Here is a 72,089-nt window from a genome sequence, read left to right on the forward strand (position 1 = left end):
TCTCGCTACACATTGCCTGGAGAAAGCAGCGAAAGTATGGTGGAAGCGAGTAAAGCGAGACCGGCCTTCTGGCCTTCCACCGATGTTATGGGAGGAGTTCAAGAAGGCGATATTCGCCAACTATTTCCCGACACGGTGAAGCGGAAGCTCCAGGAGAAGTTTCGCAAGTTAAGGCAAGGGGACCGCACCGTGGCGGACTATGAGCAGGAGTTCTTCCATATCATAGATTGTGTCCCGGATGTGGTTCGAGATGACCGGGACCGGACCGACTGGTTCTTGCGAGGACTTCGGCCGGGAATCTATAAGGCCGTGTAGAAATTCAAGCTCACGACAAGCTCACGACCTTCGTGGAGGTTTTTGATCGAGCACTGTGGGTGGAGCACGGTGATGCCCATGTGCGTGAGGAGCGTGAGCTGTTGGCCGAGTCCAAGGACAAAGGGAAAAAACGGCAAGGCGGCCGTTCGGGGGGACAAGCAAGCTCCAAGAAGCCCCCGAAGTATCCGCGGACTCAGTACAAGGGCCGTGGAGCGCGACGATGTGTCATATGCGGTGGAGACCACCAACCGTCGCATTGTGACGAGCTCCAGGGCAAGTGCTTCAAGTGCGGGCAGCCGGGGCACTTCATACGTGACTGCCTGGGAGGAGGAGCCTCGCCTGCTCTATCTATCGCATTGGCGCCGGCAGCTCCAGCTCATTATAGAGGAGCTCCGCTGACGGCTGCGTCAGCGGGACACGCGATGGCGCCGCGTCAGCTTGAAATGAGGTGATCGGCTCCGAGCGGGCGGGTGTTTGCCGATCAAGCGCAAGCCGAGGAACCTGCCGAGCCAGAGGAGCACCCCATTGTGGCAGGTATGGTTTTAATTAACGGAGTTCGTTCCAGAGCTATGTTTGATATAGGTGCCACGCATTCATTTATCAGTAGGTCATTTGCACGAATGCATGACATAGACATACGAGAGTGTGATGGCATGTGGCGAGTAGAGGGCCCTGGACCTGCACTTCATATTTATACAAAGTGCCCAACGTGTCGAGTACAAATAGGTGACTGGATAATGCCAATCCGAACGTTGGTGCTCAAGAAGTTGAAGGACTTCGATGTTATATTGGGCATGGACTGGCTCTCGAAATACTACGTGTCGATCGACTGTAAGAGTAAAGTGATCACGTTTCGTAAGCCAGGACAGAAAGAGTTTACCTACCGAGCTTGCAAGAGCTCGTGCTTCGCCGCGACGGTGTCGGCGACGAGGGCAAAGAAGTTAGTCAACAGCGGTTGCGCGGTTTATTTGGCGACCGTTGTGGAGGTTGACCGAGTGGCTCCGACCCTGGAAGAGTTATTGGTGGTGCGGGAGTTCCCGGACATATTTCCGGTGGAGTTGTCGGGGATACCGCTGGATCGGGAGATCGAGTTCGTCATAGACTTGATTTCCGGTACCGCGCCGATTTCGAAGGCCCCGTATCGAATGGCACCGGCAGAACTGAGGGAGTTGAGGGATCAATTGCAAGACCTCCTTGACAAGGAGTTTATCCGGCCAAGTGTATCACCGTGGGGAGCCCCAGTGTTATTTGTGTGGAAAAAGGATGGATCATTTCGACTCTGTGTGGATTATCACGAGCTGAACAGAGTCACGATCAAGAACAAGTACCTATTACCCCGAATCGACGACTTATTTGATCAGTTGAAGGGGTCGTGTGCGTACTCAAAGATAGACTTACAGTCCGGCTATCACCGGTTGAAAATTAAGCCGGAGGACGTACAGAAGACCGCGTTCCGCACGCGGTATGGACACTATGAATTCACGGTCATGCCATTTGGGCTTACGAATGCCCCGGCGGCGTTCATGGATTTGATGAACTGTGTCTTCAGGGAGTTCTTGGACCGATTTTTCGTGGTCTTCATAGACGACATATTGCTCTATTCTTGCAGCGACGAGGAACATGCCGAGGATTTAGGGCATAAAACCAAGCCCTAGCCTAGTTCTTACGAGAAACCTCACCTTAGCCTATGAACTCCACAAGCTCCACCTTGTAGGAGAGCTCTAGATCCTCCAAAAGCTCAAAAATCTCCTCTAGATCTCCTCCAATCTCTTCCTTTCACTTTAAGGAAGAGCTCCTAGAGAGAGAGGGAGAAAAATGAGAGAGGAGAAGGTATTTTTGGCCGTGAGAGAGAGAGAAGGGGTGTGGGACCTTATATAGGCTGCTACAATTGCAACCAAGCCCTCCCTATTTTCTTTTATTTGCGGCAGACTCAACCTACTGTTTCGGGCATTGCGTACCGGTACGCCCCCTGTTCAACAGCCCAACCCGAGAGCTGCTGTTCTCGGGTTGCCACGGGGTACCGGTATGCTTTGATTTGTCACCAGTTTAACGATTATGCAGCAGTCAAACCCGAGAGCTGCCCTCTCGGGTAGCAGACCTGGTACCGGTACGCACCAGGGGTGTCACCGGTTTAACAGCCTTAAACTCTCAAACCCGAGAGCTGCTGTTCTCGGTTGCCTACCTGGTACCAGTACGCACCAGGGGTGTCACTAGTTTAACAGCCTTAAACTCTCAAACCAAAGAGCTGCTGTTCTCAGTTGCCTGCCTGGTACCGGTACCACTCCAATGTATTACTGGTTAACAATGCTCCAGACTGCAATTTCGCATTGTTTCAACCCGATCAACGCTAAAACCCTTTAATCTCTCTTTAAACTCAACTTTAACCCTTTCAACATGGTTGGAATGTTAAACGGACCATGCCCAAACATTCTTCTCGCCACGCATTGGTCATTTTGACTAAAAGTGGTTTAATACGACAAGGTTCCACTTTCTTACAGGTACCCGATTTCCAGTACCTCAAAACCCGAACGTTGAACTCTCAACTTTCTACTGTGTACCGATACTCGATTTCCAATATCGGTACCCAATACAATTTTAGTACCGGTACTCAGTTGCGTATCAGTACTCAGATTCCAGCATTGACACTTAATACAAAATCTGTAACTTAGGCAGATTTCAACTTTTGGAGCCCGTTTTCGCATCTGGTTTGCGACGAAAATATTCGAATGCTCCCCAAACTTCACCGGAACTATTTTAATAGCTTTTTAAGCTAGTTCCCACCAAAACTTCATAATTGTAGAAATTCGGTATATTACACTTTGATACCACCTTAGTCTGTCACGCTCCGCTATCTCTTTCCCTAATAGGTAGAAGAAGGTTCGCACGGGCGCATGTGCCAAACTCGTTGACTGGACAATTTCCCTATCTGCCCAAGGCGTCATAAGCAGTACAATTCAAAATATTCCAAACAGTAATAGAATTCGTATACTGATTGTGTAAGCAAAGCATCATAACATAAAACATCTATACTATTACAAGCATTCGTCCCATCCAAATTACATATTACATTTTTCTTTCCAAATACAACCAAATTGTTATTATAATTTCTCTCTTTTCTTTTTATACCTTTAAACTACACTGTTTAGAGTACATCTATCTTTGACACAATGGCAAGACGCTAACTATCAAGTTATGCCCTTTTCTCGTGCCGCAACGCCTCTCACGTGTGGACCTATAAAACATAGGGGTGAAAACTATAAATATAGTTTCTAGTAGATACGGCCACCCAAGGGAAGAGCTTGACACCAGGTGCGACATAAGCAGGTTAGTATACAACATGTAACTATGTAAGCATATAACTCTACTATATGCAATTAAAAAAACATCATGCTTATACAATAATGAAATTCATACAAGTAGATTGTAATGCATTGAAAATTTATCTCGAGCTAATTGTGATCAAAGTGGTCGCAATAATGTTAAAATGAAAATTAAGTTTTTCTAAACTTAATTAGTAGCTTGAGAAAATAGGAAATAGGATCAACCTATTTCAGGTTTTTATCCCTATTCCATAATTCACCTATATACTATACTACATATAGCTCTTTATAGTTTAATCCATGGTTATATCAACTCCATAAGCTAAATTATGCATAATTTAACTTTCTTATACAGCAATTAGCATCATTCCCATTCAGGAATTTGAGCTAACTTACTCCAAATTTCATTCTTAATAAGCTAGGCATATATATGTATATATATATATATATATATATATANAATAATAATAATAATAAATAAAAAAAGATGGGAACGGAAAAGGAGGCGCCGTATAAAGGATCTGTGAGGAAGGCATCGTGACCCGTCTCTTCCGATAGAGTTTTTGATCTCTCTCTCTCTCTCTCTCTCTCTCTCTCTTTTCCAGTATATTAATTCTCTCCATTTTTCTCCACCTCGAATTATCTAGACTCATCCAGATCTCTTAAGCTCTAGGGTTCTTGGATATATATATATATATATATATACATGGATATGCTATATTTTTTTTTTATAATCCCTAGGCTTTCTACATACTATTACATACAAGCCTTTAATCATATAAAACCCTCTCATAGGTAGTTAGAACAAACCTTAATTAAGATCTCAACCAACTTAAGTCTCGTTCATATTTCTAACCAATAATTCATATGCATTCTTTCCAATATATAGCTTATTAGAGATTTGCTCATGGTGATATAAGCTCTAAAAGCTAACTATCCACTTGTTCAACTCATTCTAGAGTAGATAACATCACTCTAATTAAGAAATATTCTAATTCATACCTCAATTTCATTCTTTCTAGCTGAATCCCTGCTCACTAGCCTCTTCTCAGCTCACAATACCCAAATTCACTAAACTCTTCTTCAAAAACCATTCTAGTGCTTTAGAGAAAGAGAGGAAGAAAAAGCTAAAAAAAAAGAGGTGAGAAGATAAGCTCCCATACGTATGAAGCTGCTGGGGTTGTTGGCTGTAGATAAGACTAAGAAAAAATGCAATTAAGCCCTTACACAATGCTGCAACTGCAGTTTTCACAAAACAGTCCCTGCAGTTTACGAAACAGTCCCTGCAGTTTACAAAACAGTCCCTGCTGGCAGCCGCAGCCTTGGCAGCCCATTTCTCACTTCTAGCTCGCTCCGACTTCATCCCAACACTTCCAAAACATGCTAATCTCTATGCCCAAACTACCAATTTAATTTGGAAGTATTTAATTTTCAATTTTGTATTAATTTGATCATTTTGACCAAATCGCCTAAAAATTTCAGCTTTAGAGTAGCAATAGCAATTGGAGGTCTTTAGCCACTTTGATTCCATTCGTGTCTATTCTCATACTTCCAAAACATGTCAATTGCTGTTCTCAAGCTACTAATTAAGTTTAGAAAAACTTAATTTTCATTTTAACATTATTGCGACCACTTTGATCACAATTAGCTCGAGATAAATTTTCAATGCATTACAATCTCCCCTCCTTAAACAGTTTCGTCCTCGAAACTTAAATTCATACCTTAGTCCTCTTGATCGAATAGATGGGGATAGGATTCACGCATAGCTTCTTCCAATTCCCAAGTGGCCTCTCGTCCTGAGTGATTACTCCATTGTACTTTCACGTAGGGAATAGTGCGATTTCGCAGTTCTCGCGCTTCTCGATCAAGGATGCATACTGGATACTCTTCATAAGTCATATCCTCTTGTAAATCTACAGGCTCGTACTCCATAACATGCCCTGAATGATGCACATATTTTCGAAGATTCGAAACATGAAATACATTGTGAATTCCTTCAAACTTCGACGGTAAGGCCAATCTATAAGCTACCGCTCCAACTCGCTCTAGGATCTCGTAAGGTCCGATGTATCGAGGGCTAAGCTTTCCTCGAACACCAAACTCTTTATCCCGCGCATTGGCGACACCTTCAAGAACACCTTATCGCCAACCGCAAACTCCAAGTTCTTTCGGCATTTATTCGCATAGCTCTGCTGCCGTGACTGAGCCGTCAACAATCTTTGGCGGACTAGGCGTACCTTTTCCTCCGCCTCCTGGAGTACATCAGGACCAAGAACCATTCTTTCTCCTACTTCACTCCAATGGATAGGGGATCGATATTTTCTCCCGTAGAGAGCTTCAAACGGTGCCATTGTGATGCTTTCCTGATAACTATTATTATATGCAAACTCAGCCATCGCTAAGAAATCATGCCAACTCCCTCTGAAGTCAAGTACACACGCCCGTAGCATGTCCTCCAATAGGGACTGTTTTGTAAACTGCAGGGACTGTTTCGTAAACTGCAGGGACTGTTTTGTGAAAACTGCAGTTGCAGCATTGTGGAAGGGCTTAATTGCATTTTTTCTTAGTCTTATCTACAGCCAACAACCCCAGCAGCTTCATACGTATGGGAGCTTATCTTCTCACCTCTTTTTTTTTAGCTTTTTCTTCCTCTCTTTCTCTAAAGCACTAGAATGTACATCCAGGTGGCACTAAGATGTACAAAGATCTTAAAGTGCATTATTGGTGGCCTGGAACGAAGAAGGATGTTGGACAGTTTGTAGCGCAGTGTTTGATTTGTCGGCAAGTTAAAGCTGAGCGCAGATTTCCCGCGGGAAAGTTACAGAGCTTGCCTATTCCAGTCTGGAAGTGGGAGAACATTGCGATGGATTTCATTATTGGATTACCTCGATCACAGGCTGGACATGACACTATTTGGGTGATTGTTGATCGACTGACGAAATCGGCGCATTTCTTGCCGATTCATGTTACTTGGTCAGCGGAAATTACACAGTGTACTCGACGAGATTGTGAGATTACACGGAGTCCCGACGTCGATTGTGTTCTGATCAGACCCCGCGGTTTACATCTCACTTCTGGAGGAGTTTGCAGGATGCTCTGGGGCACACGTCTTGATTTTAGTACAGCTTTTCATCCTCAGACCATGGACAGTCTGAGAGGACGATTCAGATATTGGAGGATATGCTACGGGCTCTTTAGTATAGCCCTTTGAACCTGCCTCGTCTTTTAGGTACGCACAACCGGTTGCGAAACCGTAGGGCACCGTCAGAATCCACCATAAACTCATCCCTCGCCGCTCTCAACTTCACACCCACTTTTTGGAGGTACGGATCTAAAGATTGCTGATCTTTAATCCGTTCCAATAAAGTCGGTTTGAACAACTAGGCGCAGAATAGCTGGTACATCTGGAGCCTACTACTCAAGATCAAACCGCCGCATTCATTCCTGCAAGGACGGTTGATGCGTGATCATCATAGCCAAGTTCTCTACCGACTTCCTACTCAATGCATTCTGCAACCACATTCGCCTTTCCTGGGTGGTATAGAATATTAACATCATAATCTTTCAACAATTCTAATACGGCTGTCGCATGTTCGCTCTTTTTTTTTGTTGGTGAATATATTCAGGCTCTTGTGATCAAGTATAAACTTCACAATGCTCGCCATACAAGGTAATGTCCTCCACAACTTCAGTTGCGAAGATCACCGCCGCAATCCAAATCATGAATAGATAATTCTTTTCATAGTTTCTTCAATTGGCGAGACGCATACAACTCACTCGACCACCTTGCATAAGTACAACCCAAGCACTGTAGGAAGCGTCACTATAGATCACAAAACTCTCCCGAAATGGCAAGGCAAGAATAGGAGTTCGAAGTCAACCTTTCTTTCAACTCCCTAAAGCTACGATCACATTCTTCGTCATCCAAACATACTTAGTTCCTTATGATGTAAGGCGCGTTAATGGAGTAGTAATCTTCGCAAACCCTCCACGAACGCCTATAGTACCTGCTAATCCAAGGAAACTGCGGATCTCTGGAACAGTCGTCGGGCGAGCCAATCTTAATTGCCTCCACTTTCTTTGGGTCAACGGCTACACCCCCTCAGAAATCACATGCCCCAAAAAATGCGACTCTCCAGGCCAAATTCACTTTCTTCATTTGGCATATAACTGTTTCTTCCGTCAAAGAATTTGCATCACCGTTTCAATGTTCTTTATGCTCCTCATTACTTCGAGAAAAGATCAGATATATATCTAAAATACCACTACACACTGATCGATCAACAGCGGCTTAAAGATCCTATTCATCAGATCCATAAATGCTCAGGGGCATGGTCAGCCCAAAACGGCATCACTGTAAACTCGTAATACCATAACGAGTGCGAAACGCTGTCTTGTGCACATCTTCTGGTTTGATCTTCAGTTGGTGTAACCCGGATTGAAATCAAATCTTCGAATACACTCGTGAACCTTGCAACTGACAAATAAATCATCGATTCGCGGCAACGGATATTATTCTTGATTGTGATCTTGTTCAGGTTCACGATAATCAACACACGTCGAAGCGTTCCGTCTTTTCTTCTTTACAAACAAAACAGGAGCTCCCCAGGGTGATACACTAGCTTCACAAAGCCTTTATCCATCAAGTCCTGTAACTGAGCTTTCAACTCTCTCAACTCAGCAGGTGCCATTCTGTACGAGCCTTCGAAATTGGCGCCGTTCCGGAACCAATGTCAATAACGAACTCAATTTCCCCGATCCGGCAGCAATCCCGTAACTCCGCGCAAGAAATACTCAGGAAACCCTCGAACCACTGGAATATCACTCAGTGCTGGAAGTTCCTTTTGAGTCTCCACTACAGTCCGCCAAATAGGCCGCACATCCATACTAATCAACTTTCTCGCCCTCGTCGACGATACAGTCAGTGCGAAGACGAACTCTTGCACGCTCGATATACAACTTCCTTCTGCCCGGTTCACGAAAAGTAAATTTTACTTTCACAATTAATCGTGGCATAGTACTTTGCAAGCCAATCCATTCCAAGGATCACATCAAAGCCTTTCATGGCGCTAGCACTAGCAAGTCTGCTGGCATAAATCCAATCACCAACCTTATGGACACGCCACACAACACTTCGTGGACACTAAATGTGTTCTCAGGGGCATATACCCCCAGGCATCAGCACTATCCGAAATCTCAATGTCATGCGTCTTAGCAAATGAGCTACTGATGAATGAATGCGATGCACCTGTGTCAATAAATGCCCGAGATCTAGGCCATAAAAGATAAACAATACTGCCACGACGTCTCAACTGGCCGCTCCTCTACCTGGGCTGCAAATACACGACCACTCGGTCAGATCCGAGTGTTGTGCATACGGGTATCGGTCAATCGAGATGGCTCGTACTAACACGCGGCATTCCAAAATACGTCCAGCTAACATAGCAGGCGGTCAGCCAACGCTGTCTGGAGGGTGACTGGACTGAAACTGTGCGACCTTCGTGCATGGTGATGCCCCCGGGCAATCAACTAATCATAATGTCCGCTGCTACCACATGCTGACATACTATCGTTCCTCCGCTGTGGACAAGCACTCCGGTCCATTGATTTCCGACCGCAGATATCACACATCTCCGGGGTCACTGATACCCACGACTGAGAACCTGTGTGACTGCCGAGGGGCCGTTTGTGATCAGACTTGTCCCGGGCACATCCAATAGTGGTCTTCTTTTTTCTCCTTTTTCTCTTTCTTCGTTCCTTTTCAAACGATTCGCGTTCATTCACGCGCAATCGCATTCCCGCGCTCCAACCTCCAAATGAGCTCGATACTTAGAACTTCCTCAAAATTTTCTTAACTAGGCATTGACTGTCCTGATATGTCCGTCGCTACCCCTCCTCAAAACTGCCCTCGATCTACGATCCGTATGAACATCCCAGGTACACAGTTCACCAAATTGAGTAAATTCCCATTCTACTCCCGTCCCGAAACGTTTCCACTTCTCACTTGCCGGAAGTCTTCCTTCATGTTTCCTTTTATCACTGTCGGGAAATACTTCCGTAATAACCTCTCTCGAAACTCCTACCCAAGTGAGCGGCTGGTAGGTTTGTGCCCGCTTTCTTCTTGGCCTTTGCCCACGAATTAGCATCTTTCTCAAGCAGTGTGCCCGCAAAGAAACCTTATCCCTTTCAAATGTAAATAATCCTCGAATAAGGCCTCCATCGCTGTAGCCATGTCTCTATCTACCCACGGATCTTCTCTTTTCCATCACACATAGGCGATTAAACCGGCATAAAATCCTCTAGTCGACCTTTATAAATCGCAGCGCCAGCTCAGCTTCTAAACTGCGGTCACGACATCAAAATAGAGACCCAGAACCACTGGAAGGAACAGTCGTCGAAACCAGAGAGCCACGATCGTCGGCGCCTCAGATACACGGTCAATTCATGATCCAGGTGCTCTGTTCGTCGCCCTGTCGCGACATTAGATCCTGTAAACTCTTTTATGCCTCCTCTGTCCTCTTCATACCCCCACCAACTGGTACGCTAACCCTGACCGCAACTCCTGAACTTCATAGCCCAGACTGCTCTGGCAACCTCAGAAGTGATTGTCCGAATCGATCTCGTCGCAACGTGCGCGGGCATATTCTCCTTGAAACGAACTATTCCATTAACGTAAAACTAGAAACGCAATCAGTGGCTAACGCAATCAACTTACTTATATCCAATCCCTTAGTTTATGTGTTGCCACCAACTCATAACTCTTTTTAGTTGCATATAAATAACCACTTGATCATGTCCTAATTAACAATTAGAGAACTTATGATAACACTAACACCAATTTTTTAAGCTTTCGCTTATCATTAAATTCTACGCCACTTCGCCGTGTCCTAGTCCCAGTTTCCAACCTTAATCCGCTTAGTCATCCAGACTTTTACTATCAACTTCTGCTGATACACTCTACTGTCACGTCTCCGCTATCGCCGTTTGGTCGAATTTCGGTGCCCGTCACAGACGCCGAACGACAGAACTCCTCTGTCCCGGCCAAGGCTCAACAACAATAGTACAGTGTATAAAGTAAATAAACAATTCCCAGATAACATTTCAATATACATGGCTTGCACAGGCAAGCAACAAACACAATGGATATAAGGCTAGCTATAATCGAAAATTCACTGTATTAAAACTTTTAAACTACACTAACACTAATGAATAACTAAAAATTTATTATTTACATGCTCTTAACCTCATTACAGTTTCCGTACATCAAAAAGTATACAATGAAATCCAAAATGGAATAAACTACTATATACTGGTGCAAACTACTAAGGCTGCAGGCTCTTGCCACGAATCCCTCGCCACACCCGCTCGCACTGGCAACCTGATATGGTTAGTGGTATGAGAACTACTGAAAGTTCCAGTTGGGTTCCGACCGCCGATTCGCCCGACCACCCACTAGGTTTAACTCAGGCATATGTAGTGCCAACAAAGTAACACGATCAGAAACCAACTTTAATATAAACTCATACAAGCTGTACAGAAGCTGAAAGAATAATATGCTAAAACTGTAAATATTCAGGCATGCTTTATTCAATTTACCTAATACTCTGGTTAACCTTTGTCTACAAAACTCACTGACACATCCAAATATCGGGAGACGCACGCTACAGCCGAGGGGGGACTTCAACTGGGAGACGCACCACTCGTCCAAGTAAACATCGACTACATCCGAGCTTACCCATCTCAAGGAGCAGACGACCTACCTGACCAAACAATGTAGTATTACCGATCCTCCTTTAGAGGATTCAACACCATAGCATCGATCGTCCACTTAACTCTACTAAGCTCTTATCTAGTTTCACAATTCTTTTATCTCTGATTCTGCAACCAAATCTCTAATTTAATATGTCACGAAGTTTACTATTATTATTAGTCCATCTCATTTATAAGGGTCTTGTTCACAAATTCTATTGCTCAATATATTGTCTCATGGTCGATAAAGCGCATTGCATAATCAAACTATCATTTAGCATAATAACAATACCTTATAATCATGATTACAAATGCTAATATCTCAATGAATTAGCATAGATAATAAAAGGTGATTCAAAAGATTTCGGATAGCACCACCCCTCTTAGTGTGTCAACACTAAATCCACGTCTCGAACCAGTGCAACCACAACAATACACACGACACTCAATGGCAATTAGAGTCCGAAAATGGCTTTCTACTGTAATTATGCTCGCCCGACACTTGTGGAATGTCAATTTAGACTTCGAGAACGTTTAACTTTCATTTAACAGAATACAAGCAGATTAACTTAGTTATAAGTAAGCATCAAATTCCTGAATGGGAATGATGCTAATTGCTGTATAAGAAAGTTAAATTATGCATAATTTAGCTTATGGAGTTGATATAACCATGGATTAAACTATAAAGAGCTATATGTAGTATAGTATATAGGTGAATTATGGAATAGGGATAAAAACCTGAAATAGGTTGATCCTATTTCCTATTTAATGTTATTGTGTTTAAATTAGGGAAGAGTTTGAATGATAGATTATGATTGTTAAGCCTCTAAGTGCCATGTGAAACCTAGAGCAAAATGTCTAACTTAGAATTTCTAAGTTGCTAATGTCTATTTGACTGTATGAATCTAGAGAATGCTCTATGTTGATGTCAAGTGAACTAGTTTTGGTGAAAAGTAGTTAATGTGAAAGTTCTATATAATATAAGGTGGTGGAATGTGAACAAGCTGTACATATAAATGTATATGTACATGTATATACGTATGAATGTATATATGCTTAGTGTTGAAATGGAAACTGAATTAAGTAAGGTTGAAGTTCTGCATTAGAATAAATAAAACTGCTGGGTAAAAGAATGGAATAAAAGAGTATATGTATAGAGGCCTTAACACTATATATATATATATGTATGTTGAAGTGAAATGCAAGTTTTGTTAGAATAGGAGTATAACTTAAGTTTAATCTCTTTTATTCCTGTATAAATGAAAGTTAAACTTGCTCGAAAGTCTAAATTGACATTCCGACAGATCGGCGACGCACTAATTACAGTAGAAGCCAATTCGACTCTAATTGCATTGAGTCGTGTGATATTGTTGTTGGCACGGTTCGAGACGTGGATTCTAGTTGTTGACACCACTACAGGTGGGTAGTGCTATCCGAAATCTTTGAATCACCTTTTATGTCTATGCTAATTCATTGAGCATATTAGCATTGTAATCATGCATTATAAGGTATTGTTATTATGTAAATGATATTTGATTATGCAAATGCTTATCGACCATGAGAATATATGAACAATAGAATGTGAACATAGAACCCTATGAATGCATGGACTATAATAATAGTAAACTTCGTGACATTTTAATTAGAGATTTGGTTAGCATCGAGAAAAAGAATTGTGAAACTAGCATAAAGAGCTAGTTAGAGTTAAGTGTGACATCGTCTATTGTTGAATCCTCTAAAGGAGGATCAGATCATACTCACATTCGTTTGGTTCAAGGTAGGTTGCTCCTCCTTGAACGATGAGCTCCGGAGTAGTCATCTTTACTGGACCAGGAGGTGCGTCTCCCCCAGTTGACAGTCCCGTCGGGTGTAGCTTGCGTCTCCCCGATATTTGGGATAGTGTCAGTGAGTTATTGTTAACCAAAGGGTTAACCAAGTAATTGGGTAAATTGAATAAAGCATGCATGCATATTTACAGTTTTACATATTATTCTTTCAGCTTTGTACAGGCATTGTAGTAGTTACATATTAAAGTTGGTTACTATCCGTTTACTTTCTTGCCTACATATGCCTGAGTAGACCTAGTGGGTGAGTCGGCGAATTCGGCGGTCGAACCCACTGGGAACTTTCAGTAGTTCTCATACCACTAACCATACAGGTTCCAGTGCGAGCGGTGTGGCCGAGGATCGTGGCAAGAGCCCTGCAGCCTAGCTAGTTGACACCAGAGTATAGTAGTTTACCATTTTGGATTTCATGTGATACATTTTGATGTACGGAAACTTGTAAATGAGTGTATAAAGAGCATGTAAATAACTAAATGTTTCAGTTATTCAGTTATGTATGTTCAGTTTAAAAGTTTTAAATTACAGTGAATTTTCAGTATAGCTAGCTTACTATCACTTGTGTTTGTTGCTTGCCCTCGTGCAAGCCATGTATATTGAAATGTTATCCTGGGAATTGTTTATTTCTTTATACATGTACTCATTGTTGTTGAGCCTTGGGCGGACAGAGGAGGTTCTGTCCGTTCGGCGTCTGTGCACGGGCCCGAATCGACCAAATCGGCGATAGCGGGACGTGACATAGATATACCTCTTCTACTTTCTATTTCACTATTCATTTCATTTCCCATCCACTCCTAAGGTTTCTTTTACCTTAGCCAAGCTATACCACCTGACTCACTATTGCGTCAATCATCGACGGACTACCGCTCTTTGTCCAGGCCTGAGGAGGAAGGCATGCCACATGCACCTTAACCTTCAATCTACTTGACTTTAGGTCATCCATCAGGCTAGGAACACACCGCACATACCCTTGACCATAAGTCTCTTACCAGGCGAGGGATATACCACACGTGCCTACAATCGTAAATCACTTGACGAGCAAGATTTGTACCACTATGTACCTGCAAGTGTGAATCACTGCTAGGTGAGGAATGTCACACATACCGGCAATCATAAATCACTTGCCAGGTGAGGATCACCGCTACATACCCACAAGTGTGAATCACTGCCATGTGAGGAATGCCATACATACCCGCTATCATAAATCACTTGCCAGGTGAGGAATGCACCACTACATATCTGCAAGTATTAGTCTGGAGATTCTGGAATCCACTTCCCAAGTCTCAAGGGCTCAACATTTACCCTATGTTGGTAACCTTTCTAGGTCCATGTTCTAATGTCCAAGTGATCATTTTATCACTATATTTTACAACCTATATTCAACGACACTAGGTCAAATGGCATTCTGATCCAAGTGGTCTTCCTGCCACTATATTTTTCAACTTATGTTCAATAACATTGGGTTCATGCCTAATCATGTTTTTTGATACTCTGGTTGTCCACATCTAGAATTCATGATTCATGTGAAATCTAGTCCTTAATTCCTCACTTGTCAAATTCTCTAATTTTTCTAGAGTTCATCGACCTATATTTAATGTCCACATCTAGGCATACATATATATATATACATACTTATATGTCTTAAATGCCCACTATTCTTGTCCAATGGTAGTTACTTTTTTTAGTAACATATGATTCACATATTCATATTTACCAATTAACCTACCATTATGTATATCAAGTAAAAAAATATTAAATTTTTATTTTTTGGCAGGGAAGTGACCTAATCACTTTGGTGAAGCACAATCCATCTCACAAAGCTTCCTAATTGCTTGTAGACACTTACAATTAGGCTCTCTATTTGGGTATAAGCTTAATTCCAAGCTTCTTCGTCCTACAACAACCAAAAAAAAGATTAGTTATCCCTTTCGAACCCTTAAATGATTTGTAGAAGTCCGGTGCACTATAGACATTGGTGTTGTGGTGGTGGAGCGGGTAATTGTGTCCAGGCTGCTGAACTACTGGTGGTGAGATAAGTTGAGCTGGTAGTAAGTGTGGAGGCTGCTGGTGTTGGTGTGAGAAGTTGTGGTGTTGCTGGTGGAATTTGTATGGATAAAGAGGCTAATTTCTCTTCAAATTTCCTTATTTGGTGTGAGAGGGTTTGCTTTTCTTTGATTAATGCTTGACTATTATAGTTAAATCTTTGCACTGTCCTCTCCATAGTTTAACTATGGTCACAAAAAATTACTTTGTTTGAGTCATGAGCAATAGTATAACTTAGAGGTGTGTCTTAATAGGTTCGGGGAGAGGGAGAAACGAAGAAATGAGGTCCTAGAATTTGCGTAGCGGAATCTAATGCTTCGGAAAGGGTTCTAAAACCTTTGTATTGTGGTCCTGGAAAATTATACGTAGCTTCTACGACTTCTAGCCATGTATGCTAGATGCTAACTTGCCAGAATTCTGACTTGCAGTAAAACTTGCTAAATATATTGCTATTTTGGATACTATTTATTAATTGTGCCTTGTTAGGTATATTATAAAGCTGTTTATAGTTAATTACCATTATATTTTTCCCTCTAGCTAATTCGGTATGCTTATCTATTACTATATATATAAAAGTAGAACCTTTAATGAACCCTATGTGAAAAGCTGACACGTGACTTTCTATATGCTTGCCACGTGTCAAACTCAAATATGGATATTTGGTTACGAATTATTTGAAATTATTGATTTAATTAATTATTTAAAATTATTCGCAATAATCTGTTGCGAATTATTTGAAATGGTTAGTTGCGAAAAAAATGGTCAAACTCAAATTTCGTATTACCAAATAATTAATTATTTAAAATTATTGGTTACGAAATAAGCAATAATCTGTTACAAGTTATTTGAAATGGTTAGTTGCGAAAAAAGGGTCAAATTCAAATTTTGTATTGGTAAATAATTAATTATTTAATCCTATGTGAGAAGTAGACACGTGGCCACGTGTCAAACTCAAATATGGATATTTGGTTACGAATTATTTGAAATTATTGATTTAATTAATTATTTAAAATTATTGGTTGCGAAATACGCAATAATCTGTTGCGAATTATTTTAGATTTTTTTAAGAAAATAATATCTTTTACTATATTATTAAAAATTACCTGTAATGAAGGAAATTTTATTTCAAAGTCACCTATAATTATATTGAGATATTTAAGAAATTCACGGATATTACGTTGCGAAAGAATTGGCGGGTACAGATATTACGCATAAGAAGGAAAATATTTATCTTTATTCGGAAATAAATTACTACTTAGTTAATTATTTGAAATTATTAGTTGAAAATTACTGGACATGAAAATTTTAGTAAAAAACGATAGAGATAATTTTCTAACGTGGCTTTCTATATGTTTTCCACGTGTCATCGTCTCTATTCTATTTACTATAATAATAGGTGGATTAATGAAATATTTGAGAAATTCATGGATATTACGTTGTGAATGAAATATTTGAGAAATTCATGGATATTACGTTGTGAAAGAATTGACTGGTGCGGATATGAGAAGGAAAATATTTGAGAAACGCGTAGATAGAAAATATGATATAAATGCGAGGGTAATATTGTCACAAAAATTAACAGATATTTTTATTTTCAATCATTAGATAAGATCTAATGGTAAAAAATTAATATCTTTTGCTATATTATTAAAAATTACTTATAATGAAGGAGATTTTATTTCAAAGTCATCTATAATTATGTTGAGATATTTTCAAAATTCACGGATATTATGTGGCACAATAATTAGCCGGTGTAGATATTATGCATGGGAAGAAAAATATTTATCTTTATTTGGGAATAAATTACTACTTAGTTAATTATTTAAAATGATTGGTCGAAAATTTCTGGACATAAAAATATTAGTAAAAAATGATTGAGACATTTTTGGAAAGAGAAAAAATTAAAAACTCACGATTTTATAAAAAATTAATATCTTTTACTATATTATTAAAAATCACATATAATGAAGGAAATTTTATTTCAAAGTCATTGAGATATTTGAGAAATTTATGGATATTATATTGCGAAAGAATTGGCGGTGCGGATATTACGCGTGAGAAGAAAAATNTCATGTATAATTTCATGTGTTCGATCTCTTTTTTTTTTAACCTGGTTTCATTTATAAGTTGATTTTACGTTTTAAGTTAGGACGAGATAATAGATATTTAACCACACGTTTTATTAAATATAAATGTATAACTACACGCTTTATTTTACTATTGATTTTAACTATACTTTTTAATGTTTATTGTAATTATAAATTTGTATATTACTCTAGTTGATTTGAAAGTATAAACTATGTGTAATCTCATTCGTGTGTATATAATACAAAGATAACAGTGAAAATTCTAAGTTTTTATATTTCTACAACCAAAAGTTTTTTTATATTTCTTTTTTTAAAACAACGTACTTTTACTTTTCAATGTCCTCACTGTCATCCTTTTTTTTAATGCTTTACTTTTAATGTTATAATTAAGATTGATAGTATATTTTTTTATTTGTTAAAAAATATAAAATTAATTAAAAATTTTTTTTGTTATCATTACATAATTATTTTTATTATTCTATATTATTATATTAGCCGTGCATCGCACGGGTGAAAATCTAGTTTACTGTAAAAGCAGCACACCTATATTTTGATTATGATCTTTGAATAATACCAAGTTTCATTAATTTATCTATATGCATTTTAAACTCTTCTTTTTTTAGTTTGTAGCTTCTATAGTTGCTGTTCGTATAATATATTCAAGATTTATGATTTCTAGTTTCCAAAATACTTTATCTTTGTCCCAATATTTAATAGGGTTTTCTCCCATTATTTCTAGTTTATCTAATTTAACCAAAATAGTATCTTGACCACATTAAAAAATTATAGTTATTTTTATAAAATAAAACTAAATAACTAATAACTAACCGTTAATATGTCTATTAAATTTACTAAAATTTTAAATATAATTTTTAAAAATTAGTTTAATTTTTTTTTCTAATTTGACTTTATAAAACAATTTAATTACTAACTAGTGAAAGACCCGTGAGTTGCAGCGGGACGATTTTGTAGAAATAAATAAATAAATAAATAAATAAATAATAGCAAAAAAAAAAGAGTCAAAAAATTATATTAAAAAAAAGCAACCGAATAATAAGCAATTATTACTGCAATAAAAATATAAGAATAGATTATAAGTGGATTACAAAAATAAGGGTGAAAACCATACGAATAATAAATGATATTCATAGCAGCAATAAACGTTGAGTACTAAAATGATATGCCTCATATTGTAAGTTAGAAATTATAACTAATTAAAATTTAAAGATGAAAGTATCACATGCCTCATAGTTTAAATCATAACATATTAAAGTTCGAGAATTAAAGTGTCACTCGTCTTATAGTTTGAAGGACGAAAAGTATAAATCCAATCTTTCAAAATTTTATTTTGATTATTCAATTATTCGATATATTAGATATGAGTCAATCAATAGTATTTTGACTTTAAAATCTGAATGTATCGCTTCGTTCTATAGATTTAAGTAGCTTATTTTATACTATTCTTGTAACTAAATTTTATAAAATATAAAATTAACTTAAATGCCATCAATTTTTTTTTTATTTTTTAATGTACAATTTATATTTAAATGCTCAAGAGTATAAAATTAAAATTTATATTTAATATAAATAGTCTAAACTATGTAAAAATTATTATATATTTTAAATATTTATAGTAAAAAATAAAAAATTAAATTGGGCTTAAAGAAAAAGAAGGGAGAAAAGAAATTGAAGAGAGAGGGAGAAAAAAAAAAAAACCTCTCCCCGGCTGGGCCCCACCGGCACCGAGCCCACCCTGGTCGTGCCTATGTGATGCCCGCGCAGGCTTGCACCCGCGCTCGCTCGCGCCCGCGCAGCGCCCGCATGCCCTGCGCCCACTCACGCCCTCCGCCCGTGTCTCCGCCCCTCTCTACCATGTGGCTCAAGTAAACTAAGGATTCATATTTCATAAATATATATTTATAGAATATTTATAGATATAGATAATCTTATAAAAATTTATATGGCACCTAAACCAGTTTAATTATTTAAATTATTAAACTTATTTAATTAATAATTAAGATAATAAAAGATATAAAAATGATAATTAGAATTTATTATCAAAATATTTTATACCTGAGGGTTCACTTGTTTAAATGTAAGGCCACAGTCTAATTTGATTTGAAACCGATTTTTTTTGAGAACACCAAACTTTTCACGGAAACAGCCTTCTCCCTGTTCTCTCGTGACTTCTAGTGCAGCGTCTAGAAAGATCGTTGAAAAGAAGCGTCGGCCAACGAGAACAAAACGTAGCAAAAGCCGGGTCCAAGACGACCAACACCATTCCCATTACCATTTTTTTTTAATTTCATTCATTACCGTTCTCGCCTCCTTCCTCTTTCTCCTACCTCTTTTTCTTCTTTCTATCTTTTTGGTTTTTTAATAATACGATCGGGAATTCCCCCCCGGCAAGCGACCCAACCATTCTCTCTCGGAACCCTCTCCTCTCTCTCTTCGTCCCCACGACCTAGGGTTTCGAATCGCGCCGCGCCCCTATTCTCTATCTCTTTCCTCTTCCGTTCTTGATTTGGCTTTGGCTTCGACCTCCGATCGATTGGTTTCTAGGGTTTCGGCTTCGGCACGATGACGATTCCCAGCTCGGAGGGCTTCCTCGCGGAGGGAAGCTGTTTGCCGTGCACTCCCGAGGAGGAGAAGGACATCGTTGCGAGATTGAAGAGGGAGGCCGAGGACAACCTTAAGGATGGGGATCTCTTCTACCTTATCTCCTCTAGGTGGATTATTTGATATCTTTTTTAATTCAACTTCTACTTCTTATGCTTTGATCAATTTCTCTACGTAGATCGTTAAAATGTGATCTTTTGGTGTTTTTAGGGGATTTACAGCTGCATAGAGCGGGAATTATGAATCTGATCTTCTTTATAGATTACAAATGTGAGGAAATGGGATGGCTAGTGGATTTGATATGATTTGGGGGGTACGGGTATTTAACGTTACATTATGGGTAGGTTATTGAAGTAGTAGAGGGGATATAAGGAATATTTAACTTCTCAGTTTTGGATAAATTGTGTTCGGTTAACTGTTCCTGATACACATCTCACATTAAATTCCTTCAAAAGCATTGTCCACTTCATAAAAAAATTAATTGTTGAAAGGTATTCCAGATGTCGTGGATGATCTGAAAGGGAATGTATGTATAGAATTATTGTCTTATTCTTTTTTGGTTGCTTACATGCGGCATAATACGCAGATGGTGGAGTGATTGGCAACAATATGTTGGCTTGGACCGGTTTGATGAGAACTCTGAGGAAAGCCTTCTTCTTATGCCATCTAGGCCTGGGGAGATTGACAACTCAAAGCTTGTTGTGGAGGAATTATACTTTGATGGCGAGGAACGGGAACTTCAACAAAACTTGCAAGAAGGCCAAGATTACACTTTGGTGCCCCAAGCAGTTTGGAGGAAGCTTCTCTCATGGTAAGTCATGTTCTTCTATCTTCTCTCTCAAAAGAAAGGGAGAAAAAAAAGGTCATATTCTTCTATCTCTTTAAAGAGATTGAAGCAAACTCCCATGAGGGAAATAGCGATTTGAGTTTATAGATGGAATCTCAATGTGCTTTTCATAAATGGTAGAATGATATTTTCAGTGGATTGATTCACTTTATTAAAGATGCTTTTACGTATTAGTTTGACATACAATATACCTACGATAATTGATCGTTGGTTATATCACTTGTTTGTATAGTTTAAAATCATCTTTGTGTTCGAAATACATTGGCAATTACTAAAGTTTCAGTATCTTCCATTTAGTGATGTGCAATAACAGGAGAACATCCGATGATCTCACTGGTTAAAATAAAGTCAGTGCAACATTTATTGTTGACCAATGAGCTACCTGTTAAGAGTCAAAGGTGCCAATAGTTTTCAAATCTAGACTATCCTGAATGTTAGCCAAACAGACTTCTAGTAAGTCAAGTTTGAGTTGTTTTGATGCATAGGTGAAAGAGCTCAGGAGATGCAAAATTTATTTCTAGATGTTTCAAATTGTTTATATCATATACAATGTTATGGATCATCAATGTTTGCTGTTATACTGATTATTTTGATTCAACACCATTGCCATCCGAATACTATAGATAATATGGAGTTGAGCTAGTATGCTTTTTATGAGGACAAAGGCCTTCGTACTAATGAGTCGTTCTCACTAATAGGGCGTCAATATTGATGATCCACACTGGTAGACATGATCTAAAGTTGAAATATCTAAGAATTGAATTTCATGCCTTTTGAAAATTATTTTCAAGTGCATTAGGAGGCCACAAGATGAATAGTCAAAATTGAACAACCTTCTACATAGGTTGCAAACATTGCTTTTCTAGCATTTGTTCTTCCAACTATGTTGGGGTTGTCCTGACTTTCTAGACCTAGTCTTTTATCAGGAAAATGGTGCTAGCTACATTAACTTAGTTTCCCCAAAATTTTTTCCTTTAGATTCTTTTTTGACTTTTGATCGCTATCTTTCTATACTTCTGGTTGTGTATCATTAATTATTGAGGGTATCTTTAGATGTTATTCATAAAGATTACTGACCAAAATCTGCAGGTCAAAAGCATGTTCATTTGTAGTCTCGTGTGAATTCATTTCCATTTTGGATTCATTTCTATGTATCATGCAAATTCATGAGCTATATATCTGCGCAAAGTGAATAGATAGAATTTCATGCTATACTTTTTACCCAGAGCTTGTACTTCTGTTCGCTTGTTTTTTTTTTCCAGGTATAAGGGAGGACCCGAACTTCCTCGAAAAGTAATATCTGAGGGTTCTAATTCGAAAACTCACATTGTCGAAGTTTATCCTCTTTGTCTACAACTAATTGATGACAGAAACAATTCCCAGAGACCTATCAAAATAAGTAGAAGGGTACAGTACAAATTTATGCTTCAGAACTTGCCATACTTGTGTGGCTATTTTGCCTTTCGAAATATAGTATCCTTGAAGGTGTATTTTTATTTGATATTGGGTAACCGATATTTACTTTTGATAAGAAATCTTTCCTAAGTGCCAAGGAGAATGGTAGGTTCCACAATTTTTGAAATACTTAATGCATTATTTATCTTGAATTTTTGAGGTTCATGGTTTTGTTTGTAGCTCAATAATATCTTATTAGTTTATCAGCAATGCATTGTTAACTTTACCTATCATTTTTTTTTGTGGGTCTCTTATTTCACTATCACTTAGCTCTCTCATTTGTGGCATGCTTTTTGTGCTCTCTCCTGTTGATTAATTTGCTAGAACATTAGCACACTTTCATGGTAATCCTCTTTGCATACGTCGGCTGTTGGTATAATAGGTAGAGTGGGCTTATTATCTGCATCACATATTCTAATAGAGTTAATTTTTGAGCAAAAGTTTCAAAATCATCTGTACATACACTATTCATACAACATTTATAACGAGATAACTCGTTCTTAGTTGCAATGACTGATAGTTCTTACTGTAGACTAGAGAAAGGCAGCAGCTATGCTTTAGATCAATAGCTCATATGCACCATCTGTGCTAGGTACTTTTTTTTTTTTTACTTTCTAATTGCTTTTAGTGTACTATCATAGTTGGACAACTGTTGATAATGTTAATGATCCCTCAATCACTTATTCTTTAATCCTAATTTATGTTCAGCCATTTGCTCATGCAAGTTTGAGCGGCAATTGAAAAGAAACAGATAATTTCAGCTGCAACCTTATGTTGAACAATCTTTACCTCTAGGTCTGTCAGAACTTTTGTTTCTTTAGGTTTAAGAAAATCAAACTGAATTTACAAAACTGCATAAAAGGTGGTGGGGGCTGAAAATTAGATCTGTTGAAACAATCATGACTAAATGAGCATTCTTTGTGCAAGGTTGACTATCAACAACAGATTGCATTTTTTGAAACTTGACAGAGTATCATAAGGTCTGTAGTTTGAGCCGCAACTGAAAAGAACAGATAAGTTTTAGCTGCAACCTTATGTTGAACTATATTTACTTTTAGGTCTATCAGTTCATTTAGGTTTAAGAAAACTGAATAAAACTTATAGAATTGACTAAAATTGGCCAGGACTGATTAAGATCAAGATTATAAGTGTCCATCAGCACAGGCCGTGCCCACCGTGTTGTACCGTGCGGACAAGATATCGGCACGATACAATCTCCTTGCCAATGCTACTGTTCGACATCCTCTTTTCTTCAAAATTAGTAAGTCTTTATCTCAATAAAATGCAAAAGACTTGATAAAGATATATTAATAAGTAATTATAATATATTGATGTGAAAGAAAATAAATATTTCACTTCATAGTGTGGAGGCGCACATGCATTTTTGTGTCCGACACATCTAGGCATAGCACGACATGCAGCGTGCTATACGCCCGTATTGCGCCAGCAAACTCTCAGCACCATCCCGTGCCATGACACATAAATTCTTGATTAATATTTGTTGAAACAATTGTAAATAACAAGAGCTTGACGAGAATTGTTTAGGTTTTGCCGAATCTAGTCCGGGCTGAATTCATCTGTCTAACTATATGTATCTTTTTAGTCAATGTTGGCAAAAAGGACTAACTATTTATATTGCATCCCACTAGACTTTACACTCGATTTTGCACTTTTTCCTTCTTTTTTTTTCACCCACTTAGTTTTTACTTTTCTAATTCACTACCAAATTTCTTAATATTCTAGACTATTGGTGTGAATATCTGTTTAGTAAACTTTGCTATGTAGACTTTACACCTGATTTTGCAGTTTTGGCTTTTTTAAACCCACTAAGGTTGGGTTATCTGATTTGGTACCGAATTTGGCAAATATCCTAAACTATGGGCAGAGATTCTCTTGTCCTCTCTGCGCCTATGGATAAAATGTATGTTTTGTGAAAGATTACTTTTAAATAGGCAGTCTACTCATACATGAATTCGAACTAGTGTGCTTATCCGGAAAAAAAAATTGTCATTTGAGAACTCCACATCCAAATATGCCTTACCGTTCTTTTTACAATCAACCATCAATCATGAACCATTAAGTTGACACATTCTAATACATCTTGTTTGATGATGGACCAACCTAAGATAGCATGTGATTTTAAACTAGCTATATGTAGATGACTCCATAGTCGAGACTATCACGGTTATTAGTGGTTTCTTATTTGTTTAAACACTCTTATTTGTTTTTTGATCTTCTTAACAGTCACCGTAATTACAGGGTGCTGATACTCCCCGCTTTTGAGTTAAAAGACCTAGATGACAAACCCTAGGGCAACAAAATGTGCCTGTGTATGATTATTACTAGCTCCTTACTTTGTTCCTCTCCAAATCTGTTGAAGTTTCAAAATTATTTGTCCGGTTATCCAACCATAGGCTGAAGTTGTCAATTTTAATCCACATGATGAACCGAAGCTTATTGGACAAGTTCTTAGTTTTGCAATGTGATACCATTTCTGTCATGATCTATGGTCTATGGGTTATCCAACTTTTGTAATTTAGCCCTTGTTTAAGTGTCAACAATTATGAAAAATTTCTCGATTGCATGTCTATATAGTTTGTCCAACTGGATATTGTGGAGCTATCCAGTTCGAGTTAGGTTGATATATATGATGATGCTAACACATTTCATAGTTTAATAGAAATGGGAATGTACAGTTATGTATTTCTAATTTTGTATAGTTACTTTAGAATTTCCATTGTGATCAGCAGATGAATGACACTGTCGCAGAACTTAGGCTTCTCCTCATCATTGTCTGTGGAGCTTTCGACTTTGATATTCTGTGGAGACTTTGTTAAATAAAAGCTTTTCTCCCCCACTTATAGCAGATTCTGAGAGTAAATCATTTACAAGTTCATTGAAAATCAGCTCATGCCTCTTGCCTGCTATACTTCTGTTTGGTGTTTACTGAAAACTCGTTGAACAAGTATAGTTTTGCATATTTTCTTAACTGGGGTAAAAAGCCATGTAAACTGATGCTAACTCTTACTTGCAACTTTTTGTTCTTCAGGCTTCCGTAGGTGATCTTTACAGTATGGTTTGTGCACTTTGTGGGGTAGATAAGTCAAAGGTTTGTGTTATAATTTGATAATTATGTCACTCAGAAGTCAGAACAAATAGTGGTCCAACTTATTTCTTATGATTGATGTAATTCTTTTAGGCTGCTCTTTGGGATTACTTTTTCAAGACTAAGAATAAGTTACTGACTAACTTAGACCAGTCCCTGGAGGAAGCTCAGTTGCAGATGGACCAGGAGGTTAGATTTCATTTTTCTTTCTGATATGGCCTGTCAACATCTTTTATGGAAACTGTCCCTTTTTTCGGACAGTGGTTGCTGTATATGCTATTTTGAATCTATTATTTCTTATATTTTAGTAACCACAGTGTGGTCTCTTTGTTTTTATTACTATCTTCACACCTACATTTTCCTGTTGTCTCTTGAGGTACTTGCTATAATACTCTATCTTCACACCTTATGATTCCATGAACATACTTTCTTAGTTGTAGAAAACAATTGTACTGGACAGACTACTTTCTTATAGTTTCTTGAGAATAAAATCCAATTTTTCATGTGCAATAGATCAATGAGTCTATGTTGTGAATCCTGTGGTCACTGACATTGCGATGCTTGCCTTTTCACTTTGCATTCTTCATTCATTTTGGAAATTCTGGTTCAAATCATGATATCTTGCTGACATAATTATACTTTTAAATGATTTGTGTCAATTTTTTTTTTTCTTATCTTGCTCTGATAAATTTTAAGCTTCAGATGGACCTTTTATTGTGCAGTTTTCTAGCTGCTGATTTTGTTGATAGCAATATGCTTAATGTTTATTATGGCATAATTTGTTATGGAAAGAACTCTTTAGAGATGTGGGCCTTTTGTTCGTTTTTCGTTCATACAATCAAATTACTAATGCATTTGTTTGATGCAGATTCTTTTGGAGGTACAAGATGACAGCCCGTGGTCCTATAATTTGGGCACGAGTTCAAGTGGAAATGAGTTGGCTTTGGTTCCGCTACAACCTTCAACTTCATCTATAAGTATTGCTGGTGGTCCCACTGTATCAAATGGTTATTCAACTGGATTTGGTTCCCATGCACTGCAGGGTAGTAGTTTTGGGCTATCAACGAGGGATGTAGAGGATGGTGATGCCATTTTAAGCAATGGAGCAAAAGTAGATGGCCAGGGACTAACAGGTTTGCATAACCTGGGTAACACTTGTTTCATGAACAGCGCCATACAATGTTTGGCGCACACACCTCCTTTGGTAGAGTATTTCTTGCAAGATTACAGCGAGGAAATAAACACGGAAAATCCTTTGGGGATGCAAGTATAACTCTTATCTTATCAGTACCTATCATTCCTTTTTCATTTTTGTTAGGAATTTTATGTAGTAGTGTGTTATTGATGGCGGGCTGCTGGTGTGATCTATTGCTCTTCTTTTTTCTGCAGGGTGAACTTGCAATAGCATTCGGAGAACTATTAAGGAAATTATGGTCCTCAGGACGTACATCTGTTGCACCACGTGCATTTAAGGCAAAACTAGCTCGGTTTGCTCCCCAGTTCAGTGGGTATAATCAACATGATTCTCAGGTTGGTACTACCTGCTTCTGTTACTGCTATTTTGCTACAACGTCAATTTAGTTTTGACTTCAAAATTTCTCTGACTACTGTAGACCTAAAAATGTCAAATCTACTCACCTATACTGAGGTTTCTTCCTTTTAGGAACTTCTTGCATTTTTGTTGGATGGTCTTCATGAAGATTTAAATCGTGTGAAAAAGAAGCCATATATTGAGGCAAAAGATGCTGATGGTCGTTCAGATGAGGAATTTGCTGATGAATGTTGGAAGAATCACAAGGCTCGAAATGACTCCATAATTGTAGATATATGCCAGGTAATTGTTATTGTATTACTGTTTTGTTTTTACACTGTCCATTTTTGTTTTGTCTTGAAAGAAACCTTTGGCGGTTTAATTTGATGTAGCCAAATTCACATGCTTCTTATGGAAAAGAGGTGGTGGCGGGGCTCAAGTAATCTGTCACATATTATATGCTTCTTAGTTTCAAACAATATAGTTTGTTCTTTCTGGGCTGGGGATGTACCCATGTTTGCCTATTTGTTTTTCTGCCTTTGGACCATAGGATGTATTTTTATTTGTTTATGAATCTTATTATAAAATTCCCATGAAAATAATATAGTGCTTAATTGGTAGAACCTATACAATTGGGAAGATCATTGATGGGTCCATTGTCATTACAGTAGTAATGATCATCAAGTATTAAAACTTAAATTCTAGAAGCCTGGAATAATTATGGAAATTCCTAATATAATCTTTTCTGAACTTTGAGTGTTCATGCTTCAGGCCCGTCTAAACTTGCTCCCACATTTAGTGAGTTTTGTTGGACGGCTATATCGAGTGTTCATATATTGCTTGTAGATACATGTTATTATTGAAATGAGTAGCATTCCCATTACTCTTTCCTCACCTATAGAAAACAATTAACCTCTCTCGATTGATAGACATATACTGCTAATAACTATAGTAATTTAAAATATAAAAACATATATTGTGATAACATGAACACTACTTATATTGTGATCACTTGAACACTATATGCAACAAAATAGAATTTGACTTCTTATTTTCTCTTTATGTTTTCTTGTACAATGGACACATTTTGAACACATTATGGATGTGAAGGATAATGAGGGATGTGATGGACACACGATGGACCATGGTGAGTGAGTGAGAGGATATTCATTTGCTGTGAATGTTCCAAAAAGCGGTCTGTGCGGTCGCATATATGGTTCGGACCAACAACCGCACCGCATATATAATATGCGGTGCAGTATACAGTTCGAGCTCATATACGACCCATATGCGGCCGCATATGCAGTAGACGACCACATATGGCATTTATTTTTCTTCAGGTGGGATTAAAAAGAAATGTAGAATGAGATTGTTTGGTTAATGTTTTACCTATAGAATTCTATTTTCATACTAGTTTAGTTAATAACAAGGGTAAACTTCAAATACCTCCCTGTGGTTTAAAGTGTATCAAGTTAGCCCTGTGGTTTCGCACTTTCTCACTTTAGTACCCTTTGGTTTAAGGTGCATCAAGTTAGTACCCTGTGGTTTAATTTTTCTCTTATTATTATCCATTTCACTAATTTTTTCGTTAAATCAGTGACAAAGTTAAAATTAAAGGGTACTAAAGTGAATATTCGATAAACCTAGGTAGGGTATCTGAAGTTTTTTGTATATAATTTAACGAAATATTAACAGAGGAGCCGACAAAAAGAGAAAAATGAAACCACAGGGTACTAAATTGATGCACTTTAAACCACAGGGTACTAAAGTGAGAAAGTGCGAAACCACGGTACTAAATTGATACACTTTAAACCACAGGGTACTGAAGTGAAAAAGTGCGAAACCACAGGGGTGGTATTTGAAAGTTTCCCTAATAATAATGGATAGAAATACAGTTATCTTTATATAAATAAAATCTAACTGTCACTCTTCTTATTTTAGTAGGTATTATTTTAAACATACCTAATAATTGTGTTTATAAATATTAGTGGATAATTTTGTTGTTGTTATATATATATATATATATATATATATATATATATATATATAGAACTAGGCTACTATGCTATTAATAGCACTAAGTCATTGGTGCTACCAAGTTTTTGGCCATNAAGATATGCTCCAATGTAATAAAAAAGACATGTTACTTATGATGGGACTTCACTAGCCAATCAATTGCTAAAATTTGGACTCTACCGTACTTCACTGAATATATTAATGTAAGAGCAATAATGCATCGATCCATTGCTAATCCAAATATCATGGAATGACACATAAGAACAAGTTCTCAATTATGAGTTACCCTACCTAAAAAAGAAAAAAAAAACTTTACTACGTTTATCACGTTCACAAATTTGCATATTTATGTCCTCAAACAACAAACTTTTCTTATCATTAATTAGTAACACTAATAATTTGTGAACAATGTGACAGAGACAAAACTCTATTTTATATATATATATATATATATATATATATATATATATATATATATATATGGCCTATCAGATAACGTTGAATGATAGTTTATTGAAAAAATTATTGTTCTTCATAAAAATTTAGCGTGTTGCTTTTTAGAAAATTGATTTTCGTTTGACATCTTTTATAATTTTGCATTGAGATTCTATATGTTTCTCTATTTAATAATTAGGAGTAAATTGCTAATTATTAGTTTAGTGGTGCGTGTGCATATGAGGTCTTACTTGAAATTAATTATTTCAATTTGTGAATTCTGAATTATTACTTAATTATTTAGCTTTGGTAGGAAGCATTTATATATATTTTTAATACCTATAAATATTTTTTAATATTTTAATTGATAGACTGGATATGTGTCCGAGTATGTGGCTGCATATTGCATATGCCATATACGGTGGGGAACCACATGAATATCGCATACTGCATTTTGGAACATTGTACACGTGACTAAGTTATATCAATGGAGCATCCACTTAGGAAACGTGTCCGACATTTTTGGGGCACCGATGTGGGCAACATAAATTGCAGCATGCATTTCCTAGTTCAGCCAATTGGGTTATACGGGATACGGATTGTCTTTCAATTTATTTGTTGGCCGGCTGAATAGTACCCTAAGCTAACAATGTTATAGCGATAGAGAAAGCCTGAGCAAGCATAATATTGTAATATTGTCATCAGTTTTATTTCTACATTGGCTGGTTGACTTCTTTCATGAAAGCCTCCCTATCTGTTGATAATAATTTTATATGGAAGAAGTTAAATTTCTACTTGTGCATGTCTTTTCTTAATTGTCATATGTTGTGTACATAATAGTAGTTGGTGCTATATGACTGGTTATTATGCTGTTTGGTGCCAATAGTTTCGATAGTCAAGTAATTTTTTGTGTTTATGTTAGTTCGACATCCTTTTTGTTGAAAATTTCAGGAAAAATGCATTTTTATTGCCAACCAATCTGCTATTACATATATCTTTACATTTGTTAGTATTTATACCAATCTTGCAATTATAAAATGGGAATTTTGAAGTCAGTGCTTGAGAAAATTTCGTAATATTCTGTGGATGTAATGTTGCTTTATTGTCAATCATTAGCAAGTTCTATAACTGAAGATTTTGCTGGAGCCAAATGTTGAATATTTTATAGATCCTTCCCCTCATAATGGTAGAATTTCACAATGATGTTTGTCTTTCATTGTCATATGGATGATGTGGCAACCATGCATTAGTTTGCTATTCTTGGCTTGAACAGAACAGACTACTAAATTTTTGTTTATTGGAGCAAATTTTCTTTTTTGCTCTTAATATTGTTGACCATTGTTGTGGTTGGTTTTCAGGGTCAATACAAGTCTACTCTAGTCTGTCCAGTTTGCAGCAAAGTTTCTGTGACATTTGACCCCTTCATGTACTTGTCATTGCCACTGCCTTCAACAATTAATCGATCCATGACTGTAACTGTATTCAGCGGTACTGGGGATGCTCTCCCAATGCCTTACACTGTGACAGTGCCGAAGAACGGCCTTTGCAAAGATCTAATGAAAACTCTGAGTAGTGCCTGTTGTTTGAAGAATACTGAAGCATTGTTAATTGCAGAGGTAAGATGGTTTTCTTGGCCACGTACTTTATTAATCTTAATCCAGATACCTTGCTTGGCCACGTACTTTATTAATCTTAATCCAGATACTGTACTTCTTTGTTGAAGCAAGATTTTCTTTCTACAGGTTTACGATCATCGCATATTCCGTTACATGGAGAATCCTTTTGAGTCGCTTTCTACTATAAAGGATGAGGAGCAAATTGTGGGTTATAGGCTTCCAATAGGCCATGAGAAACTTCTCAGACTGGAGATAATGCACAGGAGAGCTGACAGGTGCGTAACCCAGTATGTGTGCGCTTGTGGATAAGAATTTTTCATACTTGTACATTTGCATAGCTTACTAGAGCTGATTGGAGATGATGCAAATTTGGACTCTCCTATGCTGTTAAAACAACAATAATCTAATATTGGTCATTAAACTTGTCAATTTTAAGACCATTCGATTACCATTAAAATTGTTGATTTTAAGACCCTTCAATTACTATGTAGATGATTTTAGATTATGAAATTAGTTCTTGGAGAGACTTCGAAAACCCTAGGTCATAGTTAAAGGTGAAGCCTGAGCATAAAAATAATTCTCTTCGTTTTATTGAACTCTGCAAAATGCATACCTTTTATCCTATGATTTTGTACCTTACTAGAAGTGTAGTGATCTATCACTACTTATTCATTGTCCGAAAAGAATTAACATATGTGTAGTTTCTATGTTGTAGAAGACTGAATAATGAAGGTGTTAGCTGATACTTATACTGTTATACACAAAACTCATAGGCATAGCTGTAAGGGAAATGATGTAGTAGAAACAAAATGGGAAGAAATTTGTTCGTCTGGAGTTGTTTTAACTGTTTTTCTTTCCAAATGCTTCTTTTATTCCATCACTCATTATTACCTTTCTCTTAATTCTTCCATCTCTGTTCTTCTTTTCATCTTCTGTTTTCATTCTTCTGTCAATTCCATTTTGTCTTAATTGTTTTTCCGTTGTGGGAGCTTATTGACTTTACTGCAGAACCTTCTTTCCTGTAGATCATTGTTTGTAAATAAAACAATGCAAAGAGCTCTAAAGATGTTAATTGCAATGTTACAACAATTGATCTTTTATTTAGTATACTTAGGTCCGCTTGCGTACATGCTGCCTATACATATTATGCACTCTAGGTTGCATTATAAATTAACCATTCTAGCCAACTCTCTATTCATTTAGTTGAAAGATTTTAACCTTCAATTTATTTCTCTTTATGAGAGTGATATATGACTATTAAATAGCCTATGTGATAAATTTTCATATAATCTCAGCAATCCTGTTCTAGAGAACTTCTTGTAGCCTACTTGTTAGTCTGGATAGTAGGTGTTGTCTAGGCAACAATATTTATGGAGGTTTAGAAATATATTTTTACTTCAATTACCCTATTAAGTAGTGGTAATTAGTAAGACTAATGGCAAGTTCTATAGTTCAAAAATAGAGCGCACTTTTGTTTTCGATTTCTTATTACAATCTTGTTTTCCCCCAGTTCCTCCTATGCACCAAGCCTCTATTCCATCCTTGCTCCTCTTTTCTCTTTCTCTTCTTTCTTTTTTGCCCTATACTATTTTGATTTGCACAGTGCTCTTACCTTTTTTCGTCGTATTACCAAAGTTGTTCTCTTCCAACCTCTACCCTGGACTATGATTTTATCAAATTCTCTTCCAACATCTTCGTTGGACTATGATTTTTATCTACTCCGAATACTATGTAGCCTGATAACTATCTGATAACTACATGGCAAGTATCCCTCGCAATTTAGTGTTGCCGCCAGTGTGCTATTGTCAGGTTCATAGTTTGTAATAAAAGTAGGACATATTCTTTTCAAGTATTCTCATCTTTATGTTGAACTTAAATCTTTTCCCTGTTATTGTATGTAGGCAGCAAACCCCTTTGAAAGTACGTAACTGATATGAGTAGGCAAGACAAATCAGATATAATGCCTATGCAGCAAGTATATGAAGATATGGCAATTATGAACTTCAAATTAAATAGTCTGTACACAGTAGAATTTAGAATATATAATTAGAAAAAATGGGAAAAAAAAATAATAGAAAGAAGAATTTAGACCTGACTTGAGTGTATTATGATATTTGTAATTTGATGAGCTTCATGTCTACATTTCAAGCAATTCACCAAAAAGAAGTAATATGAATATTCAGAAGGTTTAACTACACCCTACTAAACCGTACTTTTGTGCTATTTTAGTTTGCTACACTGCATTCTTTTCCCCCTCCAAAGACAGCTTTGAACTATCATTTTCTTATCGACTTCTACACAGTGCTTTTGATTTATTTTCATTTGCTAGCCTACCTATTTTCTCTTCTCAAAGACATCACTATCATTTTCTCATCAATCTCTATATTACTGTCAACAAATCTTATTTTTTAGACGGAAGCTAACAACCCTATTAAGAGGCATTGGTCATATGGTAGGAAAAACAACAAAATGAGTTTTCAAGATAAATTCATTGGAAGCTTCTAAAATTATAAGCTTATTTGCTTGTAGTGTAGAGGTTGACATAAAAAAATTGTTTATTGTTGACGTTGGAGTAAAAAAAAAAAATAGTAGTGTAGGAAATGAAAGAAGAAACCACTAATGTATAATTTAGTGTAATTAAGCCTCTTCATATGAATTTTATAGAACAGGTCAATATCCAATTATTTGCATGTCATGTTCAATATGGCTGTTACCGGATTGCTCATGTATATAATATGCTATGACTAGGTTGTAAGTCACAGCTTCCAACGTAGTCTCAGGTTGGGGGGTGCATAGTCTGTTTTTGAAAATGCTGGAGAAACCATGAGAAAGGGTTGCTCTTGCAGTGATAGTTAAATACGACTGTCTCTTTATGAATTTTTAAAATCTGATAAATTCGGTTCTTTGTATCAGAAGTGTTGTAATGGTGCATTTAAGGGTCTCCTTAATTAGGTCATCTGGAATTTGGTGATGTGACTTCAGCTTGTTTCCTTTGAATGCATGTAATATTGTAGATTTTCAGGTTCTTATTTAGTATTTCATTATCCAGATTCATGTCAGAGCCCCAATACAATGTTCACCGCAAGCTTATTGGAACTCCATTAGTGACATGTATACCCAAGGAGACCCGAACTAGAGCTGAAATATATGCAGCAGTCGCTCGTGTGCTCGCACCTCTGTTGCGTGCGAAAGCATTTCCTACCCATCAACCAACATCAAGCAAGGAAAATGGCTTCGGACCGAGCCTCGACTCCATAGTGCTAACCGATAATGGTGGTAGCCCAGCTTCATCAAACGGGAAAGAGATGCTGACAGTAAATATGGAAATAGAAGATAATAATGCTGATGCTGATCGGGAGGAGCTTCCACCATTCCAGCTTTGGTTAACTGATGAGAAGGGTGTGACTAGAACCATGATCGATACCGATGATTCCATTCATTTACTAGGATCTTGCGTGAGGTTACTGATGGACTGGTCCGACCGTGAACTCGAAACATACAATCTCAGCTACCTCGAAGATCTCCCAGAAGTCTTCAAGTCTGGATTCATGTTAAAGAAAACGAGGCAGGAGGCAGTCACTCTATTCTCTTGCTTGGAGACTTTTCTTAAGGAGGAACCTCTGGGTCCCGATGATATGTGGTTAGTGCTACCTCTTCCTTTAATTTCTTTCTTTGCGTGAATTTCCCCTTTTTTTCTTTCTTACACGCGTGCGCATATGCACAAATAATAATATTTTCTTTGTTGTTGTAAGGTATTGTCCTAGCTGCAAGGAACACAGACAGGCGACTAAGAAACTGGACTTGTGGAGGCTGCCGGAGATCTTGGTGTTCCACTTGAAACGGTTTTCATACAGCCGATTCCTGAAGAACAAGCTTGATACCTTTGTGAACTTCCCCATTCACAATCTCGACCTCAGCAAGTATGTTAAGCACGGCACATCTATGCTGCAGTCTCATGTGTATGAGCTCTATGCGGTGAGCAACCACTATGGTGGGCTAGGAGGTGGTCACTACTCTTCCTATGCGAAGGTACTAATTTATAAGTTTCTTTTCCTTGTTTTATATAGAAAAATGAAAAACACAAGAATTTGAAGTACGATTGGGTGATTTTGTTCTTTTCAGTTAATAGAAGAAGACAGCTGGTACCATTTTGACGACAGTCATGTCTCCTCTGTGAGCGAGGAAGAGATAAAGACGTCTGCAGCTTACGTTCTCTTCTATCAGCGGGTAAAAGGTGATTCCAGTCAACCAGGCATGAAAGGAACATCATCGTGCACAGATTTACCAAGTTCTTAGGTGCAAGATTCGGACGAAGATGTAATACACGAAGGTTCGCATTGTTATCATTCCATGGGAGGGATGGTTCTCATTATCGTCGTCCTATGAGCCTTTTTCTACTTTGACGTTGATTGTTGTGGGAGCCTCATACTGATGGTTGGCTGTAGGAATTTTGGCCAAGAGGATGGATTTTCCACTGAAGAAAGTCCTCCACAATTTCTTACAGTACTGTAGGACTCACCGTGTGAGCTATGACAGTTGAAGGTGATTAGAAGGCATTTATTTCTTCTGTTTTGTCAAATATTTGGGGTTTTGGTTTCTAGCAAGAATCCCCACAGTAGCCGGTCAATTGATTTTTTTTTTTTTTTTTTTTTTTATAAATCTAACTCTCAAACCTAAGTCTAAAGTTTATATTTAAGGTTAATACCTGATTTTCAAATATAAATTTGATTCCGGTTAACGTATTTTCAGGTGGTTAAAACACAAAACATTTTTTTTTTCCGGTAAAAAATCTAAAATGTATAAGTCAAACCTAAAAGTTATTTAACTGGTTTAATGAGAATAAGTAGAAAGAGAGAGTAAAGAGAGAACAAGTAAAAAGAGGAGGGAGAAGTAGAAGCAGGAGCGACAGGGAAGGAGACAAAGAGGAAGGTAAAGTAGAGGGAGGAGGTGGCGGGAGTGCAGTTACAGCAAGAGGAAAGAACGGCACGGGTATGGAGATGGCTGAGCCTGTCAGCGTTTATTCAGTGTCTAGGGTCTTCACTTCAATGACGCCTCCCGTACTAGTACTTGTCACTGCTGTTGTTCTCCCGGCGTCCTAACTCATATTATCTCTCCCTCTGCGTAACCCCGGTCCTGCCAACGACGCGTTTTCCTGTTCGATCCCCCGCACCATCACTTTTTATATGTCTCCCATTTTCTTTTTTTTTTTTCTTCTTTTTTTCTCTCTTTATATAAAAAAAAGAAGAGAACCCATCCGATAGTGTGCGGCGCTGGTAATATTACTTCCGGTTTTTCTTAACTCCTTCTTCTTCAGTGTGATTAACTCTAATTCAACGTGACAAACTCCGATATAACGTGATAAATTTTGATTAAACTTTAATTCAACGCGGTGTTTTCATCAACATGTCAAACTCTGATACAACGTGATAAACTCTTAATTCGACGTGACAAATTTTTCAACGTTGAATCAGAGTTTATCAAAATTTACCATATTCAATTCAGAGTTTGTCACATCGAATTCAGAATTTATCACGTTGAATCAGAGTTTGATTCAACGTAGTGTTTTTTATCTTTAACGTGTTAAATTCTGATTTAACGTGATAAACTATTAGTTTAACGTGATAAACTTTTCAATGTTGAATCAAAGTTTATTAAAATTTATCACGATGAATTTCAGAGTTTGTTATATTGAAGATAAAATACATCACGTTAATCGGAGTTTATCAAAATCTATCACGTTAAGTAGGAGTTTACCACGTTGAAACAGAGTTTGTTATGTTGAAAAAAAAAGAAGGAAGAACAATGAAAAACCGGGAAGGACATCATCGGTATCATATACTACGGTAAGGGTGTTCTTCTTTTCATATAAAAAAAGATAAAAAAAAAATTTAAGAAAGAAGAAGAAAAAGAAGGTGGACGTAAAAAAAAACGATGGTGCGGGAAGGGGAGTGGGAGATAGCGTTGTTGGCAGGGGCCGGCAGGGGTTGAGGTTATACGAGAGAGAGGGGCAGGAAGAGTTTAGGACGTCGTTATAGTAGGGATAGCGGTAAGTGACGGTATGAGAAGTGGTGTCGGAGTGGAGGTACTAGAAATGGTATAGTAGCAGTATCTTCAGCCGCCTTCACACCCGTTACGTTCTCTCTCTTCGCGGAGTAGCCGCACCCGCAGCCACCTCCACCTCCGCTTCTTCCTCCCTCTCCTTCATCCTCTTCTTTCTCTTTCCCTGCCGTTCTTCCTCTCTCTGTTCTCATTTCTCTTTTTGTTTACTCTCTTTTTCCTCTTTCTTTCTCTTTATTCTCATAAGATTAATTCAATAATTTTTAAATCTCGATTAGACGTTTTAGGTTTTATCTACATATAAAAACGTTTTTGTGTTTTAGTTATTTAAAAAAAATAAGTTTAACCGGAATTAAACTAAAACTTAATTTAGGTATTAAATCTAAATCTCAATCTAAATTTAAACTTAAGTATAAGTTTAAGTTTACAACTTGAGTTAAATTTAAGTTTAAGTTTAAAACTTGAGTCAAAGTTTAAGTTTTCGTCTTAAACTTAAACTACATGTTAAAGTCTAGATCTTGTCATAAAATTTTTAGTCCACCTTGGGATTTGGCCGGCCAGTTTGACCAGTCTGGCACTGGCTCAGGGATCCGGCTAAGTCGCTGGGACTTTTTACCTTTCGAAATTTTAAACATAACTGGGCACACTAGCTGACAAGTTAGCTATTTGGCCACAAGGCTTTTACGAATATTAGTTTGGCCAGGCTTGAGAGAGTGAATATTAATCTAGAAAAATAATTTATAATTTATTAGCTTGATTTATAAAATAGTATTTTCGTGTTTCCGTTGTTCTTGCCTTGACGTAATAGTTTTGAGGGTATACTACAGGAATGTTAACTTAGTATTGTATACATCTTCATTTTAAGTCTCGGTTTATTTTTGTTTAAATTTTTTTTAATTTTTTTTTTTTTTGATTTCTTTTAATTCACTTTTTCACTCCCCTTTCGTCTCTCCTTTACGGAGATAGATAGTCTATTATGCTGATGTGAATGTACTCGGTCTAACGGAGACTACAAAGTTTGAACATGGTGTTTACCTTTTTNTTTTAAAAAAATCAATAAATAGAAGGAAAATAAAATTGTAGAAGATATTGTTTAATAAAATTAATTATATATACACACATACACTATATTTTTAAAATTTTACTCCTGAAACTTAAATTCCGTATTTTTTTTATACAATGAAATTTTATGTGATTTAAATTTCATCTATCAAATTAGATTTTATTATGCGATTTATTATGTGTATCTTTAATAAAATTAATTAATTACTAGTGTAGTGACCCGCGCGATGCGGCGGGTAGATATATTATAATATTTTAAAATTTATTCTATAAATTATTTTGTAGAGAGTAGAACAAATTTATTTTAAAAATTTTAGTAATTTTAAAATATATTGAAAAGTATGAAGATCATTTTTTTTGAATATTCTAATTTTTAACACTGAAACATCACGATAGGCATCGAACCATATTTATTTCCAAAAACTTTGTATAAATGTCTTATTATATAGATAGTGACGTGTAGGTTTAATCAAAAACAACAGAAAATATATTTAGCAAACAAATTCCAACATATCCATTAGATTTCGTTAAGTATAGTGTTATGTTGCGTAATAATTAATCATTTAAAAAATTCTAAACCGAGCAGCTTCTGCTGGTCTTTTAATGAAGGTACCATAGACTATGGATATTTATGGATCCAACAATATAAAACAACAGATTACACATTTCTAAATGAACATCTGTCTTGAGTGAGTTGTGGTGATCTTACTATACATATATGCTTTCGTGATGGATAGATGTCAATTGAATGCACTATGCCAGTGACATTTCCTCTTCCCCTGCAACATCAGTATGCTCATTTAGTCAAGCTAAACAGCAAATTCAAATAGCTTATAGAGCTTACGAAGATAAGTGAGTGTAGCCATATTTGGCAGATATGCTTCAACCATATTGCGGCATCATTAATGAGATTATGAGAATTGCACCGGAGCGCTGCGGCAGGGCCAAAGTGATCTGAAAGCAACAATGAAAAAGAATAGAGCAAAAAGACATTAAAACATGCATACTATTTCTCTAGACAAATCCGTATAGAACACTTACTGAAATGCAATAGTACTAAAAGAGTAGTCATACAATTTAATAATGTTGAAAACTAAAATTTCCTTCTTATCGATCCAATGTTCTCATTATTACTTTTCTACTTCTTGTTCTGCATTGCTAGCCAAGTTGGATGGTTGCATGCAGAGCACATTATGCAGGCCTCGCCTTTAGCTGAAATAGGAGTATGAGAAGAAAATTGAGTTAGAAATTTAGCTAAAGAATGGAATAACGTCAACAGTAGCAAAATGACAAAGGATAAAAAAAAAATTCTCTTATGTTACTACATAAAAGCTTCGTCACACTCCATAAATAGCAAGTTGCACCAAAACAAATATTAAAATCAAGGCTCGGTTTTTCTTTCTAAAAATCCGAGTTCATTTTCTTACAACGAAAAAAGAGAACTCTCAACATCAATGTAAAAAAAGAAAATATTGCGGGAACAATTGTTAGTTTTATTAATTGGCATAAAATTAAGCATATCTGCCTCTGGAAAGTAAAACTTTTTAAGAGATATTGCGTGGAAACAAACTCGGTATCACAGAGCCCCTTGTGTCATCATTGCCTTACATTAGATAGCAAAAGTACCGTGTAAAATATTATTCCAAAATAGAGAATTAGAGCTTTAAAATTACAAACCTTCTGCATCACAAAGTCCCTTGTCTCATCATTGCCTTACGTTACATAGCAAAAGTAGTGTGGAGACTAACTGTTTTAAAGTAGAAAGACAAAGTATTGAGAACGGAACAAATATATTGAAAAGGCTAGCAAACCTGTGAGACAGCAAGAAGGACCAAAATATTTGGTAAAATAAGAGGCCAAAGAATAGCACAACATAAAGACAACTAAAAGCAAAATACTCGTCAAGTATACAAAGCTCGATAATGAGAACGAAGACAAAAAGGAGAAAGCCAGTGAGAAAAAAGAAAAAAGAAACGAATTAGATCACATACATAGTCACATAAAATCAACTAAGAATGAAAAAGAAAAGGTTCAAGAAACTAAACTTTTCGCGAGGCACGTATTAGGGGAGGCCTAATTGGAAAAAGGTTTTCTTTAAAATCTATAGCGATGAAAAAAAGATTAGAGAATAAATGAGAAGGCAAGGTGGCCAAAAGATTGTATGTATAAAGCCTAAAGCAACAGATTTGTTAAACATAAGATGTTTAGAGGTGAGCTTTACGAAATCCACATTCAAACAAAACAAATTTTATACAAATTTAACCCAGAAATTGCTTTTTAATATATTATAGAGATTGTTCCAACGTTTTAGTCCTAATCGAAAGATATATAATTAGAAGAATCTTACAAAGACCAATCAGAAATTACTATAGAAAAAATTGCCAATCAACTAATCACTAAGCAATATAAGCAAATAAAGATTCAGATAGCAACACTATTATTTGGGAGGCTGAAGAGCTCATACTCTCCTCTTTGATTCAGACCCCTATAGAAGATGAATAGCTACAGCAATTGCTATATAGCTATCCAAGCTAACTTATCTATTAAAACTAATTCTTTGTTTTATCTATTAAAACTAATTCTTTGTTTTATCTATTAAAACTAATTCTTTGTTTTAAAGAATGTAATAAAGCCAATGAGTAACAGGACCTAAAACTCAAGATCGTCTGTTCTGATACGATGTTAATTTGAAATAGCCGTTTATCTCAAAAAATTCAAAGTATGAAAAAGTCAGTATTTTTTAATATTTATATTCAACATTTTGGATAATATTGAGTCAGATCACAATCCTCTCAGATTAAAGAGGTTTTGGAGTTCGATTTACATCTATCGTATCATATACGTCAATCATATTTTTAGGTTCACAGGTAGCATTTCTTTTTAACTTTTACTCGATATCATCTTACTAAGTATCTTGTTAAGTATCTTAAATAAGATTGCATATCCTTAACTTAAGAAAAATACTGTAAAATACATTCTAAGGTGAAAGATGGCTAAGTAATAAATATATGTGTTAGTACATAGTTGAATTTGATTTACATTGAGCTCTGAATAGATGCATCAGAGTCTAATCTGCTTTCATTGAACTATAACTATAAATATATGTTTTAGAGTTCAGTATGATTTGGTTTGACTTGAGTTCCATGAGAAGGCGCCACACATAATCTATATTCTGATGGCATTCAAGAGATAGTCATCATAGTACGGGAAAAAAATTAGGTGCAGTCAAAGTAAGCAAGTAATATTAGCAAAATAACAATGAATCATGAAGCAATGCAGACCATGAAAAGGCATCAAACATAATCTAAATTCTCAGGGCATTCAAGAGATAGTCAGCATAGCATGGACAAAAAATAGGCGTAGTCAACAACTCGAGAAATAACAATTCAAGAGGGATTCATCATAGCATGGACAAAAATAGTCAAAGGGAAAGTGCCCGAGAAACGACAAAACATTTATATAAACCAATCAAGAAGGGTTGGGTCTCTATCAATTATCGAAAGCTGAAACGTACTTGCACACAAAACTATATGAAAATAAGTAAATGCCTATATGAAAATATCACATTAGTCAAGTAAATAGTCAAGTAAAATAAGTGACATGAATACTGGGGAACATGTAAATGCCTATATGAAAATATCACATTAGTCAAATAAATAGTCTCTTTGACATAAGAATAATCTCCTCAATGTGTTTTTATAGTGCAAGAAATCAATTCTCCTATACATGGTTAAACTATGCACCAATAGAGGATAAACCATTAATATCAAAAATATAATTTCGCATCGTCATCATACAGATACCTATCTCAATCTGAGCCTGTTTAGCTTGATCAGGACAAATTGAACTTGTCTAACATACTCCGTTGGAGGAACAAATCAGCTTAATCAATTAAAAACAATGCCACAGAACAAATCATTATGAATATGTCAGTTTATTGATGATGAACAAATTGAAACAACTTGATCGGATTTATATTATCGTATGTTGCATTATGAATTTCATTCCTAATCAATAGTTGCACTATCAAAACTCACCTTGACCAAGCTTAAACTTTGATGGCGTCCCATGATTACGGGTTGAGTTGAACTTGGTCCCGTCAATAAGTGTCCGAGTGTAATGCACGGCAAAATTAATCAACACTCAAAACCAGGCAAAACACATACCAATTGATCAGACTATTTTTGATATCTTCGATCCAAATCAATTAGGAATGCAACCTTTTTTCGGGAAAGGAAAAAGTTAAGAACAGTAGGAAAAAGAAAAAGAAAGGAATAAAGGAAAAAGGAAAAAATTAAGCAGTCTTGACGAAAACCCCAAAAAGGTCAGGCTCAGTTAAGTCGGCAAAAAATGCTCATAAGCACAGGATAGTAATAGGACCAATAGATTACCATAGGAGGAACATGTATGGAACGACGAAGGATAAGAACAATAGGAAGCGGTTGCCTGTGAATAGGCCGTCCAAACTTCCGCTTGTTCAAAGCCATCATTTTCCACGTTCTCCTCTACTTATCATCACCGCCTCAAAGAAGAGATACAAAATAGCAAGAAACAAAAAAGAATAAAGGAAACCAAGTAGAATTAATAAAACAACAATGTATTGAAGCAGTCAAGTCCATCCAAAGCTACCACATTTAATCCCAAACAAAGACAGGAATAGCATATTTGAGTACAACCAATTATCTGTAAAACTGAGTCTATCCAAAGCTACTACATTTAATCCCAAACAAAGATACGAATACCAAATTTGAGTACAAAGAAACATCTTTAAAACTGTTTTCTCACAAATTATCCAACAACCAATCAGAAATAAAATATCAAAGGATCATATTTGGCTACCAACTAAACATGAAGTGACCCAATGTCACACCTCGTGCAAGTAAAGAATGTAAAAAAAGAGAATTGTTGGCAAATTTTCAATTGCCTTCCGACATTCTATGTCCCTAACTCTGTTACAATACAAATCTTCTTTAAATTCCATAGTCATTTGACTTTGAGCTCTATAGACTATGCATTTGATTGAGTATTGCTATAAACTTTCTTGGTAGTTAGAATACAATTTCAAAGCCAAAGATGCTCAATTTGAATCTATTTGATTGAGTATTGCTATAAACTGTCTTGGTAGTTAGAATACAATTTCAAAGTACTTGAAACAAAGTGTTGATCGTCCTCAACAGAAAGAATGAACACACAATTCATTAGTTCTAATAGGTTGAGCCATATATTTCGAAGTACAAAAGCAACTTGATACATGGTTTATGCTCGGTTTTGCTTCTATGTTATTATAGGTACCAAGAGCTAAAGAAAGAAAGTTCAAAGCTTCCATTGTTCAAACTGAACAAACTTAATGCATCATTACCTGTACCTTTGATACCAAGGAGCTCTGTAGTTCTTTTCATTATGGGTGCAAGTGATGACTTCATAGTCGCCAAGAACGTCGGGCCAATTATCGCAATCATTTCACATTCAAGGAAAGGTGCATTATAGTTTGGGATAAAAGCAGGTGGAAGCTCAATTGTTGCAATCATGTAACATTCAAGGTAAGGACTATGAAGAAAAACAAAGAGCCGACAGCCAGCAGGAAGGCATAGGGAACCTGCAGAAATCGAAAACAGGGACTTGCGGATTCCACGACATATAATTTTTTTTGCTGCGAAAATCAAGGCGAAGGAAAAGCAAAAGAATAGAGTTTTTTCTATAGAACACCTCAAAACAATGATGTAAAATAACCAAGTCTTGAAAGGTTGCTAAAACAAAAAGGGAAAAAGAAATCGAATGCAGGTAAAAGCAAGTCGAAAACAAAGAGATTTGACAAATCAAAGCCAAAGATGCAGTTTGGGAAAATCCCAATAGTTTAAAAAAACATGAAACTAATATTTACAAAGAAGAGAAGAGTAAAGAGGAGCAGCAAATATGGATAGATATGGAAATAAATAAATAATTTTTGCTCAGACACCCCTAGTTATCAAGCATTATCAGATTGGCAGCGAAGCCTTCCCGATTAATAGTGCCGACCGAGCTAGAAACCATGCGCACGCCGAAACCATTCTTAGCACAAATGAGAACAACTGGTTGCTTAAGAACTAAGCCATCCAAAGTGCTCTCATTACCAATCAAGAAAGCGCAGGCCTTTCTCAATTATCACGACTATCTGATATTGGGAAGGTCATCATCGCACGGGAGGAAAACGGGGAAGACAAAGTCTCGGGGAATAGAAGGGTCAAATTCTTATCACATTCAGGTGAAAGCAAAGTAACCCACAACAGACAAAACATTGCTATAAACTGCACATGACCGAACTACAGTTCTTCCCCCCTCTTTTTACTTTTGTCTGGACTTCTTTGGGACCCCAAATCTGAAATTGGAAACGGCCCCTCCTCAAACCGTTCCACCTAACCAGCACATCTAATATATATCTATTTTTTTATAAACCATGCTGAAGGAAAGGAGAAAGGAGGAGCCTGCGGATTCCAGGGCACTTTTTTTTCTCTTTTTTTTTTAAAACCATGCTGCAGGAAAGGGGAAAGGAAAGAGTTTTATCTAGAGTTGCTAATTTATACCTCTATTTACATGATCAGACATATATATGTAAAGGAATAACATTTACCACCATCCCCAGCGCTGCACCCCACCTCTCCGATGCCCGCGAAGCGCCCTGCAATCGCCTCGGCATTTCATCGAACAGGGCGCGAGCGCTCGGGAGAGGGCGCGGGGGCCTGCGAGCTCCTTCGATCGATCGCGTGATGGCGAGGGGGAGGAGGAGAAGAAGATCCTTGCAGATCGAAAAGAGATCTGAGAGAGTTCGGTGTGGATCTGCAGGACCTCCGCGCCCTGAGGGGCGACAGGGGAAGAAGGCGAAGAGAGGGGCGCGCGAGAAAAGGTATGAGAGAGATCGAAGAGGCGGAGGAAGGATCGAAGAGGCAGAGGAGGGATCGAAGAGGCGGTTGTGGGGGAGGGTTCGAAGAGGCGGAGGTTGTAGGGGAGGGTTCGAAGAGGCGGGGCAGGGATCGAAGCGGTGGGCATCAGGGAGCGATCGAAGAGGCGGGGTGAATGAATAAATGGGATCTGAAGTGGCGTGGTGATGTGGGATTGAATTAAGATGGATTAAGGAAAATTGGACACGTGGCAAAATAGAACGGGAAAACTAATTATTAATAAATTTAATTAATTAATTAATTTCATAGAGTTTAGAGATTTAAAATTTTAAACTTTGAAGCTTAAAATTTAGAAATAAATAATATAAGTAAAAAATAAAATTTAAAATTTAAATATAAAATATAAAATTAGAAAATTAAAACTTTAAAATTTTGAAGTTTAAAAAGCTTAAAATTTAGAAATAAATATTATAAGTAAAAATTGAAATTTAAAATTTAAATAAAAAATATAAAATTAGAAATTTAAAACTTTAAAATTTGGAAGTATCAAAATTTTATATTTTGATATAAAAAATTTAAAACTTTATATATATATATATATATATATATATATATATATATATAGAGGGAGAGAGAAGGGGGGTTTGGGGGGACACGTGTCACCTTGTGGTCCCCCCAAACCCTCCTTTAATGTAGTTAGATAGATAGATAGATATTTAGTTCGATTATTTAATATTTAATAAAAAGATCTAATTATAAGTGAGAGAGTTCGGACCGGTTTGATTATTAGCATTTTCGGAACACCGGTTTATCGATTGAACAGTCGATCACACGGGTCAATGCAAATTTTAAAGCTTTCCATTTTTCAGGGTCGCCGAATCGGCCGACGGACTCGGTCACGGTCTGACCAGTTTGACCGGCCGGTTTAGGGTTTAGGGTTCGACCTGATTTTTAAAATACTGTTCTAGATCTGAAATTGTACATCAAATTCAAATTCTGCTTTTGAATTTGAAACTGAGTTCAAAATTTGAATTTGAATTTAAATTGAGTTCAACATTTGAATTTGAATATGAATTCAAATTTAAATCTAAATTTATATTCAACTTTAAATCTAAACTAGTTAAGAGACCCGCGCGATGCTGCGGGTAGTTATTTTAAAATTTAATTTTGAAAATTAGTTATAAAAATTAATTTCAGAATTTAAATGGTGCAATAAGTATATCAAAAAATTTTAGTAGGCATAGTAGTTCCCCATTAGTTAGTAAAATAATTTTAGTAGATATCGTAGTCCCCAGTAGTTAGTGAATCAGATAAGAAATCATTGTTTGTGATTCTTGCAATTAATTTTCGTCAAATATAAAATTAACTTAAGCTGCATCAATTTTCTTTTATTTTTTAATGTACAATTTATATGTGAATGCTCAATATTATAAAATTAATATTTATATCCAGTAGTCTAAATTATTTAACATTTATTTATATATTTTACATTTTATAAAAATAAATAGTAAATTATATAATAAATTATTATATAATAATATATCTATATAGAAATAAAATACTATATATATTAAATAAATATATATAATAAATAAATATATATTTATAAATAAAATTTTACATATATATATATATATATATATATATAATGAGAGGGAGGTCCACCGTGGACCTCCCTCTCACGTGGTCCACAGGCCGAAATGGCCTCGTGGACCCCGATAAAACCCCAAGAGCCGCGATTTTTTTTCGGCTCTGCGCCGACCCCGCGCCGCACCCCCTCCCCCCTCGCTGGCTCCCACCCTCGCCCCGCGGCGCCAGCGCCGAAGCCCACCCCTGCGCCTGCGCTCGGGCCAGCACTTGTCGCGTGTCGCACTCGTGCCAGCGCCCGCTCCGCTCCCGCCGGCACGCGTCGCCTCCGCCCTCGCTCCGCCGGCCCGACCCTCTCGCGCCCCGCGCCGGGTGCTGCGCCAGCTCCGGCTCGCGGCTCCGCCCGGGCCGCGCCTGCTCCCGCTCGCGCCCCGGGCCTCGGGCCCGCAACTCGGCCTTCTCGCGACACGTGTGCAGTTATTGAGGAATAATAGATAGTTATATATTATGGATTTAATTCAAAATCAAATTGAGGCCAATTTGAATAAAAAAAATCTATTGATTTTGTGTTTTTGCAAAACTATACATCTATTTTGGATTTTGCAGATTAGCTCTAAATTTTTAATAAATTAATTAGAATACTCTTATTCCTCTTTCTTTCTCCTTTTTCTCTCATTTGTTTTTCTCTTTACTCGTCTCTCACCTTCTCGTCGTCCCTTTCTCTTTCTTTTCCTACTTTCTCTCCCTCCTTCGCCTCCGCCTCCACCTCCACCGACCCCCACGCCGATGAGGCGCTTCTCTCTCTTGCATTGCCCATACTTTCGCCGACTTCTATTACGATGATATGGTAAAGATTATGGAGGTGAGGCTGTGGTGAAGAGTATGGCAGTGAATGGCGACAGGGATGAGATTGTTGTAGGATTTGAGAAGGATTGGGCGAGAGAGCATATTGGAGTTGGGGACGGTTGGGGTCGGTTGTTGCGACAGAGGGTGAAGGGAAGGGCGCGGTAGCAAAAAAAAAATGGAGGTGGAAGAAAAAGAAGAAGAAAGAATTTTTAAAAAAACTAGAAAAAAAATATACTTTTCTTCTTGTGGGAATGACATCATATACTATGGCTACTACAGGAAGGGCCAAAAAGTAGAAAGAAAGAAGAAAAATTTTTTTTTACTGTTTGAGACAAAGTTGCACCATTTGAGGATGAATTGCACTATCTAAAACTATTTGAGGCTAATTGCACTACATAAAATAAAAGTTATATTATTTGAGACTTTAAGTAGCACTATTTAAAATTATTTGAAACTAAGTTGTAACTTTTCAAATAGTGCAACTTGATTCCCAAATAGTGCAACTTAGTCTTAAATTGTGCAATTTTTATTTTTTGTGATGCAACTTAGTTTGAGACTAAGTTGCACTATTTAAGACTTAAGCTACACTGTTTGAGACTTAACTTATACCATTTAAAACTATTTGAGACTAAGTTGCAACTTCTTAAACAGTGCAGCTTAATTCTCAAATACTGCAACATAGTCTCAAACTGTACAACTACTTTTTTGGTGCAACTTAATTTCAAGGGTTAAATGCATACAGGTCCCTGCAAACATAGTCAATTGCGGAAATATCCCTGCAAAACGGAAACTCCATAAGTTATCCCTGCAAAAGTCTAAAGTTATGCAGATATGTCCCTGCCGTTAAGGACTGTTAGAAAATTTTCGTTAACCACGGTTAAAGTACTTAACCATGGTTAATTATAAGGTAAATTTACGATCCTACCCTTCTTCTTCTTCCTCATCTTCTTCTTCCCTCTTCTTCGTCGCCGGCGAGGGCGGCGGCGGCGGCGGCGGCGGCGACGACGGCGGCGACGGCGAACCCTCTCTCTTTCTTTTCCTCCTTCTTCCTCTCCCTCTTCCCTTTTCTCCCTTCTTCTTCCTCTTCCTTTTCCTCTTCCCTCTTCTTCATCGCCGGCGAGGGAGAAGATCCGACGGCGGCAGCGAATCCTCTCCCTCTCCCTCTTCTTCTTCCTCTTCCTCTTTCTTTTCCTCTTCCTCTTCCTCTTCCTCTTCCCTCTTCTTCGTCGCCGGCGAGGGAGGAGATGCGGCGGCGGCGCGCGGCGACGAACCCTTTCCCTCTTCATCTTTCTCTTCCCTCTTCCTCTCCCTCTTCCTCTCCTTCTTCCTCTTCCCTTTTTTTCTTCCTCTCATTCTTTCTCTTCCCTCTTCTTCGTCGCCGGCGAGCTCGACCCGCGCCGTCGCCGCCATCCGCTCCGGCGGCCCGAAGAGGAAGAGGAAGAGAAAGAGAATGGGAAGATGCTTTTGGAGGGATATATTTGTGAGGGCAAAATGGTCATTTCACATGAAAACTGTTAAAAAATAAACAGTTCTCTAACAGATGTTAATCAGAGGGACATATCTGCATAAATTAGGACTTTTGTAGGGACAACTTATGGAGTTTCCGTTTTGCAGGGATATTTCCGCAATTCACTATGTTTGCAGGGACGTGTATGCAAATAACCCTAATTTGAAATTAGTTTTAAATAGTGCAATATAGCCTCAAACACTGCAACTTAATCTCAAACAGTGTGACTTCTTCTTCTTCTTCCTCAATTCTTTTTGGCCTTCATTATAATGGTCGCGGTGTGTGATAGCCTACCCAAGAGAAGAAAAAAAAAATATTTCTCTCTTTTTTTTTTTCTTGTTTTTCTTTTACCCTCTGTATATTTTTCGCTACCACGCCCCCTAGCTTGTCCTTTTACGCAGCAACCGTCCCGGCCCCAATGCGTCTCCCTCCCTATTATACTCAGTCCTGCGGCCCTCTTGTTGTCGTCACTGTTCATGGTCATGCCCTCTGCAGTAACTTCATTTCCGTGATCTGTGACTTATTTGCGGCTGTCCGAGTCGGTAGAGGTATGGGCAAGGCAAGAAAGGAGCATGGCATTGACGTGAGGGCGGTGGAGGAGGGAGATGAAATGGAAGGAGAAACAGAGGAAGGGACAGCAAGGAGGAAGATGAAGACGGAGGAGAAAAATGAACAAGAGAGAAATGAGAGAGAAAGATGAATAAGACTATTTTGGTCAATTTATTGAAAATCCAAACCGAATATGTAAAATCTAAAAAATGGCCTTTTTTTTTTACAAAACACGAAATTGGTGGACTTTTACGCAATTAGCCTTAGTTTAAATATAAACTTTTAGTCCATAATTGGAATTTATATTTGAAATCTGAATCCAAACTCTCAATCTAAATTAAAATAAGAATAAGAATTTAAATTTGAAATTATAATTTAAAATCTAACGTTGAATTTGAAATTGATTTAAAAATCTCAATATGAGTTCAAAATTTAAATTTGAAATTTAAATTTGAATTAAAATTTTAATTAAAATTTTATAATTTAAAATAAAATTGCCACGCATGGGACTAAAACAAAAGTTTTTTTCGGGCACATGCATAGACTAGTCGTTTGTACAAGAATGCCCTCATACACACATGTTAACAACCAACCAATTTCAACAATTTTTATACAATGTATCTATTACTATATACTAAACTCCGTGGACTAAAGTTACTGTGCTGACATGTGTCCCTTGACTATTTTCGGTGAACCTGGTGTACCATAGACCAGCCTCCCCTCCGCTTTGTCCTTATATATATATATATATATATATATATATATATATATATATATATATATATATATATATATATATATATGAGTGAGGCTACCATGCTATTGGAAGCACGGAGCCTTTCGTGCTTCCAGCTTGTTTTCAATATTGCGACTTTTGAATCGTCAATCGGCTCCGTTAAACTTGATCTAGAATATTTGAAGTACCTAGAAAATAAATTTTATGATTTTACGATATCATTTGCCTAGTGAACGAAGGGGCTCAAAATTAGCGGCTGAAAATAAAAATCTTACAAAATGTAATAATGTGACATTAAAATTTTAAATCAAAGATATTGATCTTGTTTTATATAGTATAAAGAATTTTCTATCAAAATTTCACGTGATTTGGATATTTCTACACTGTTAAACTTGCAAACGGCTTATTACGCCATTGGAAATTTGTTGATTTTGAGCACCATTCGATCGCTAGGCAATATGGATATCAAAATAATAAATTATTTTCTAGTACTTCCAAAACTTTAGATCAAGTTTAACACGACGCCCTTATTGGATGAATTCGAAAGCGCAAACATCGAAAACGAGCAAAGCACGGAGTGCTACCGTCTTATCGTCATAGATAGTAGCCTCACTCTAGTTATATATATTATTAATATATATATATAGAGGTCTTGTGTGCTATAGGGAGCACGGAAGCCTCCCGTTGCCTCCTTAAGCCTTTTTCGGATGATTGCTTCAGAATCGAACGATCAGCTCCGTTATACTTTATCTAGCGTATATGAATTAGTATGTAAAAATAATATTTTTACGATTTTCGATTTTCGATATCATTTAACATAAGTGATCGAAAGGTTTCAAATCAAGTCCTGAAAATAAAAATCTCATGACGGAAAGAGTGGTTGAATATAGCACTAAAATTTCGATCAGAGATATTGATCTCGCTGTAATATAGTTATAAAGATTTTTCTTATCAAAATTTCAATATATTTGAATACTTAAATTTTACACGTTAAACTTGCAAAACGGTATACTTAACCATTAAAAATTAGTGATTTAAACTAATACTATAAATAATATTACAATTAACAGCAAATTTATTTCTGATACTTTAAATATGTTATATCAAGTCTACAGGCCGATCGCCATTCGATAATAACTCCTATCATTCGAAAACGTCTTAGGAGCATGGAGGCCTCCGTGACTCCTTCCAATAGCCACACAAGACCTATTTAATATAGTATATAATATATTATATATATATATATATAATATATAATATATATATGGTTTTCAAATTTTATATTGTAAAATTTTAAATTTTGGATATCAAAATTTTAAATTCCAAAATTTCAAATACTAAAATTGAAATTTTACTATTTTAAAATTCATAATATTTATTTTCAAATTATCAACTTCAAAAATTAAAATATTGAATTCCTATTGTACTTTCTCTTTTACTTAATTTTTATCTAATTTAATGTTCATACATTTTTCTCTTTTTTCCCCTCTTTTATCAAAAAATGTGCATGCCACTTTCCTCTCTCTTAGTTTATATCACGCCCCGGGTTCCAGTAGAAGCCCATCCGGTGTGTGCACAGACACGCCGTGTACACCAAGCACCCTTGGCGTACACAAGGCGTCTACAACAACAATATCAAGGAAAGGAAGTAAGAATGAATCCTAAACTTGGCGCTCATAGCAAGCATATAAATCTACTACATAAAAGAGTCTAGTACAAAAACACCTTCACAAGATATACAGTAGGTATAAACAAATGGTACAACTCGAATACTAGTAGATCTCTAAACAAAATACATTTGTATATCTTTCTGTTTGAAGTTAAAAAAAAAAGAAAAAAAGAAAAGAAAAAAAGGTAAAGTAGTCCTAGTCAAAACTGATTAAATTCGGACTCATATAATCCCAATGGATCTCATATTAACCGAGAAATTTTGGGACCAATAATTATAATTTAAATCCACAATAGGCCCATTCATGAATGTGAGTTGGTGGGCCTCATAAAAGCCCTTTAAAATTTTAGACCTGTATAATAATTCGGGCCTCATTTCAGCCCATTAAATATTATCATTTGTGCCCAACAAATTTTATTAAAGTGGGCCCGATCAATGACGGCTCATATCCACACCCTAGAAAATATCTGTTATTCTAACAACCCCATTCGAAATTCGATTTCAAATAACAACCAATTCAAAATTCGATTTCGAATTTCGAATTTCCAACCGACTCCTAAAATATCTTCCAACCAACCATAACAACCGATTCAAAATTCGATTTCGAATTTCAAATTTCCAACCAACTCCCAAAAACCTTCCAACAAACTACAACCGATTCAAAATTCGATTTCGAATTTTGAATTCCCAACCAACTCCCAAAATATCTTCCAACCAACCACAACAATCGATTCAAAATTCAATTTTGAATTTTGAATCCCCAACCAACTTCCAAAATATCTCCCAACCAACCACATCCATTCGAATTTTGAATACCTATCCATCCAACAACCGATTCAAAATTCGATTCGAAATTCAAATTCCCAACCAACTCCCAAAATATCTCTCAATCAACCTGTAGGATACCGAACTTATAAAAATATGAAGTTGCGGGGTATGTTGGTTTGGAAAGCCATTAGAATGATTCCGGTGAAGTTCGGAAGCATTCGGGCGTTTTCGGAGCGCGTAGGCGTGAAAACGGGACCCGAAAGGCTATGTCGGACCATGGACTAAATCCAGCATTAGCGTGGATGAAAAGATGATGAAAATACGCTCGAAAACATGTTTGAAGAGTCTCGGTTCGATTTGAAAAGAATCGGAGGTCAAACGAGCAAAAACGAGAGAAAACGGATCCCGAAAACGAAAAAGGCTGAAATTTGGCTAAGTCCTAAAAATGCTAGAATTCTGGACCTTCGGGGATCGGTCTCTCACTGCTAGGGACCGGTCCCCTATACAAAAATTGGCCCCGCGCGGGTAGTGCAGGAAACATGAAGTTGAGGGGCTGTTTTGCAACTGTTGCACGAATTGAGCTATTAGAGAGGGGTAGAACTTATCCCCTCTCATTTCTCTCATTTGCAATCACCCAAAACACCCTCTCTCTCTAGAAGCTCTTCCTCTCTCTCTAGAAGTGGAATCAAGAGGAGGATTGGTGGAGATTTTGGAGCTAGAAGAAGGAGCTTCATCATCTTCTTCATCTTCTTCCTCCATTTGCTTGGGGAAAAGCTTAGTAGAGATAAGTTTTTGAACCACTCTCATGGTGAATGATTTGGATTAGGTTCAAATACATTAGAAATGGAATTTGTTGATGCTCTAGAAGTAGTTAATCTTATTTATTGTAAGAAATGATGCTATATGAAGTTTATTGCAACAATGGTGATTTAGGGTATCCAAAAGAGGGCTTTTGCTCATGAGGGGTTTTGATCTAAATTAACCTCTCTCTAACCTAATTGCTAGGTCTACGAACGCAACGGTGCACTCGGTTCGGCGATCCGACGAGTGTACGCAGAGATATTGAGGATCGAAGCCGTTAAGATACAGATTGCCGCAGCTCGCGGCGTAAGCTTCCAAAAATCATGAAAATGGAATCGTAGCATCGTGGTATCGGAGAATAAACTCCAGAATAGACGGATCGCGGATTGGTGGCCGTTCGGGTGGTCGCGCAAGAGTTTGGCCCGAACCGGATCACGGGTGCCGCGGGAGGCCGATTGCAAGTGACGACGAGCAATCGGAATGCGATAAAAGGTGGGGGGTGTCCATCCCGAAGTAACTGAGCTTCCTTTTATGTCTAAGTTCTATATTTTGATCATATTCCTATATGTTGATATATTGTGCATTATAGGATTAGTAGATGATTACATTTCCATTCCTTGCATGTTACCTAGGTTGTGTAGCATTGTGGGCTTGACACTTGATCTTAGGTTGCATGAGGATTGGGTCTTGTGACAAGAATCCTATAGTGACAAGAATGATGATGAACTTGGACATGTAATTGGCCTAGACGAGTGGCATTTGGACTAGTGTAATAAAGACACTATAATATTGACGAGTGGCATGTCGATTTTGTGTATTAAAACACATATAACATCATGACATAAACGAGTGGCATCAAATCTAGTGTAGTGGAACACTATGGCATTTGAACCTAGGGATAGTAGATTTTTTCGATTGTCATGTTGTAGACATTATGTATTTGGCATTAGTGCATTTGAGGCATTCATTATGCATTTGGTATTGTGCAGCAGAGGCATATTGACCCTGGTAGATAGGGTATCCTCTTGTGAGGATTGGATCATACTCACTAGTCTGTTTTTGCTTGTTAGTGGTCGCTCCACCGAGGCACGAGTCTTCGGAGTACTTCACTAGGGGCAAACGTAGTTGTCCCGCAGACGGTCTCGGTGTGCGAGTGCAGCTTCTCCTCACCTATGAGATTGAGAGTGAGTCGAGAGCGTAACCTTTGGGTTAGCCAAGCAGATTGGGTAAAGAATATGAATGGCATAGCAGATTTGCATTCATACCTTGAGTTGACATTGAAACATAGTAGCATGCGTAGAGACATCACTATGTAGTAGCTTATTTCCTTATTGTTGAGACATAGTAGCATGTTGTAGATACATCACTATGTGGTAGCTCATTTCCTTATTGTTGAGACATAATAGCTGTGTAGAGACATCACTATGTAGTAGCTCATTTTCTTATTGTTGAGACATAGTAGCATGTTGTAGATACATTACTATGTGGTAGCTCATTTTCTTATTGTTGAGACATAGTAGCATGTGTAGATACATCACTATGTAGTAGCTTATTTTCTTATTGTTGAGACATAGTAGCATGTTGTAGATACATCACTGTGTTAGTAGCTTATTTCCAAGCAGATTGGGTAAAGAATATGAATGGCAGAGCAGATTTGCATTCATACTTTGAGTTGACATTGAGACATAGTACCATGCGTAGAGACATCACTATGTAGTAGCTCATTTCCTTATTGTTGAGACATAGTAGCATGTCTAGAGACATCACTATGTAGTAGCTCATTTCCTTATTGTTGAGACATAGTAGCATGTTGTAGATACATCACTATGTAGTAGCTCATTTTCTTATTGTTGAGACATAGTAGCATGTTGTAGATACATCACTATGTAGTAGCTCATTTCCATTATTGTTGAAGTATAGTATCATGATTAGTAGAATATCATTGCTATGTTCATATATTCCATGATTACAGAGGCATAGTAGCATGTGTATATTCCATTACTATGTAGCAGCTCTTTTCATATCTACCTATCTATCTGTTGCTTATACCTACTTAGACCTAGTGGGAAGATCGGCGGAGTCGGCGGCCAAACCCACTGGGAACTATATTTATATAGTTCTCACCCCACTTTGTTGCAGGGCATAGCGAGAGCGTACCGGCAGAGAACCGTGGTAAGGGCATAGCGCCCTAGTAGCTAGTAGCTTTCTTTATGCATTAGAGTACCGTCGTGTACATAGAGATGTAAATGTATTTGGAAGTTACTTATGTATTTGGAGAGCTATTTTGTATTATGAGAAGAATATGTATTTATTTGGAAAGATGAAAATGTAAATCAATATGAAAAATGAGGTTGAATGAATGTAATAGCTAGATGTATCTCTCTTTATTTCACTTGTATGTTACTTGTGATTCTTGCTCTTAATTGTATAGCACTAGTGGTGCTTCGTCGTATCATGTATGTTGAATAAATTTTTCCTGGGCAAATTCTTGTACATGATATTGTCGTTGAGCCTTGGGCGGACAGGGGAGGTGTTGTCCGTTCGGCGTCTGATCGACGTGCCCGGATCTGGCCAAATTGGCGGGTCGCGGGGCGTGACACAACCACATCCATTCGAATTTTGAATATCTATCCATCCAACAACCAATTCAAAATTTGATTTCGAATTTCGAATCCCTAAAGGTGTGTTTGGTTCCACGTAAAACTGTGGAAAAAAAAATTTTGGTGGAAAAAAAATTTTCGGTGGAAAAAAGTTTTACGTTGTTTGTGTTTGGTTCGTAGGAAAAGAAAAGTAGTTTTCTATGACAGTTGTTTGGTTGAAAGGAAAAGAAAAGCAGATGGAATTAAAACTATTTAATATATTTTTTATTATATATATTATTAATATATTATAATTATTATATATATTTTCTCTAATTATATATATTACATATTATTAATATATAATAATTATCATAATATATTTAATTATTCTAATTTATATTTATAAACAAAATATATTTAAAATATATTATATAATAAATATATATAATATATAATAATATATTTAATATTATAAAATAAATTATTATATATTTATAAATAAAATTATATATATATATATAATATATTATATTATAATATAAATATATATTAAATATACAATCAAAGAAGGAGAGCGAGGGATCTACTGCGCTCTCTCTCTCTCAACTAACAGGCGGTCCCACGAAGGTATTCTCACTCGTGACCCGCGCACAAAGAATCCTATAACCCCGCACATTTTCCTACGTTACGTTTATCATTCCGCTCTTGCGGACCCGAAAAACGAAAGCCCCCCAAATTCTTCAGCGTATTCGTAAAAAATAATTTTCGGAGAAATTTTTTAAGAAGAACCAAACATCAGAAAATAGATAATTTCAACTGAAAATAATTCTGAGTACTTTTACAGCAAACCAAACACCCCCTAACTGACTCCTCAAAATATCTCTTGCCGCCCCTTCTATTATAAATATGAGAATAGAAATCAATATGGGAGACGATACGACAAAGGAGGAGAGAACAAATAGATAGAGAGAGACAATAGAGAGATTACGATAAAAAAAGGAGAGATAATATTATTTTCACTCTTGCTACACGCGTTCCCACATAAAAAAAAATTCAAAGGAGGAGAGATCGCCAAGCCGCGGAAAGGAGGAGAGATCGCCGAGACGCGAAAAAGAGGAGAGATTGCCGAGCCACTTCATCCAATCCACCATCTGATCAACAAGTAAAAAAAAAAAGAAAAAAGAAAAAAATATAATAAAACATATAAAAAAAAAATCTCTTTCCTCCCCCATTTTTTTCTTTTTTTTTAGATCCTGTTATCGTAGTCATCCATACCATTTAGACAACTTCGATGGGAGAGTGGAGGGGAGCTAATGTCTTATCGTTTCTTCGGACTTCTCGATATCCCATTCGAAGCTGTTAATTGATGGGATGGATGATTTACATTGCCGTGACCATCTCCAGCATCGCCGGTTCGGTATTTTCGAAAGAAGAGGGGAGGGGAATCTTCGATTCCTCGTTTCTTCGGACCCTTCAACATGTTTTGAAAATATCGAACCAAATCAGCCGGTTGAACAGATCCGAGCCACCGTCATCATCTTCACCGACGTCACCTCCAGCATCGCCGGTTTGATATTTCCGAAAGAAAAGGGGAGGGGAATTCTCGATTCTCTGTTTCTTCGGACCCTTCAACATCTTTCGGAAATATCGAACCAAATCCGCCGGCCACCGTCATCATCTTCGCCGTCGTCATCTTCAACCTTACCGGTTCAGTGTTTTCGAAAGAAGAGAGGAGGGGAATCAAAGTTTCCCATTTCTTCGGACCCTTCAATCCCTTTCGAGAACATTGAATCAGTACACAAAATTCTCAAACTGGTTCAGATTCAATCCAAATCAAGATCAAAACGGGGATTTCTCCAGACCCCAAATCAAGATCAAAATGGGGATTTCTTCGGACCCCAAATCATAAATCAAACGGGGATTTCTTCGGACCCCAAATCAGAATCAAAGCGGAGATTTTTTCGGACCTCAAATCAGAACCAAAACGGGAATTTCTTCAGACCCCAAATCGAGATCAAAACGAGAATTTCTTCGGACCCCAAATCAAGTTGCAAAATCAAAAAGAAATTTCTTCAGACCCTAAATTAAATTAGAATCAAAAGGGGATTTCTTCGGGCCCCAAATCAAATTAGAATAAAAAAGGAGATTTCTTCGGACCCCAAATCGAATTGCAAAATCAAAAGGGGATTTCTTCGGACCCCAAATCAAGTTGCAAAATCAAAAGGTGATTTCTTCGGACCCCAAATCAAATTGCAAATTCAAAAGGGAATTTCTTCGGACCCTAAATCGAATTGCAAAATCAAAAGTGGATTTCCTCGCACCCAAAATAGAATTGAAAAAAAAACCAAGTTCACATAAGAACCTAAATCCGGACTCAAATCCAAACCAAGTCCACAAATAAAATCCAAACCCAACCCAAGCCAAGTCCACATAAGAACCCAAACTCGGACTCAAATCCAAACCAAGTCCACAAATAAAATCAAAATTTGAACCTAAACCCAAATCAAATCAAGTCCACTAACAAAGCCGAAACTTGAACCCAAATCCAAATCAAGTCCACAAATAAAATCCAAACCCAAACCCAAAACTCAAATTTAAACCCAAACCCAAAACCCAAATCAAATCTAAACCCAAATCCAAACCAAATCAAGTCCACAAATAAACCCAAACCAAGTCCACAAATAAAACCCAAGCCAAGTCCACATAAGGGCCCAAATCCGAATCAAATCCACTAACAAAGCCGAAACTTGAAACCGAAATCAAATCAAGTCCACAAATAAAATCTAAACCCAAACCCAAAACTCAAATCTAAACCCAAACCCAAATCAAATCCAATCAAAATCCGAAACCCAAACCTAAAACCAAAACCATAATCCAAACCAAGTCCACAAATAAAAAAACCTAAACCTAAACCCATAAAACCCAAATCCAACCCAAGTCCACAAATAAAAAACTCCAAACCAAAACCTAAACCCAAAAAACCCAAAACCAAACTAAGTCCACAAATAAAACTTGAACCTGAATCCAAATCCATAAACCTAACCTCATGAACCATATACCAAGTTCATGAACCACGAACCATATCCATGAACCTTACCCAAGTTCGTGAACCAAATCTCATGAACCATACCCAAGTTCATAAATAAAGTCTCATACACCAAATCCCTAAACCATACGCCAAATCCATGAACCATACACCATATCCCGTGGACCATACCCAGATTCATGAACCAAGTCACATGAACCATAAACCAAACCTCATAAATCATACACCAAGTTCATGAATCATAAACTAAGTTCATGAACCATACCCTATGAACCATGAACTAAATCCCATGAACCATAAACCAAGTTCATGAACTATAAACCATATCCATAAACCATACACCAATCCATGAACCATACACCATATCCCATGAACCATACCCAAGTTCATGAACCATGAACCAAGTCCATAAACTAAGTCCATAATCCAAATTCATGAACCATATCCAAGTTCATGAACCAAATTCCATACACCAAGCCGAATGGACCATATCCAAGTTCATGAAACAAATCCAATAACCGAACACCATGAACCATACCCAAGTTCATGACTCAAGTCTCATGTTCATGAACCATAAACCAAACCTCATGAACCATACCCAAGTTCATGAACCATAAACCAAACTTCATGACCATACATCAAGTTCATGAACCCAATCCCATAAACCATACCCAAGTTCATGAACTAAATATCATGAACCATACATCAAACCCTATGAGTCATAAAACTCATGAACCATACATCACATCCCATGAACCAAATCTCATACATCCCATGAACCAAATCCCATACACCAAACCCAATGGACCATATCCAAGTTCATGAAACAAATCCAATAAACGAACACCATGAACCATACCCAAGTTCATGACTCAAGTCTCATGTTCATGAACTAGAAACCAAACCTCATGAACCATACCCAAGTTCATGAACCAAATCTTATGAGCCATAAACCAAACCCCATAAACCAAACCATACCAAGTTCATCATAAACCTCTTTACTCTAGTATATATACCTAGAGTAAAAATCAAATATCGACTACCCCTAATACATGTACTTAGGGTTTAGTCAACCCCATCCGCCTTAGCACACATACTAAGGTAAAACATCTCCAAATCGACAGAGTTATAAATTATATATTTAGAATTTAGTCAAATGATATCAAATTTATTCGAACTCTAACACATATACTTAGAATTCATTCGACTAACCCTTAACACATATCCTTTAGGGTCCAGTCAACCTTTTGCTCTAGCACATATACCTAGAGTGGAAGTCAAACCAAGCTTGATTAGTCCTAACACGTACACTTAGGGTGTAGCACACTGGACCTTTGCAAATTGCGAGGTTTGAGTGATTGGATATGTCCTAAGCTTTTCCAGACTTTCTGGTGGGTCGTTGACAGTATTCCGACCTATAGTTCGAACCCCGAGAACTGAGGTTTAAAGCCTAGCACCAAAACCCGAAAAATCAGATTTTTGGTTAGCTCTCGAGTAGCCTTCAGAGGGCTGTGTACTGGTACGGGGTGATGGCTATACCAGTATAGCCATCAACATTGGCTGCTTCTCAGCCAACCCGAGGCTCGGGTTTGGCTATTTCGTAGGATGTGTACCGGTACGTGGGCCCGTGTACCGGTATGCAGTGACAGATTTTGAATGGTCAAAACTGCAGGAGTGTTTTTGCATTGTGGCTTCTCTATATTAGCACCCACGCCCCTAGGGCTTTTTTCTGAGCTTGCCACAGCAGGGGTAGAGGTAAGGGAGCCCTCATTGATTTTCCTTTGATTATTCTTGGATTTTGGTAGGATTTTAAGAGATTAAACTTCTCTTTTTGCTCTTTGGTGCAACTTCACCATTGTTGAAGCTTGAAGCTTGGATTTGGAGCCTTGTTCAGGGAAGATCTTTGATGTTAGAGAACTTAGAGCCTAGATTAAAGCTTCTAAGAGGTAAGCAACTTGTTCTCTCCCTCTAGGTTTGATTTTTATTGATGGTTTTGAGATGAAACCCTAGAATGAGGTTTTAGGGTTAATTTTGGGCATTTTTAATCTAGGACTTTTGGGGCTAAATTAGTTGGATTAGAACCCTCCTTTGGGTTGGATTGGAAGGATCCTAGCCTTCTTTTAGAGCTTGTGGGAGTTTTCTTTACCCTAGGTGAGATTTTAGCTCTTTTGCCTTGATGGTTAATGTTTGATCTCATGGTTGATCGTAATGCCCGTTAATCTCTTCGCTCATTAGTTTTAGGGTATTTTGAGACTCGTGGACAACTCCGTTCGGCGAAACGAGGGATTACGCGGCGGTTCGGTGGGTTTGACCTAGCCACACAATGAGAAAATCTCATTTGTGATGATTTGAGTATCGTTAAATGATAAAACATGCGTAATCATGTTAGATATATTTATTATGAATTTTAGAATGCTTAACATGCCTATGTAATGTATAGTAAATTTTTAGACCTCTATGTGGTAGAGTGCATGCATGTGAGATATAGCATTCTAGTCGAGACTTGGAACCATGATTCCTATTATGGAAATGAACATTGCTTTTATGCATTTAACCTTTTTGCCCAATTGTGACATTAGAGACTTTAGAAGCCTAGAGAGGCTTGGGGAGTTAGACTATTTGAGAAATTGGGCCAATGTCATAAAGAGGCATTGGGCCCGGGCTATAGTGAATATTGGTATTTATGTTTTAATTGGAACATAGAATATGAATTGGGCTTGATTAGTTGTGATGCTTAAGTGTCATAAAGAGACACTAAGCAAGTGAGTGTTGGGATATCACATTGTGACATAGAGCTAGACCGTTTGGTTACTAGTAGCTATTGCCATGTTTGAGATATGAGGGTTGGATACTTGAGCCTTAACTATGCTTGCTTGCCATTTGTGCTTATTCGCACATGCTTGTGAGGGTCGCTCTCTACAAGCCGGCACTCCGGAGTTAGCCTACGCCACCTATGTTCGCTCGTGCGGTATTGAGAAGCCTACGGATGTAAGATGTGGATCCCGAGAATCTAAAAGGTAAAAGACACCTAGAGGGGGGTGAATAGGTGTAAACGGTAAAAATTACTAAACTCGATGCAAATTCAAAATATAATGCGGAAAATAAAATCAGCACACCGAGAATTAACATGGAAAAACTCCAAACCGGAGAGAAAAACCCACGGGACCGATCACACAAAGAAATCCACTAAGAAAACATGAGTACAAGTGATTTAGCAAAAATACAAGACTCAAAATACCGAATCCTTGTTGTAGATTATCTTTACCAGTCCTCGATCGCTTGGAATCCTCTAACCGATCACACTGCAAATCCTTGCAGCCGCACACGCCTCGATTCCTCGAAACGCCCACCGAATCCACGGTCTTCACGTGTTACCCACGCGCTAACGCTCCATTCAAAGCTCGCAGGGATTTAACAATTTGTAGGTATTGAAACTCTTTGAAAGCACAGATAATATGAGGAGAAATCCAAATCAAAACATCACCAATTTGATCCTTAAAAAAATTTTGAATCAAAACGAAGAATCAAATCGGTGATCTAAAGCTTGATGTTTAAAAAACATAGATCAAAACTCCGAATCAAGCCGTTAGGGTTTCTAAAAGGTTATCTCGCTCAATACATCACATATGGAGATCCTCATATCATATTTATGTTAAGGATTTTATAAGTTGGCGAATTTCGTGAAGGGTTTGGACGGAGTCTCGAAGAATTAGAAGATGAAGATTGACGAAAAGAATTGAAGTTCTTATGATCAAAGACCCTTGAGAACTCAGGTATGATTATAAATAATTTGTGGTGAAGTTTTCATTGTTAAAAGATGTTTAGAAGACTTGGTTTCCTTTTTGTTTATTTCAACTTAAGTTTTCTGGAAAAACTCAGGGGTCGGGGATCGGTCCTTGATCAGAGGGACCGGACCCATCAAGCTTCTCTGTGTAGAAGGTTTGGGAGACCGGTCTCTGATCATGAGGACCGGTCCCCATACGTGGTTTTTTCTTGTTGCGCAGGGAAGGACCGGTCTCTGAATTGAGGACCGGTCCCCGTACGCATATTTTGACATCTACGCAGCGAAAGACCGGACCTCACCTTGGAGGACCGGTCTCCCAAGGACCGGTCTCCTCGAGAGGACCGGACCCTGAGACCGTCGTCTGTTTTTAAAATTGAGTTTTTAGAATCCTAGTCTATCTAGAAGTCTTCTAAACCTATAAATATGATATGAGGATCTCCATATGACGTGTGTTGAGCGAGATAATCTTTTAGAAACCCTAACGGCTTGATTTGAGTTTTTGATCCATGTTTCTCAATATCGAGTTTTAGATCACCGTTTTGATTCTTCAGTTTTTGATTCAAATTTTCTTTAAGGATCAAATTGGTGATGTTCTGATTTGGATTTCTCCTCATATCATATGTGCTTTCAAAGAGTTTAAATCACCACAAATTGTTAAATCTCTACGAGCTTCGGATGGAGCGTTAACGCGTGGATCTCGCGTGAAGACCGTGGATTCGGTAGGCGTTTCGTGGAGTCGAGGCGTGTGTGGCTGCAAGGATTTGCAGTGTGATCGGTTGGAGGATTTCAAGCGATCGAGGACTGGCAAAGATGTTCTACAACGAGAATTCGGTATTTCGAGTCTTGTATTTTTGATAAATCACTTGTACTCATGTTTTCTTAGTGGATTTCTTTGTGTGATCGGTCCCGTGGGTTTTTCTCTCCGATTTGGAGTTTTCCCACGTTAATTCTCGGTGTGCTGATTTTATTTTTCAGCTTTTTATTTTAAATTTGCATTGAGTTTCGAGATTGTTGCTGTTTACACCTATTCACCCCCCTCTAGGTGTCTTTTACCTTTTAGATCCTAGGGATCCATATCTTACAATTTATATGTTTAGAAGACTTCTAGATAGACTAGGATTTCAAAAACTCAATTTTAAAAAGAGACGACGGTCTCAGGGTCCGGTCCTCCCGAGGAGACCGGTCCTTGGGAGACCGGTCCTCCAAGATGAGGTCCGGTCTTTCACTGCGTAGATGTCAAAATATGCGTACAGGGACCGGTCCTCAATACAGAAACCGGTCCTTCCCTGCGCAACAAGGAAAACCACGTACGGGAACCGGTCCTCAAGATTAGAGACCGGTCTCTCAAACCTTCTACGCAGAGAAGCTTGATGGGTCCGGTCCTTCTGATCAAGGACCGGTCCCCGACCCCTGAGTTTTTTAGAAAACTTAAGTTTGAACAACTCAAATATAAATCAAGTCTTCTAAACATCTTTTAACAATAAAAACTTCACCACAAATTATTTATATTCATACCTGAGATCCCAAGGGTCTTTGATCACAAAACTTCAATTCTTTCTTCAATCTTCATCTTCTAATTCTTCGAGACTCCGTCCAATACTTCACGAAATTCGCCAACTTATAAAATCCTTAACAATCTCCCCCTTTGGCGATTTCGTGATAAGATACAAAAAAATATTACACTGTTCATCCAAAAAATAAAATAAGAAGGTTATTGCAATCACCAAACAACAACCATCTGCATGATCGATCCAATATAAACAAAATTACATTTTTCACATCCTAATCCAAACTCTATGACTTAGGACACGACATAGAGTCTTGAAGTCTTGAAATATCCTGCAAAACAATCTCCACACACCATCAAAATTTGCAATGAATTCAGTTATAAGTCAAGAGTTGAGCATTAGTTACATAGTTCATCATATCCTAAGCAACTTTATCAAACAAGCAAAGTTTAAGCATAAGCCAAACGAAATGCAAAGCAAAATAAGTAAAGCACATAAAGCAAAGCAAAGTTCCAGCATCATCATGTTCCAGCATCATCATCATCATTCTCCCCCTTGTTGTCAAGAAAACGCCAAAACGACCAAAAGGAGGGAACGCCAAAACGAGCTCAGTCGGAATCAGCACCAGGCGCAGGAAGATCCGCGCTACAACACCCTAGTTTGTCAAAGATAGCTCTCATCAGGCGACGAAGCTTGCTCACTTGCCGAGTGAGGCGTTCCTGTTCTGCAACCATGCGAGCCTGATCCTCAGAAATCCGTCGAAGTTCGCCCGAAATCCGTTCTTGCTCTAGAGATAACCTTTGTTGTTCCCAATAAACAGAAGAGACGGACATTTCTCCCTCAGACACCTCTGCAGAAGGACGAGAAGGACCAGGAGGTGGAGTGGAACGCTGTTGAGACGAACGTCGTGGAGGAGAGCGCTGCGACTGAAGCTGCACCGAAGATTTAATGAACGTAGTCTCACTAATCACGCCCAGACTATGTTCATATGACGAACATCGCGTGTCCACATCAAACATCCGTAGAATCCTCATTATGATTAACTGATAAGGCAACCTCTCTCTGGCTGACTTGAAGTCTTGATGTCTTTAGCCATACGGCGCCAAACCAAAAATGGAACATTAAGATTGATCTTCCTATCACGAACCACATTTGGCTGACCCACCAAATACATATAAAGCATGCGATCCCAACGCACCACCTTCGTGTTAGCCAACGGCATTATATTGTAGCAGACCACAAAATTCAAGAAACGATACTCTATCTTTAATTCCTTCGATATCACACAAATGCCATTTGGTTCAACGTTAGGCAAACATACGCCATTCATAACCAGACGCCAATCTCGAACTGCATCAAAACCAGCATGCAAATATTCAATTCCATCAGTTCGAGCCTGCATACCAAGAACAGCAGCAATAGTTTCAGGCGTAATTGTCAACTCGATGCCACGCACATAGGTCTTAAAGACGAACGGTCCACCATCGAAATCCTCTAGATAGCCCGCTCTCATATAGAACTCCCGAATTAATTCCAAACAATATCCAGTTTGTTCGGGAAAATCGCTAATTTCATAAAGACCTCCGTTCTCAAACAAGGCTTGAAGACCAAGAACGTGTTCAATTAAGTTTTGAACTCCAACGTGGCGCTCACCAATACAATTCTTCGAAGAGTACATAGAACGTCTCTTCGGATCAACGTTGCCTCCCTGAGTACTGCGGCAAGGTAAATCAGCGGTAGGTTCACGAATGTCAATACCTCCAGTCTTCTTCTTACTACGAGAGTATGTCAATTTTTCCGGTCCTTTTGCTTTGGCTTTGCTCTGTCCTTTCTCCCTTTCTGTAACAACCTTTTCCTTCCCTTTCTTCTTCGTCGACAACACTTCCGGAGAGAGTGCTTCCCAATCCGTCGACTCAGTTTCCGATTCTTCATCAGGAGCATATTCACTGCCGACATCCTCAACTGGTGGCTCAGCAGGTTGTTGAGTCGAAGTACGCTGGCGCTTACCACCACGACCACCACCAGCCATGAGGAACACAAGAGAAAACAAAAAGGAATACATTATTGTTTTCGAAAGAGATCCCTGTTTCAACAAGTTAAAAATAAAAGACAGATATCATTCATTATTTTTTTTTAAAAAAAAAACAGGAAAATCTGATGAAATCTAGGGCCATATGAGAAAAAAAAATAATGCAACAAGAGAGTGAAGTAATGCATGAAGAAATCGAGGATCACAATGATATCACTCAGACCAATTATTATATACAAGTTACCTAACAAAATCACAGATCAAATCCCAATCAAAACACATTCTCGGAATAAATATGCAAAAATAATCCCTAAAACGAAAATGTACCAACCAAAATCCAGAAAATCAGGAAGAAGCAGAGCAAACACCCTCTGGAACCCTAGACCGGTCGTGGGAAGAGTTTAGACAAAAAGGTAAAGTAAGAGAGAGACCGGACCAACATTCATATATAGGGTCGGGCGGAGGGACCGGTCCTTCAAGACAGGAGACCGGTCCCCGTACAAAAATAAATCTTCCCCCCCTTTTTTTTTATTTTAAAAAAAATTGAGGTTCCAATGACATGTAATATAAAATTGATAAATATGGAAAACAAAGTCAATTTCAAAAATATTCAAAGTGTCAAGATTCGTTGAACAAATAATGCTAAAATCCACACATCAATCAAGATCTAAAAATTAATCGTCTCGTATTGTCTTCATAATTGCTAAACAGAGGAATAGAAGATCCCATAATCACGAAATTAAGATAAGATGATCAAATTGAGTTATGCACAAGATTCGACGAGGGAGTGGCTCTTTGAGCATCCTTTCATTATCCACCTTATATCACCTAGGAGATGTATTGTAAGTTACTCATGTTTTATCATCTCCAAAGCACCTCTTCTAAAATTTTTTTAATAGATATATATCACAGGACATCCTTAGATATATTTAGCTTCATTATCAACAGAGATGCTGTAAACAGACATGTGGTGGCTGCACACACTTACCGGACGACCGGAGTGGTAGCTCTTTCCTCCATGTGGTGGTAGTTTTCACACTCCCATGAGGGATGTAACTCTTTCCACATCTTGTTTTTTTTCATTCTAATTCAATTCTAGGAAAGACTCCCCCTAAATAAGTGCAACCCTCAAGTTGACGATATTATCACAAGTTCAAAAATAGGAAAATCTGTATTCATATCAAAGTTCATAATCCAACAAGACAAAGACAATGTTTAAAGTTCAAAGAAGGAGATGTTGACTTTAGCAAATTATACTAAAATAGAATTTGAATGAATCTATCTTGTAAACAAAATATGACACAAAGAATAAAAATGACGTTGATCAAGCTGAACATATTATAACATAATGAAAATAGTGTCATGGATAGCTCAAAAATGATCATGTAAGAACGACATGTATGCAAAAGAGGTTGTGCAAGATCTATGGCCCATAGACTACATCTAGACTGACGGATTCATACCAATAGTTTTCGCAAATGCAGAAAACGTTTTTGATCTAAAGGTTTTGTCAAAATATCAGCAAGCTGATTTTCAGTAGAAATATATTCAAGATGAAGAAGATTTGATTCGACTAGTTCCCTTAAAAAATGATATCTGAGTTCAATGTATTTTGTTCGAGGATGTAAAACAGGGTTTTTAGAAATATTAATTGCACTTGTGTTATCACAAAGAATAATAAGAGTGGTGGATGGGATCCGATAGTCGCTTAGTAAGCTCTTCATCCATAACAACTGAGTAGAGCAACTACCAGCAGAAATATACTCAGCTTCGGCAGTGGATAGTGCAATACAGTTCTGTTTCTTGCTGTGCCAATCGACAAGACAATGTCCAAGATAGAAACACGCTCCACTAGTACTTTTCCGATCATCGGCAGATCCAGCCCAGTCTGCATCCGAGTATCCAATCAGATCAAGAGATGTTCCCATAGGATACAAGAGACCATAAGCGGTTGTACCTTTAACGTATCGAATAATCCTTTTGATCGCTTTTAGATGAATTTCCTTAGGATTTGCTTGATAGCGAGAACAAATGCCAACACTGAAGGCAATATCTGGTCTACTTGCAGTCAAGTACAACAGGCTCCCGATCATGCTTCTGTATAATTTCTCATCCACGCTAGGTCCTTCCGAATTCAATCCAAGTCCTTTGTTACTTGCACCCATTGGAGTGTCAAAATCCTTTGCGTTGTCCAATCCAAATTTCTTAACCAAATCTTTCGCATATTTGGATTGACACAAGTGTATTCCATCTTTAGTTTGTTTGACTTGAAGTCCAAGAAAATAGTTAAGCTCCCCCATCATTGACATCTCAAATTCGCTCGTCATCAACTTTGTAAAATCATTGGCATCCTTATCCTTAGTTGCTCCAAAGACGATGTCGTCAACATAAATTTGTGCCACAATTAAATTATCTTTCGAATGTTTAACAAAAAGAGTTCTATCCGCGCCCCCTCGGTTGTAGCCCTTTTTCAAAAGATATTTTGTCAAACGCTCGTACCATGCCCGCGGAGCCTGTTTAAGTCCATAAAGTGCCTTTTTCAGACGAAAAACGTGATTAGGAAATTTTGAGTCTATGAAACCTTTCGGTTGTTCAACATAGACTTCCTCTTTTAGAAAACCGTTTAGAAAAGCACTTTTAACATCCATTTGAAAAAGAGTAATTTTAAAATGACAGGCGATCGCGAACAGAATACGAATTGATTCAAGACGAGCAACCGGGGCGAATGTTTTCTCAAAATCTATTCCCTCAACTTGTGAGTAGCCTTTAGCAACCAGTCTTGCTTTGTTTCGAACAATAGTACCATCCTTATTTTTCTTATTCTTAAAAATCCATTTGGTACCAATTATGTGTTGTTGCTCAGGACGCGACACCAGTTCCCAGACATCATTACGCGTGAATTGACCAAGTTCGTCTTGCATAGCATTAATCCAGTATTCATCGAGAAGAGCTTCATCAACATTCTTTGGCTCAACTAAAGAAACGTAGCAAGCAAATTCACACTGAAGCTGTCTCCTAGTTTTCACACCCGTAAGAGGGTCTCCAATAACATTTGACAATGGGTGATCTTTCACAGGTGTAAGTTTAGATGAGGTGATAGGGGTTTCAGATGAATCATGTGATGCAATAGTATCAACAATTTCAGCAGAAGTATCAGGCACAGAAATTTCATCAATCACAGGCAAGTTAAATGGAGAATCATTATCATCATCATTCAGACAAGCATTGGAAGAATCATTCACAGAAGATCCTACCGAAGAACCTTCATCTACTTTGATATTAATGGATTCTATCACCGTCTTAGTACGTAAATTGTACGCACGATAAGCACGACTAGAAGTAGAATATCCAAGAAAAATTCCTTCATCACTTCGGGAGTCAAATTTTTCAAGATTTTCACGATCTCGAAGGATAAAACATTTACTCCCGAAGACACGAAAGTATTTAATGTTCGATTTTCTACCAATCCACAACTCGTACGGAGTGTTTAAAGTGCCCGGGTGTAAACAAATGCGGTTAATCACATAGACGGCCGTGTTAACTGCTTCAGCCCAGAAGTGTAGTGCAACTTTCTTGCTATGAAGCATAACACGTGCCATCTCTTGGACAACCCGGTTTTTACGTTCAACCACTCCATTCTGCTGTGGTGTATAAGGAGCAGAGAATTCATGTTTGATGCCTTTTGAAACACAGAAATCAACAAATTTTGAATTAATGAATTCTCCCCCTTGATCACTTCGAATGCACACAATTTTATCATCCCTTTCATTCATAAGACGAAGACAGATTTCAGAAAAAGAATCAAACGTATCAGCTTTTTCACGTAAGAAGGCACTCCATACAAAACGAGTAAAATCATCAACAATAAGCACAATATATCGTTTTCAACCCAAACTTTGAATTCTAGAGGGTCCCATCAAGTCCATGTGGAGTAGCTCTAATGGTTTGGATGTCCTTAAGTGGTTCAAATTCTTATGTGTGGATTTAGTTTGCTTTCCCAATTGACAACCCCATAAACAGTGTTCTCCTTGAAATCTATCTTAGGTACACCTCTAACTGCCTCCCTCTTAGTTATTTTAGATGGTTCCTTAAAGTTCATGTGACCTAGACGTTCATGCCATAAAGTTTCAGTCTCTAATGTCGCTAGATTACAATGTTCAATCAAAGAACTAGGAACTACATAACAGTTATTCTCAGATCTAACACCTTTTAAAAAAATGTCATCATTACGAGTCACAGTACATTCTGTGTTAGAAAATTTCACAGAGTACCCATCATCACACAACTGACTTATGCTTACGAGATTTGATTTGAGCCCTTCAACATAAAAGAAATCATTCAAAGTAGGGCCATATGAGATAGTGACAATTCCTTTTCCAATAATTTTTGATGATCGACCATCTCCAAAAACAACAAGTCCACCGGAAATTTTGTTTAAAGAAGTAAACCAATTTGTATCACCAGTCATATGACGTGAACAGCCACTATCCAGATACCAAGAAGTATTGTCGTAAGCATGAAGCGAAGTGTGAATGACAAGGCAAGGAAAGAGTTCACCTTTGCGCACCCAAACCTTACGTGTTTTGGGTTGCGTTGTACGACTTGATTGAGACACGCTTTGCTTGTCGACGATTTGTGTAGTTCTTTTCTTCGAATCATTCTTCTTAGGCATCCACGTTTGTCTTGCCTTTGTCTTTGGATCCTCCTTCTTCAGTTGTTCCTTTGGTCTCCTATTCATGTGTGTTGTAGCATTTTTCGGCTTTTGTTTGCAAAATCTCTTCACATAACCTACAACACCACAAAGATGGCAGGTTTTGTTAGCAAACAAATTCTTGGGAGGAACAAACTTACCATAGGCCTTCGGAACCGGTTTTGTCGAATGTTCGTCTACTTTCTTCATCGCTTGATCGACATATGTCCGTTCATATCCAAGCCCGAATTTGTTGGTTTGACCAAGTCCTAGCATTTTATCAAGTTTGCTTGACCCGGACGAGAACTTGTTAGTCCGATTTGAGTTGAATGATAGTCTTGGTAAATTCCATGTTGGATTCTCTTGCTTCCGTGTATTGCTTGTTAAGAAAATTAATGTTTTCAACCAGAGTTTCCTTTTCCATCTCAAGCAGTGCACACTTGTCTAGTAAAGTATTATATGACTCGGTCAAAGTGCCCTTTTCTTGCTCCAAACTTTTTGTCAATGACTCTAATCTTGTATTGTCTTGGTCTAGATCATACAATCTTCGTCTCAACTTCTTGTTGTGTTTCGCCACTTTCTTTTGATTCAATAACAAGTTGATGATATGCGACGGCCATATCCTCTTCTTCCGATTCTTCATCCGTTGAGCTTTCCGTAGAGAATTTTTCATGCAAAGAAGACATAGAAATTGAGTGAGTCGATGCTAAGCACATAAAAGTAGAATCCTGTGCAATAAGTGCAGTGGCATTAACGTCATCATCACTTGAGGATGATTCGTCGGAGGAGGACTCATCCCAAGTAATGGCTTGCATCGCTTTCTTTTTCAAAGACTTTTTGTTAGGACAATCTGATGCAATATGACCAAATCCCCTACACTTATAGCATTGTATTTGACCTTCGCTACTTTTCTTTTCTTTTGTAAAATCTTTTTGAAAGTTTTCTGATTTTTTAAACTTCGAAGAGGTAGAGGAAGAGGAACTCCCTTTTGATTTATTTGGCTTGGAGGAAGT

At 37.5% G+C, this 72,089-nt stretch overlaps 3 protein-coding genes and 2 long non-coding RNA genes across 7 annotated transcripts in view; 2 read left to right on the top strand and 3 right to left on the bottom strand.

The window, feature by feature from the left end:
* Positions 3,311 to 4,815, bottom strand: LOC109714263. The gene is made up of 2 exons (XR_002217279.1): positions 4,638 to 4,815; positions 3,311 to 3,547 (listed from the first exon to the last, which is right to left on the bottom strand). It is a non-coding gene; the product is annotated as an uncharacterized LOC109714263 (long non-coding RNA).
* Positions 12,730 to 13,757, top strand: LOC109714399. Its single transcript, XR_002217360.1, has 2 exons — positions 12,730 to 12,803; positions 13,543 to 13,757. It is a non-coding gene; the product is annotated as an uncharacterized LOC109714399 (long non-coding RNA).
* Positions 19,562 to 35,559, top strand: LOC109713980 (ubiquitin carboxyl-terminal hydrolase 9-like). 3 transcript variants are annotated; one of them, XM_020238321.1, is made up of 14 exons: positions 19,562 to 20,084; positions 20,561 to 20,785; positions 22,084 to 22,228; positions 25,326 to 25,385; positions 25,476 to 25,571; positions 26,251 to 26,328; positions 26,425 to 26,649; positions 26,772 to 26,912; positions 27,046 to 27,216; positions 30,723 to 30,980; positions 31,107 to 31,255; positions 34,030 to 34,620; positions 34,733 to 35,009; positions 35,103 to 35,450. In XM_020238321.1, exons 1-14 carry the CDS (start codon positions 19,936 to 19,938, stop codon positions 35,274 to 35,276), a joined length of 2,739 nt encoding a protein of 912 aa, XP_020093910.1. In that variant the 5' UTR covers positions 19,562 to 19,935; the 3' UTR covers positions 35,277 to 35,450. The 3 variants fall into 3 exon arrangements, with proteins under 3 accessions (XP_020093910.1, XP_020093909.1, XP_020093911.1); XM_020238320.1 differs by having other exon boundaries at positions 26,251 to 26,649; positions 35,103 to 35,559; XM_020238322.1 differs by lacking the exons at positions 19,562 to 20,084; positions 20,561 to 20,785; positions 22,084 to 22,228 and adding an exon at positions 22,291 to 23,537 and having other exon boundaries at positions 26,251 to 26,649.
* Positions 42,411 to 45,188, bottom strand: LOC109713982. Its single transcript, XM_020238323.1, has 2 exons — positions 44,732 to 45,188; positions 42,411 to 43,695 (listed from the first exon to the last, which is right to left on the bottom strand). Exons 1-2 carry the CDS (start codon positions 45,120 to 45,122, stop codon positions 43,382 to 43,384), a joined length of 705 nt encoding a protein of 234 aa, XP_020093912.1. The 5' UTR covers positions 45,123 to 45,188; the 3' UTR covers positions 42,411 to 43,381.
* The window catches only part of LOC109714598 (protein gar2-like), a 1,344-nt gene continuing 867 nt past the window's right edge, over positions 71,613 to 72,089 (bottom strand). Inside the window, exon 3 of the mRNA XM_020239298.1 lies at positions 71,613 to 71,897. Coding sequence (XP_020094887.1) covers positions 71,613 to 71,897 — 285 coding nt within the window. The remainder of the gene's footprint in view (positions 71,898 to 72,089) is intronic.

Source organism: Ananas comosus, linkage group 8, assembly GCF_001540865.1.
Source record: "Ananas comosus cultivar F153 linkage group 8, ASM154086v1, whole genome shotgun sequence".
Taxonomy (NCBI): domain Eukaryota; kingdom Viridiplantae; phylum Streptophyta; class Magnoliopsida; order Poales; family Bromeliaceae; genus Ananas; species Ananas comosus.

Bases quoted from the DNA above. Each gene is read 5' to 3' on its own strand.
- LOC109713980 (XM_020238320.1), top strand. From the start codon at position 19,936: ATGACGATTCCCAGCTCGGAGGGCTTCCTCGCGGAGGGAAGCTGTTTG. The intron at 22,229-25,325 runs GTACAGTACAAA...TTTGTTCTTCAG, and splicing joins CTATCAAAATAAGTAGAAGG to GCTTCCGTAGGTGATCTTTA. The intron at 26,650-26,771 runs GTATAACTCTTA...TTTTTTCTGCAG, and splicing joins AAAATCCTTTGGGGATGCAA to GGTGAACTTGCAATAGCATT.
- LOC109713982 (XM_020238323.1), bottom strand. From the start codon at position 45,122: ATGCCCACCGCTTCGATCCCTGCCCCGCCTCTTCGAACCCTCCCCTAC. The intron at 43,696-44,731 runs GTGGGGTGCAGC...CGATTTCTGCAG, and splicing joins GCTTCGCGGGCATCGGAGAG to GTTCCCTATGCCTTCCTGCT.